Source organism: Arachis stenosperma, chromosome 2, assembly GCF_014773155.1.
Source record: "Arachis stenosperma cultivar V10309 chromosome 2, arast.V10309.gnm1.PFL2, whole genome shotgun sequence".
Lineage (NCBI taxonomy): Eukaryota > Viridiplantae > Streptophyta > Magnoliopsida > Fabales > Fabaceae > Arachis > Arachis stenosperma.
The window spans coordinates 74,105,651-74,177,739 of NC_080378.1; the positions used below are offsets into that span (position 1 = coordinate 74,105,651).

At 38.3% G+C, this 72,089-nt stretch overlaps 2 protein-coding genes and 3 non-coding genes across 5 annotated transcripts in view; 2 read left to right on the forward strand and 3 right to left on the reverse strand.

The window, feature by feature from the left end:
- The window catches only part of LOC130963013 (uncharacterized), a 1,031-nt gene extending 232 nt beyond the window's left edge, over window positions 1–799 (reverse strand). Inside the window, exons 1-2 of the mRNA XM_057889166.1 lie at window positions 686–799; window positions 1–281 (exon numbers count right to left, since the gene is read on the reverse strand). The exon at window positions 1–281 is cut by the window's left edge and continues 232 nt beyond it. Of these exons, the coding sequence (XP_057745149.1) occupies window positions 1–281; window positions 686–799 (395 nt within the window). The remainder of the gene's footprint in view (window positions 282–685) is intronic.
- Window positions 800–16,794: 15,995 nt separating this feature from the next.
- LOC130963945 (small nucleolar RNA R71) lies at window positions 16,795–16,898 on the reverse strand. Its single transcript, XR_009080060.1, has one exon. It is a non-coding gene; the product is annotated as a small nucleolar RNA R71 (small nucleolar RNA).
- An 826-nt stretch (window positions 16,899–17,724) lies between these two features.
- On the forward strand, window positions 17,725–18,654 carry LOC130963014 (uncharacterized). Its single transcript, XM_057889167.1, has 2 exons — window positions 17,725–18,184; window positions 18,359–18,654. Exons 1-2 carry the CDS (start codon window positions 17,725–17,727, stop codon window positions 18,652–18,654), a joined length of 756 nt encoding a protein of 251 aa, XP_057745150.1.
- A 23,579-nt stretch (window positions 18,655–42,233) lies between these two features.
- Window positions 42,234–42,341, reverse strand: LOC130963888 (small nucleolar RNA R71). The gene has a single exon (XR_009080005.1). It is a non-coding gene; the product is annotated as a small nucleolar RNA R71 (small nucleolar RNA).
- A 16,862-nt stretch (window positions 42,342–59,203) lies between these two features.
- Window positions 59,204–59,311, forward strand: LOC130964520 (small nucleolar RNA R71). Its single transcript, XR_009080610.1, has one exon. It is a non-coding gene; the product is annotated as a small nucleolar RNA R71 (small nucleolar RNA).
- The last annotated feature ends 12,778 nt before the right edge of the window (window positions 59,312–72,089 follow it).

Genomic DNA, 72,089 nt, shown 5'->3' on the forward strand with positions numbered 1-72,089 from the left:
CGTCGCCCAAATGCTGAGATCCAAGCACTCCACACCTGCCAAGCAAACCCACATCCTAGAAACAAGTGGTGCATATCTTCCACGTCGTTGTTACAAATAACACAAGAAACGTCGTCGTCGCTAATAATTTCAAACCGGCTCAATCTGTCATTTGTATTCACTCTTCCTATCAGAACAAACCAGACAAATAGCTCCACTCTAGGCGGAACCAACCCCTTCCAAAGAGTCCTGGTGAAGCTGTAGCTAGTTACCTCCTCTGGGATCAGTTCCTCCTGCATCACCTGCACAAATGAGTTAGTTGTAAAAATACCTCGCCTATCATATTTCCACACCACTCTGTCCTCTCTGTTGTGAACAAGTCTCACAGCTCTTAAACTCTCATGCATGGCACTCAGGAGTTCCAACTCCCATTGGAAGAAAATAATTAAAAGAATTGAAAACATCCATTCCGGAAAAAAAAAAAAATTACCGAAGGAGTAGACATCGAGTGAATAATAATATGATTTTAACCCCGTCTTCCATGGGCATTTTCCATACCTTTGGTTTAGTATATACCTCTTGCCCTTTGTTGGTCACCCAAAGTAGTAACACAAGTTGAAAGCATATAATCCAAATCAATCAAAATCAAAATCTCTTCTTATATATCCCACTTTTTGTTTTCTTTTTTTCTTTTTTTATTTTTAACATTTGCATCACCAATCTTCTCCTTTCCTTCTAACAAAGCAAAACATGTGGTTTTCCGGCTTCCACATCTATCCCTTTCAATAACTCTCCGCAAAATCTGGTTTGCAAATTCCATTGGCCTAATCAGTGCTGACGTGTAAATGCAAGTGTATGACTTAGCTTGTGCATAATTGCTTGCTATTGGTAAACTATATTATCAATTTATCATGTTATTGTTAGTGTATATACCAAATTAATTGGTGGTGTCAATTACCTTTTTATCCTCCTTGCTCTTTTTCTTCATTGTTAGACATATCTTGAAAGTTCATATATCTATCTATTATTATATAATAAATAATTAGTACATATTTTTTTCTTGACAAGTGTACAACTTTTTTATTTGACAAGTGTATAGCTTATTTAGTTGCCAAATGGTAAGATATAACAAGTAATAGAGTAAGATATTTAGGTAAAAAAGACTTTACAAATCAAATAAATACAAACTATTCAAATTATTCAAAAAATGTTACATTAACTTTTTTTGAATATCATTTAAATAGCCTATTCTATGTCTTGAGAAGTAAGCATTTTATAAAAGATATATCTTTATCATTTTTTTCTCCATCAACTTCACGCAGAACCTCTAAAAAAAATAAAAAAAAATTTAATTTAGTAACTAATGTCAATCCAAAAAAATTTTAATGGTATTTCAAAGTGTATGTTATTAAGATATGGAAGATTCTAAGAAAATACAATAAAAAAAAAGATTGAATCGATTGAAATAATTCTTTAAAATACAAAGATATCATTCTCACAATAAAATATGTTCTTTTTATTTATTATTGATTTTTTTTATAGTGATGTGATATATAAAACAGTCAAAATACATTATATATTTCCAAATCTGTTTGTAATATTAAAACAGAATGGTAGAATCTATTGCACTATTCCCAAGGGGTTAGTAAAAAAATGATGTGGTGCCATTCTCGAGTTTCAAATGTACACAATGAATAATTTCGGTGTGTTCGACAACAAGTATAAGGAGAAGAGTGATGTGAGTAGGATGGTGTTGTGATGTGAAATTTAAAGTCCATAAACTAACCAGTGGCAAGTGCACCGGGTCGTACCAAGTAGTACCTTAGGTGAATGAGAGTCGATCCCACAAGGATTGATGGATCAAGCAACAATGATTGAGTGATTAACTTAGTCAGACAAGTAGAAAATAGTATTTTAGTGTTGTAAAGCATTAAACAGAAAATTCAGAAAATTAAAGGCAAACAAGAATTTGATGTGAAGAATGTATGAGAAATCAGTTAAGGTTACAGAGTTGTTTATCTTTCGGATTTTTATTTCTTACCAACTATATTAATCATGCAAGATTCAAGTCATGGCAAACTATAAGTGACTAAATCCTACTTCCTTAGTAATTTAGCCTCCTCTAATCTAATTAACTGCCAATTTCTTGGTTACTTAATTTCAATTAGAGGGTGAGGTTCAATTCTAGTTTATTAGCCACAAAAATCCTAATTATCCAAATATAAAAGGATTATATGTCACGTATCCCGTTAAGTCCAGATAAATTAGTGATTTAGGAGAAATTATTTTCAAGCTGTTGTTCAAGTAAATTGCTTTTCTCAGATTTACAAGAACTCAATTAGAATAGGGGTTATTCTTCCGATCTACCCAAATCCTTAAGATGAAGAACGAAAGCAAATTCTTAAAATTGAAATCAATACATTAATTAAAATAGAAGAGTAACAATATTAATCCATATAATAATAGAGCTCCTAACCTTAACAGCGGAGGTTTAGTTGCTCATGGCTTAGAGAGAAAACTAGGATTCAGAAAAACGGTAAACTGTAGAATGAGATGCGTCAAAGAGAAAAGAGTCCAAAGGGATAAATCTTTTCCCTTTTATATCTAATCCTAATTAATGTAAAATATATTTTCTAAAACTAAATAATATCTTTTCCTATTTGTAATTAAAATAAAAGTTTTAATCGAAATAAAAATATAATCTTCGAGCATTCCTTTTCTTCGGCATGGAGACCATTGCTCACTTCTAAACTGGCATCTAAATTCAGGAAATTGAAGTTAGGCGTGGCCTTGGCAGCACGTCTTGGAGAGTAATTGCTTTATCCGGCGCCTAACTTGGAGAATCATAGTTAGGTGCCACTAAGACCAAACAATCCAAAAGAGAAGTGTATACTATTATATATCGTTAGAAAGCTCTGGAAGTTAGCTTTCCAATGCCGCTAGAATAAAGTCAATTGGAGTGCAAGGAGGTCAGGATTGACAATATCATCCACTTTCTTCCTCTTATTCTATACAACTCCGTCAAATCTATTCGAATGCTACCTAAAATAAACAGAATTGCACACAACTCAAAGTAGCATTCATAGTGGCTAAAAAAGTATTTAAATCTTGATTATACTTAACAATTCAAATGCAAATTCACTAGGAAAAGATAGGAAAGATGCTCATGCATCACAACACCAAACTTGAATTTTTGCTTGTCTTCAAGCAACCAAAACCAATATAAACTTAGGATGTGAATTCGCATGAGAGGTGAGTGCTCAATTAAGCTCCTGTTTTTTCTCAAAGTGGGATTTACAACACTGAAACTCTGAAAAGTTTTGGCATCTCACTATCCTTTGAATCTAAGGAATGTCACTGTCATTTGGAACTAGAATCCGGATAATATTATGAATTCTTTGGCCTTTCTACTTTTCGGATTAATCTCTGAACACAACAACTTTTCTTTCATTCTTTTTTCTTTGGTGCTTTGCACCTTGAGTCTAGCCGTGACTTTAAATGTTTTTTCTCAAGCTTTACTTGACACAAAAATATCACAAGCACTTAACTGGAAAACTCTCTTTGAGTTCTAATTTTTCTTTCAGTTACTCCCAGACAGTGGTGCTCAAAGCTTTTGGCATACTCTGTTAAATGCACTTGATCTCGACTCTTAGTGTTCTGTCTCAAGGATTACTTAACGCATTCACACCACAAGCATATGTCTAGGAAAACAACTCTTTAAGCTTTTAATCATATTTGACCTTCCTAGCATTGATGCTCAGAGCCTTGGACCTTGCTTTTCTTTATTTTCTTTTTGTTGTTTCTTTTGTTTCAAGGATTAAGCTTTTGTTTAATTTAGAGAATTCATAATAGTTCTCTAAATTCCTATTCTTCATGCATCGACATCCTTTGATTTAAATTCAAATATGCACTGTTCATATCATGCATTTAAAATCACAGATAACACCACCATATTTAAGTAAATAAGACTACTTTTAAACATAGACTCAATTTCTCATGCAATACATCACTTCTTTTCTTCTTTTTTTAGATTCAAGCTCAGTGAGCACTACATGAGACAACTTTATAAAACTAAAAGCAAATAACAGAATAAAACTAAACCTAAGAATTGAAAATACAAAAGATCATGCAGTAGATAAAGGAAAGCAATAGAAAACCAAGAGACATCAAAATAAGAACTTAAGGGGAAATAGAATGAAAGGAACTCAACCACCTCAGTTATCCTGGTGGTCATCTCATTCCTCAGGCTGTGCTCCTTCATAAAGAATATTCACCTCCCCATGGTGCCACTGATAATAAGGTACACAAAGAGAACAGAGAGCTTGCTTGACCCACAATACCAAACTTAAAGGTTTGCTTGCCCCTAAGTGATGCGGCGGAAATTGGTGAATTAAAAATTATTAAAATGTGTACGTTGCAAGTATAGTTCTTAACTCACCAGAAATCCACTTATCAATTTAGAAAGATGTCACAGAAATTTAAAATTGAAATACTGGGAGTATGAATCCCAGGTCGTCTCCCAACGAGTTGCAGAAAAGTGTGTTATTTTTATTAATAAGATGTTTTCAAAAAGGTTTGAGTTGAGTAAACAGGAAATAAAATTGGAGAATTTGAATAATGTAAATAAAAGCCTTGACTAGGAGTTGATTAGTTGGAAGTCTCGCTGTTGTTGGATTACTCTCTAGATTAATTGATAATTAAAGGTTATCCTGTTTAGTTATCTCTTACTAGGTAAGGGAAAGTCAAACAAGTTGGGATGCTATGCCCGTTCACAAGTTGCAACCCACTTAATTAAAAGGGATTGGTATTAGTGACTGGAGGGCAAGCCAACAATAACCCAATTACAATCTTTCTTTCAAGCCTTTCAACTCAAGGGTTCCTTTCAATCAACTCCCCATCAAGTTGGGGAACTACTCGCTCATTGTGAATGTAAAATTCATAATATATGAAAAGGAATTAAAGAAAGACATTGTAAATAAAAATCAAAATAATCAAATAAAAATAAAAGTAATCCTTGTATTAAATAAATCCTAATAATATTCCAATGGTAAAATTAACAAAGCAAAGGATATGGAAGAGTAAAGCCAAGTAAAGAAAACGAACTAGAATGATAAAGTCTTGATGAGGTAATAACTCTTCTCAATATCCCAATGCAAAAATTGATAGAAAAATCAAATCCTAAAAACTATGAATATCTAGAGAGAAAAACCTAGAGGAGGAGTAAAAACTAGATCTAAAAACTAAAACTGTGTAGAATGAATGTTGTCTCTGGTTTCTGCATGTTCTCTGGATCTAGTCTGCTGTTCTGGGCCGAGAACTGGGTCAAAATAGGGCCCAAAATCGCTCCCAGCGGAATCTGCAGATTATGCAGATCGCGCACGTCACGCGATCGTGTCGTCCATGCGGACGCGTCATTTGTGCTTTTCCATTCGGCGCGGTCGCGTGAGCCATGCAGTTGCATCACTGCGATTTCTCCTCTTTCACGCGAACGTGTGAGCCATGCAGCCGCGTCACTTCTTGCTGGTTATCTCCTCAATTTCTTGTGTTCCTTCCATTTTTGCTAGCTTCCTTTCCAATCTCCAACTCATTCATGCCCTATAAAGCCTGAAACACTTAACACACAGATCACGGCATCGAATGGGATAAAGGAGAACTAAAATGCATAATTAAAAAGTCTCTAGGAAGCAGTTTTCAACCATGTAATAATTTCAGGAAGGAAATATAAATGCATGCTAAATTAATGAATAAGTGGATAAGGATCATGATAAAACCACACAATTAAACAGAATATAAACCATAAAATAGTGGTTTATCACTAAGCAAAAGAAGACCTGAAAAACGTGCCTTCTGGGTGTGCTGAACTCCCTTCTGATTGCACCTGTTCCTGTTATAAACACTTTCCCTAACCCAAATACATGTAAAAAAAGGGAAAACTAAGGACAACTAAATGAAATAATAAAATATCAAGAACAAATAAAAATCAAAGGATACTAAAAATTGGGTTGCTTCCTAATAAGCACTTCTTTACGTCACTAGCTTGACAGTTGGTTCTTGAATCAAAGGTTGTTCAAGTAAATTACTTTTCCAAGGTTTACAAGAACTCAATTAGGATAGGGGTTATTCTTCTGATCTACCGAAATCCTTAAGATGAAGAATGAAAACAAATTTTTAAAATTGAAATCAATACATTAATTAAAATAGAAGAGTAACAATATTAATCTATAGAATAAACAGAGCTCATAACCTTAACAGTGGAGGTAATGATGGACCAAAGTAGGTTAGGAATTTTTTTCTCAAAATTAGAATTGGCGTCCTAAGTATAGTTCCAAACCCAACAATTGATCAATATCAAATTAAAATTCAAAGATGTCACAATTCAATACAAAATTTGCCGAGAGTATTTAGACTCCCGGGTCGTTCTCCCTAGGAACTAGTGGCAACAAGTGCATACCATTTTGGTTGTGAAAAGCAAGGGGGTTTCAATGATTGAAGTAAACAAATAAAAAGATAAAAGAACAAGACAAAATTGCAATTAATAAACTAATAAAGGAATAAAAGAACTATGTATGTAATATAAACAAGTAATGCTATAAAGTGATGGAAAAGTGGTTCAAAACATAAATGAAACCTTGACTTGGGATGAGTTATGGAATCCCTTCCATGCCATAACGACAACTATGATAATTATGATGGATTAATTGCACTAAGTCAACCCTTAACATCGAAGGATAAGTTAAGTGAGCATAATTGTAATTAATCCACAAATCCTAGCTAACTTACCAAATTAATTGGTAAAAAGCTAGCGTTAGTGGAAACAATAACAAGTAACAACCCAAGAATTATCACTAAATGTTAGACATTATGGCTCTAGTAATCTATAAACATTTTTCCCAAGGCAAGGGGTGGAAATTACCCCATAACTAAAATTGGTATTTTATCAAACACATAGAGGGCATAAACATAAAACATGGCAAAATAGGGAAAATGATAAAAGCTATGAACCATAAATGATCAAAATCAATAAAGGCAACTCAACCAAACATATAAAAGCCATCAAACATCAAATTAAACAATTAGGAATTCAAAATTGCAAAACTATGAATATTAACAAAGGAAACTAAAATATATGAAAGTGTAGACAAAGCAAGGTAATAAAAAGAAAAAATTAAAGAAATACTTACAATGTAAATTGCAAAATCCAAAGGCAAGACTTGAAGTGTAAAATGCTACAAACCATAATTAAAAATCCTAAGAGAGAATTTCCTAATCTACACTATTCCTACTCCTACTATGTGATTTTTCCTAATCTAAGATGGCTCTCTTTCATATGGCATGAAGTTCCCTTCATATAGCACTTGATTTCAGCATCCAAGCCTTCCAAAATTGGGCCAAAGGCCCCCAAAATCGCGCAGCACATGTTTCATTAATGAATCCACGTGCAGGGACCTGTGCAAACGCATAGATGTATGTGTCCGCACACTCGGCTGAAAGATCTCCTGTGCATATGCACAGGTACTTATGCGCACGCACACATGCTAATTTTCTTCTTGTGCGTATTGATAAACCCTAATTTTGTGGTTTATCTCGTGCTTAATTTGGGGGGTTTTTGTCAATATTTCTCGCACTTTTTCACAAGAAATGCATGGTTTTGTGTTCACTTCCTAATATTGCTCCATGATAGAAAACATGCTTATTTTGCCTTAGTATTGCTATATTTTGATCCTCTTTATTGCCATTCGATGCCGTGACGTATTTGTTGAGTGATTTCAGAATTAATAGGGTAAGAATGGCCTAGAAGAGAGAAAGAAAGCATGTATAAGAGGAAGGAACATGAAGATTTGGATTTTGGGAACTGCAGCACCGACGCACACGCGCACATCACGCGCACGCGTGGATGAAGATAGCTGGAAGCGGCGCGCAAGGATGGACGCATCCGCGCAGGCCAAAGAATTCCAACTGACGCGCACGTGCACTTGGTGCGCACGCGTGGATCACAAAGGCAATCGGTGCGCACGCACGCATGGCACTGATGCTAGGGCATCTTGGCCAGTTTCATTGACTTTTTCTTTACTGTTTTAGGGTAGTTTCATGCATTTTCTTAGTAAATAAGCAAGTTTTGGTGAAAATACACTTACATCTTGATTCAAGCAATTATTGTGAACTTTACATGATTTCATGAGGATTAGGCAGGAATTGTATGATATAATTGATGATGCATAATCTCATGACTTGGAACAGAGCTTTGATGCACCTTAATTGCTTGATCCCAGGACAAAGGAAGCAAGAAGGAGCCACGTTAGTAGCCACGTTAATCTAATTAACGTGACCACTAACGTGGAATGGAAACAAGCTTGTAGCGTTAATGGAAAAAGTGATCGCCAATAACGCCCTCGAAGCCATCATAGCCCACGCTAGTTGTAAAGTTAACTACATTAACGTGGTAGCTAATGTAGAAGAGGAAGAAGAGCTCCAACGTTAGTGGTAAAAGTGATTGCCACTAACGTTCCACAAAGGCACAATGAAGCCACGTTAATCTAATTAACATGAACTCTAACGTGGGATGAAGAACCAATCACCAACGTTAGTGACATTCACCTTTGTCACTAACGTCGGACCAACCCAAGAGTGCCCACGTTAGTGGTCACGTTAAGACCACTAACGTTTGAGATAACGTGGAGCTAAGCATGATAAGCCAACGTTAATGACACTCAGCTTTGTCACTAACGTTGGAGATGGCAATTACTACCACGTTAGTGGCCACATTAATCTAATTAACGTGAACTCTAACGTGGAAAAGAGGGGCATTTGGAGCGTTAGTGATAATGGTAAGTGTCACTAACGCTCTCAAAGCTTAGGCATGCCTACGTTAGGAGTCACGTTAGTTATACTAACATGAACTCTAACGTAAGGAAAGGGGGTACAAGGAAACATTATTGGAAAAGGTGATTCCCAATAACGTTTGCGAAGGACCAAGAGGCAACATTAGTGGTCACGTTAGTGCCACTAATGTTGAAGTTAACATTGATCATTTTGGGTTGGAACGTTAGTGGAAAAGGTGATTGTCACTAACGTTCTCGAACCCACATCCTCACTTAACGTTAACGCCACTAATGTCCTAACTAACGCCCATGCCTAACTCACATTTTTTCTGCAAACAAAGTTGAGCCCACTGAAGATTGTAACTACTTCAACTCAAGATCAAAGGCCCATATCCAAGACTTGAAAAACTCACTAGAAGATCAAGAAGAGTAGTATATATAGGAGTAGTTTTGAACTATAGGGAAGCTTGGCACTTTTGGAGAACTACACTCTGTATATTTACTTTCTGCATTTTCTAGTTTGGGAAGCATGTATTCTGTTCTACCGTTTTTCATTTCCATTTCCAAAGCTATGAACAACTAAACCCCTTTCATTGGGTTAGGAAGCTCTGTTGTAATTTGATGGATCAATTATAGTTTCCATTCTTCTTCCTCTTTCTTTTCTCTTGATTTACTAGGAAGCTTTCGATCTTAATCTAATTGGTTAGTTGTCTTGGAAAAGAAACTCTCCATAATTGGATCTCCTCTGAGCCTTGGAAAAGGAATGAGGAGATCATGCTAGAAATGCTTTCTCATGTTGGACCAAATTGGGGTTTGGGCGGATATAGTGACATGTAATCCTCCCAACACTTTGATTTGGAAATACATGTGGTATAATTAGTGACCATACTTCATCTCTTCCCATGAGCAATTAAATCAAGGAATTGGGCAATTGTTCAAGCTTAGAGAGATTGGATTACCAAGGAATTGGGATCCAATCACTTAAGATTGCCAAGGAGATCAATGAATGCATTGATTGAGGAAGAGATGAGAATGAACTTGATCCGGAGAATGCAACATCTCCTAAGCCCAACGAATTTCCTATCTCTGATCTTACCCTTTCTCTTTACTTTATGCCATTTATTTCCATGTTCATTTCCCCATATCCCCATTTAAGATTCTACACTTTATTTTCTGCACTTTACTTTCCCGCCATTTAATTTTCTGCAATTCTCAACTAAATTTCTGTTTAGCTCAACTAGCACATTCTTCCAACTAAAGTTGCTTGACCAATCAATCCCTGTGGGATTCGACCTCACTTTATTGTGAGTTTTTACTTGACGATAATTCGGTATACTTGCCGAAGGGAAATTTGTTGAGAGACAAGTTTTCGTGCATCAAGTTTATGGCGCCGTTGTCAGGGATTGATTTTGTATCGACAATGATTAAGTTGGAAGTTCACTAGATTGAGCATTTTTTTTTATTCCTTAATTTGCCTAGTCAATTACTTTTAGTTTCAATTAATTCTCATCCTCACCCCTTATCCCCTCGTTATTTTCTTTTTCTTTGAATTTACTTACAATTCTGCTCACTAACCCACTAACTGTTTGATAATTTGCACCACTCACACTAACAGCCACTCTAACAAGAATAATCAATCCATTTTATTTCTTGCTGTGTGCTCTGTTAGTTGTATGACAGGGAGAAGAAGCGAAGCTTCAACTTTCTTTGATTCGGAACCTGAGAGGACCTTCCTTAGATTAAGGAGGGAAGCAAGAGGGAAAAGAGTTGTTGGTGTTGAGGAAGAGGAAGAGTACTTTGAAATAAACATGGAGGAGAACTAGGAAAACAACCATGAAGAAGAAGCTCACAACCATGCTAGAGAAGGCCCTGTGAATCATGATGGGCAAGAAAGGAGAGTTCTAGGCTCTTACATCAATCCAAACCCAGGAAATTATGGAAGTAGCATCTAAAAGCCCACCATACATGCCTGAAAGAGCCTAACAGCGGAAACGACACAAATGTCCAACACAAGAACAATATGGAAGCACTCACAACGCAATATGGCAGCAACTATAACAAGCAAATATAGCAAGTAAAGCAATAACAAGAACACACCGAGATTTTAACGTGGAAAACCCCCTCAATGTGAGAGGTAAAAACCACGGGTCGTCCAGACCAATGAAATAGCTCCACTATAATCAAATGAGGTACAAGAGAGTCTCAAACAAAGCACAAAAACGTGCATATAACCAGCCAAAACATCAATGCACCAAAAATAATAGGCAAGAAGATGAAATATACCCAAAAAACAGAGCTGATGTCGAAGCCAATTTCTCCCTCTTCAGATCTCCAATTAAAATCTCCACCGTTCAGAATGAAGAACAAAATGTGAAGAATCTACAGTTCAAATTTCACGTCGATCCAACGGTGAAAGAATGAGAAACTGCCGTTCCAAGATTGCTGCTCTGTGTAAAAACGGGAAACCTAATTTCTCTCTTGCGAAACCAATTTCTCCTACTGCAAACCTCCAATCAACATCTCCACCGATCAGAATGAAGAACAAGATGATAGGAATACGCAGTTTAAATTTCAAGCCGATCCAACGGTGAACAACTGAGAAACTGCCATTTGAAATTTGCTACTTTGGACAAAAACGAAAATTTTGTTTTTCCCTTTCTTTCTCTCTTTTGTGGCTACTCTCTATCACTCTCAATGACACTCAAAAACTGATTAGGGTTGTGGCACAATGGGTGCAAGAGACACCCTCAAAATGTTGGGCTTGGGCCTCACGAAGGAGAGAAAAAACCCAACAAATCTCCCCCTTCTCGACTAGGTGGAGGCCCTCGCCATTCCGGCGATCAAACAACATGTTTCAAACTTTTCTCTTGACAATGCTTTTGTCATCATATCAGCACCATTGTCATCAGTATGAACTTTCTCAAGTTCCAACAACTTGGAATCTAACACATCCCGTATCCAATGATACCTAACATCGATATGTTTAGATCTTGGATGAAAAGTAGAATTCTTGGCAAGATGAATAGCACTTTGGCTATCACACAACAAGACATAACGGTCTTGCTTAAAACCAAGTGCTGCAAGAAACTTCTTCATCCACAACAACTCTTTACATGCTTCAGTTGCTGCAATAAACTCTGCCTCTGTGGTAGAAAGTGCAACACACTTCTGTAGCCTTGACTGCCATGAAATAGCTCCCCCTGCAAACTTGACCAAATAACCTGAAGTAGACTTTCGAGAATCAATATCTCCTGCCATGTCTGCATCAGTAAAGCCAACTAGCAAAGGTTTCTCACCACCAAACTCAAACTCAAGTTAGTTGTACCTTTGAGATATCTCATAATCCATTTAACAGCATTCCAATGTTCTTTACCTGGATTAAAGAGAAAACGACTCACAGTACCAACCGCATGAGCAATGTCTGGTCTAGTACACACCATAGCATACATCAAGCTTCCAACAGCTGAGGCATAAGGAATTTCATCCATTGCTTGTTTCTCCTCATCAGTGGTTGGACACTGCTTGGTACTCAACTTAAAATGAGGAGCAAAAGAACTAGCAACACATTTGGCATCATTCATGCCAAACTTTTGAAGCACTTTCTTTATGTACTTCTCCTGTGACAAATAAAGCTTCTTGGAATCTCTATAACGAGTAATAGTCATGCCCAAAATTTGTTTGGCAGGACCCAAGTCCTTCATAGCAAAGAACTTGCTCAACTGTTTCTTCAACTCATTAATCCTCAAAGCATTCTTGCCCACAATCAAAATATCATCCACATAAAGCAAAAGAATGATAAAATCATCATCAGAAAATTTTTGCACAAATACACAATGATCTGAAGTTGTCTTATGGTAACCATGCTTCTCCATAACAGATTCAAACTTCTTGTACCACTGTCTTGGAGCTTGCTTCAACCCATAAAGACTCTTCTTAAGCTTGCACACAAAATCTTCCTTTCCTTTAACAACAAAGCCCTCCGGTTGCTCCATGTAGATCTCCTTATCTAAATCACCATGAAGAAAAGCGGTCTTCACATCCATTTGCTCAATCTCCAAATCAAGAGATGCTGCTAATCCAAGCATAGCACGAATGGATGACATCCTCACAACAGGAGAAAAGATCTCCTCATAATCAACACCTTTTCTCTGGCTAAAACCTCTAACAACCAATCTAGCCTTATACCGAGGCTTAGAATTGCGTTCTTCATTCTTGATTCTGAATACCCATTTGTTCTTCAAAACTCGCATACCCTTCGGTAGCTTCACCAACTCATAGGTATCATTCTCAAGCAAGGACTTCATTTCTTCTTGCATAGCTTCAAGCCATTGAGCTTTGCTTTCATCTTCAACAGCCTCTCCAAAGCATTCAGGTTCTCCCCCATCAGTCAACAAAACAAACTCATGTGGAGAATACCTTGACGAAGGCTTTCTCTCTCTTGTAGACCTTCTAAGTGCATTTGCAGGAATTTCTAAAGCTGGTTCTTCATCTTGATCATCATCACCAACTTCATCAAGTATCGGATCAACTGTTCCATCTTCACCTGCACTTGTATCATGCTCATTATTTTGAGCTTCAATTCTACCATCTTCTACCATAGGCATAGAGGGAGTAATATCCAATTCAGAAAAATCATCACTAGGCTGAACCATTGGCTTCTCCGCATGATCAACATCCTTCAATGTTTGGTCTTCAACAAAGACAACATCTCTACTCCGAATCACCTTCTTGTTAACAGGATCATAAAACCTGTAACCAAACTCATCCATGCCATAGCCAATAAAAATACACTGCCTAGTCTTTACATCAAGCTTAGATCTCTCATCTTTGGGAATATGAACAAAAGCTTTACATCCAAAGACTCTTAAATGATCATAAGAAACATCTTTACCTGACCATACCTTCTCTGGCACTTCAAATTGCAAGGGAACACATGGTGTCCGGTTCAAGACATGAACAACAGTGCTCAAAGCTTCACCCCAAAAGGATTTTGCCAATCCAGATTGTGACAACAAGCACCTAACTCTTTCAACCAATGTTCTGTTCATCCTTTCAGCCAAGCCATTCAACTGAGGAGTCTTCGGAGGAGTCTTCTGATGTCTTATACCATGCTCTTTACAATAAGCATCAAATGGACCTGAGTACTCACCACCATTGTCAGTACGAATGCATTTTAACTTCTTCCCAGTTTCTCTTTCAACAGAAGCTTGAAATTGCTTGAACACATTCAAAACTTGATCTTTGGTCTTCAAAGTGTAAACCCATAATTTTCTAGAATGATCATCAATAAAGGTTACAAAATAGATAGACCCTCCAAGTGTTCTTGTCTTCATCGGCCCACATACATCAGAATGCACCAAGTCAAGTATCTCCGGCTTCCTTGAAGGTGGATGGCTCTTAAAAGAGACCCTGTTTTGTTTTCCAGCAAAACAATGATTGCACTTTTGCAAAGCAACCTTACAACCAGATAAAAGATTCCTCTTGGATAACATATTCATGCCTTTCTCACTCATATGACATAATCTCTTATGCCATAAATCAGTTTCATCAACAAACTCAGCAGCATTAACAACATCTTTCATAATCTTTGCTTGAGTTAAATAAAGAGTAGAGTGTCTTGTACCTCTAGCAACAACCATGGAACCCTTGGTGAGCTTCCAGCTATCACGAGAAAATGAGCTATTCAAGTCTTCATCACACAACTTACCAACAGAAAGTAAGTTCAACCGAATATCTGGAACATGCTTCACACGCTTCAAAGTCAACTTGGTACCGTTGGAGGTTTCTAAACAAACTTGTCCAACACCAGCACATTTTGCAACACCTTGATGAGCCATTTTCACATCACCAAAATCACCAGGAGTATAGGACGTAAACAAATCCCTCCTAGATGTAACATGAATAGAAGCACCGCTATCAATCACCCAACTAGTGCTATTATCAACAAGGTTAACAGATTCAAACTCCTCAACAACAAGAAAATCATCATGAGTTACATTAACCTTGTCTTCCTTGTTACCATCATCTTTATTTGTGCTCTTTTCTTTACTTGCCTTGGCTTTCTCCTTCTTTAGCTGCCAACAAAATCTCTTCACATGTCCCTTTTGACCGCAATGATGACACTCAATATTCTTATACTTTCCTCGAGACTTGCTTCTGCTTTGATCTCTACCTTTAGGACCTCGACTTTTGCTTCTCCCCCTAGACTCAGAACAAGAACATCTGAATGTGTAGTCGATGTACCTTGTGACTTTCTTCTCATCTCTTCATTCAAAACACTACTCTTGGCAAGATCCATAGAGATTACACCATCAGGAGCAGAATTGGACAATGACATTCTGAGAATTTCCCACGAGTCTGGTAAGGAGCCAAGAAGTAACAATCCTTGAACCTCTTCATCAAACTTGATACCCATGGAAGATAACTGATTCATAATTCCTTGGAAATTGTTCAAGTGATCTGTCATTGATGTCCCATCTGTATACTTCAAAGCCAACAACTGCTTGATCAAAAACATCTTGTTATTCCCAGTTTTTCGAGCATACAACTGTTCAAGCTTAATCCAAAGGGTTCGAGCATGTGTCTCTCCAATAATATGGTTCAACACATTATCGTCAACCCACTGCCTAATATATCCACAGACTTGTCTATGCAACAAAGTCCAATCATCATCAGACTTATCATTAGGCTTCTCTGTACCAAAAACTGGTTGATGAAAATTTTTGACATAAAGCAAATCTTCCATCTTTGACTTCCACAAATCATAATTAAGACCATTAAGAGTGATCATCCTACTAGTATTAGTATTAGCTTCCATTGTTCACAAAATCATAAGCCCAGAAAAATACCAACAAGCTCTGATGCCAGTATGAAAGAGCCTAACAGCGGAAACGACACAAATGTCCAACACAAGAACAATATGGAAGCACTCACAACGTAATATGGCAGCAACTATAACAAGCAAATATAGCAAGTAAAGCAATAACAAGAACACACCGAGATTTTAACGTGGAAAACTCCCTCAATGTGAAAGGTAAAAACCACGGGTCGTCCAGACCAATGAAATAGCTCCACTATAATCAAATGAGGTACAAGAGAGTCTCAAACAAAGCACAAAAATGTGCATATAACCAGCCAAAACATCAATGCACCAAAGCTCACAAATAATAGGCAAGAAGATGAAATATACCCAAAAAACAGAGCTGATGTCGAAGCCAATTTCTCCCTCTGCAGATCTCCAATTAAAATCTCCACCGTTCAGAATGAAGACCAAAATGTGAAGAATCTATAGTTCAAATTTCACGTCGATCCAACGGTGAAAGAATGAGAAACTTCCGTTCCAAGATTGCTGCTCTGTGTAAAAACGGGAAACCTAATTTCTCTCTTGCGAAACCAATTTCTCCTACTGCAAACCTCCAATCAACATCTCCACCAATCAGAATGAAGAACAAGATGATAGGAATACGCAGTTTAAATTTCAAGCCGATCCAACGGTGAACAACTGAGAAACTGCCATTTGAAATTTGCTACTTTGGACAAAAACGAAAATTCTGTTTTTCCCTTTCTTTCTCTCTTTTGTGGCTACTCTCTATCACTCTCAATGACACTCAAAAACTGATTAGGGTTGTGGCACAATGGGTGCAAGAGACACCCTCAAAATGTTGGGCTTGGGCCTCACGAAGGAGAGAAAAAACCCAACAATGCCAACAACTTTGAATTAAAACCCCAGCTCATCACCTTTGTTCAGAACAACTGTTCATTCGGAGGAAGTGCCCAAGAAGACCCCAATCAACATCTAACCACTTTCCTAAGAATATGTGACACTATGAAGTCTAATGGTGTCCATCCGGATGTCTATAGACTGCTGTTGTTTCCCTTTTCACTCAGGGACAAAGCATCTAAGTGGCTAGAATCATTCCCAAATGAGAGCTTAACAAATTAGGAGGATGTGGTAAACAAGTTTTTGGCAAGATTCTACCCTCTTCAAAGAATCAATAGGCTGAGAGCTGAGGTACAAACCTTCAGGCAATAAGATGGTGAAACTCTCTATGAGGCATGGGAGAGGTTTAAGGACTTAACAAGAAGATGCCCACCAGACATGTTCAATGAATGGGTTCAACTGCACATTTTCTATGAAGGTCTTTCTTATGAGTCAAAGAAGGCTGTAGACCATTCATCAGGGGGCTCTCTAAACAAAAAGAAAACCATTGAAGAATCCATAGATGTCATTGAGACTGTGGCTGAGAATGATTACTTCTATGCTTCTGAAAGAAGCAACACTCGAGGAGTAATGGAGCTGAGATGCATTGTTGACTCAAAATAAAATGATCAGCTAGCAGATCTTACCAAGAAGGTGGAAGAAAACCAAGTTGCAGCAATCATTACCTTATCACCAGCTCAAGAAGGAGTAAATGCAGGAGAAGAAGGTGACTGGAAACAAGCCAACTATGTTGGAAACTCACCCAGACAGACCCATGATCCATACTCCAAAACTTACAATTCTGGTTGGAGAAACCACCCTAACTTTGGGTGGGGAAATCAACAAGACCAAGGCCAAGACCAGAGACGCCACAACCACAATCCCAACAATAATGCAACTCACCAACATCCTTCACAGAGATCCTATCAACACCCACCTAATCACCCGTCTCAACCATCTAACCTCAACCCACCATCACCGACCGAAGATAGACTCTCCAGAATTGAGACTCTACTTGAAGACATATGTAAAGAAGTCCAAGATAACATAGTGTTCAAGGATGAAGTGCGAGCCAATATAAAAAACTAGGGAGATACCATCAAGAGGCTGGAGTCCCAAGTGGGATATCTATCTCAATAGTTTCCCAAGCCTACTGATAGTTTTCCAAGTGACACAGAAAAGAACCCCAGAGGAGAAACAAAGAAAGTAAGGTAGGAAGAATGCAAGATGATCACTATAAGTGATGAAAGGAATGTAGAGGAAGTGCACACACAAACAGAACACTTCCACGACAATCCAAAGGAAAAGTATGAAGAGAGAAACCACGCACCCCATCCCACACATAGGGAGGAGCTAAAGAAAGGGGATACCCTAAATCCATATGCACCCTTTCCCCAAAGACTCAAAGGTGGTATAGCAAGGAGAATGTATTCAAGGTTCCTCGACATGTTTGCATCTCTTGATGTAAATATACCATTCATTAAGGCCCTCCAACAAATGCCCTCCTACATCAAGTACATAAAGGAGCTGCTGGCCAAAAAGAGTTCATTGAAGGGTGGGAAAACAATAAAGATGAACAGAGAGTGCAGTGCTCTCATTCAAATAGAGCCACCTACAAAGAAGAAGGATCCAAGGAGTTTTCATATTCCCTGTGCTATAGGAGAGACAATGATTGATAAAGGGCTCTGTGACTTGGGAGCAAATATCAACTTAATGCCTCTGTCCCTCATGAAAAAGCTTCAAATCAATGAGCTAACACCCACAGACATAATCATCAAATTGGCTGACAAAACTCAAAAACAGGCGATAGGAGTGGTTGAAAACGTATTAGTAAAGGTTGGAAATTACTTCATGCCCACAGATTTTGTTATCCTGGAGATGGAAGAGAATCACATCCATCCCATCATCTTAGGGAGGCCATTCTTAGCCACAGCCAAAGCGCTTATAGATGTGGAGCGAGGAGAACTACTCTTAAGAATACATGATGAACACCTCACCTTCAATGTCTTCAAACCCTCACAAAAAGCAGATCATGATAACAAAGAGTCAAAGGAAGACCACAGTAAGGAGCTGATGGAAGAGACAAGCATGGGAACACAAGTATCACACCTGAAAACCCTGATGGTTGACAAGCAAGGTGGTCAGAAGGAGCAATAGCCAAGTGTAACCCAAGAGGAGCTAGACCCACCAGAGTCATATGAGACAAGCAACAGGACTTTCCTAAAAGAAGAAACCACAAGGAGCAAAGTAACATCAAGGGAAACAAAGAAGAAGGCCCCAAAGGGATAGAGGAACAAGAAGATTCCTACAGAGGGTTTTTCTCTAGGAGATGAAGTGGTCTCTGCCTATATTCTACCTATCCCATCTTAGCTACCTCAAGTGTACACCATCAGAAAAATTCTGTCCTTAGAACATGTGGAGCTTCTCAACAAAGCAAATGGAAACAGATTCATTGCAAGAGGGGAAGATTTGAAACACTACAAACCACCTTGCCAGGGCATCTTGGCCAATTTCATTGACTTTTTCTTTACTATTTTAGGGTAGTTTCATGCATTTTCTTAGTACATAAGCAAGTTTTGGATGAAAATACACTTACACCTTGATTCAAGCAATTATTGTGAACTTTACATGATTTCATGAGGATTAGGCAGGAATTGTATGATATAATTGATGATGCATAATCTCATGACTTGGAACAGAGCTTTGATGCACCTTAATTGCTTAATTTCAGGACAAAGGAAGCAAGAAGGAGCCACGTTAGCAGCCACGTTAATCTAATTAACGTGACCACTAACGTGGAATGGGAGCAAGCTTGTAGCGTTAATGGAAAAAGTGATCGCCAATAACGCCCTCGAAGCCATCATAGCCCACGTTAATCGCCACGTTAACTACATTAACGTGGTAGCGTTAACTACATTAACGTGGTAGCTAACGTAGAGGAGGAAGAAGAGCTCAAACATTAGTGGTAAAAGTGATTGTCACTAACGTTTCACAAAGGCACAATGAAGCCACGTTAAGAGTCACGTTAATCCAATTAACGTGAACTCTAACGTGGGATGAAGAACCAATCACCAACGTTAGTGACACTCACCTTTGTCACTAACGTTGGACCAACCCAAGAGTGCCCACGTTAGTGGTCACGTTAAGACCACTAACGTGAGAGATAACGTAGAGCTAAGCATGATAAGTCAATGTTAGTGACACTCACCTTTGTCATTAACATTGGAGATGGCAATCACTACCACGTTAGTGGCCACGTTAATCTAATTAACTTGAACTCTAACGTGGGAAGGAGGGGCGTTTGGAGCGTTAGTGATAATGGTAAGTGTCACTAACGCTCTCAAAGCTTAGGCATGCCCACGTTAGGAGTCACGTTAGTTATACTAACGTGAACTCTAACGTAGGGAAAGGGGGAACAAGGCAACGTTATTGGAAAAGGTGATTCCCAATAACGTTTGCGAAGGACCAAGAGGCAACGTTAGTGGTCACGTTAGTGCCACTAACGTTGAAGTTAACATTGATCATTTTGGGTTGGAACGTTAGTGGAAAAGGTGATTGTCACTAACGTTCTCGAACCACATCCTTACTTAACGTTAATGCCACTAACGTCCTAACTAACGCCCATGCCTAACTCACATTTTTCTGCAAACAAAGCTGAGCCCACTGAAGATTGTAACTACTTCAACTAAAGATCAAAGGCCCATATCCAAGACTTGAAGAACTCACTAGAAGATCAAGAAGAGTAGTATATATAGGAGTAGTTTTGAACTATAGGGAAGCTTGGCACTTTTGGAGAACTACACTCTGTATATTTACTTTCTGCATTTTCTAGTTTGGGAAGCATGTATTCTGTTCTACCATTTTTCATTTCCATTTCCAGAGCTATGAACAAATAAACCCCTTTCATTGGGTTAGGGAGCTCTGTTGTAATTTGATGGATCAATTATAGTTTCCATTCTTCTTCCTCTTTCTTTTCTCTTGATTTACTAGGAAGCTTTCGATCTTAATCTAATTGGTTAGTTGTCTTGGAAAAGAAACTCTCCATAATTGGATCTCCTCTGAGCCTTGGAAAAGGGATTAGGAGATCATGCTAGAAATTCTTTCTCATGTTGGACCAAATTGGGGTTTGGGCGGATATAGTGACATGTAATCCTCCCAACACTTTGATTTGGAAATACATGTAGTATAATCAGTGACCATACTTTATCTCTTCCCATGAGCAATTAAATCAAGGATTTGGGCAATTGTTCAAGTTTAGAGAGATTGGATTGCCAAGGAATTGGGATCCAATCACTTAAGATTGCCAAGGAGATCAATGAATGCATTGATTGAGGAAGATATAAGAATGAACTTGATCCGGAGAATGCAACATCTCCTAAGCCCAATGAATTCCCTATCTCTGATCTTACCCTTTCTCTTTACATTATTCCATTTATTTCCATGTTCATTTCCCCATATCCCCATTTAAGATTCTGCACTTTATTTTCTGCACTTTACTTTCCCGCCATTTAATTTTCTGTAATTCTCAACTAAATTTCTGTTTAGCTCAACTAGCACATTCTTCCAACTAAAGTTGCTTGACCAATCAATCCCTGTGGGATTCGACCTCACTCTATTGTGAGTTTTTACTTGACAACAATTCGGTATACTTGCCGAAGAGAAATTTGTTGAGAGACAAGTTTTCGTGCAACAGGCGCGCATGCGTGGGAAGCTGCACGTGACCTCATTAAAAGAAATCGTGCCTGGCAATTTCTGAGGCTCATTAGGCCCAATTTCAAGCTGTTTCTGTATGGAAAAAGACCAAAGAATGCTAGGGAGAAGGGGGATCAATCATTTTGACACTAAGACACATTTTCTAGTTTTTTGGGTTTTTTTGTTCTTCTAGAGAGAGAAACCCTTGTTCTTCTCTAGATTTAGCTTTAATTTGATCTTCTCTTGTTGAATCTGAATTGGATTTTGTTAATTACTAGTTTTGATCGTTTAATTTGAATTCCTTAGTATACTTTTGCTTAGATCTTGTGTTAGTTTATGGATTCTTGTCAATTGTCACTTTATACCCATTGCATGAATGTTGTGAATCTTGACTTGTTGATGTTACATTGATGATTTCTTTGCTTAATTGTGTTGTTTGAGTGATTGTAAGTTGATACTTGTTAGTGGGTATTTGTTAATTTCAATCCAATTGCAATTTGAACATGTCTTTTGTTAATGCTTACCAAGTGTTTGATGAATTGTTTGCCTTGATTATGGAGTAGTTCTTTTTACTCTTGGCTTAGGCCAAGGGAATTGGGTAAACTTGAGTCATTGGGTCTAATGGATTTGATGATTTGGGAACCCTTAGTGGTCAATTTGATAGCCATTGACACTAGCCTACTACTAGGTTAATTAGTAGTGAGGTTAGACCTTATGGGTAGATGTTGACCAAGCCATTTAACTTACTTCAAGTATAGAAGTAGATTTAATGAGTTTGGCTCCTCATAATTGTCAAGATATGGTTATTAGACAAGGATAGTGACCCCAATTCCCATGTCTAGCCAAGAGTTATTTTTATCATTCTTATTTAGAAAACCAAAAATCTTCATTGCCTTACCTTAGTTAAAGTTCTTGTTTAGTTGAGAGTAGAATTAAATTGAATGTTGTCTTCTTAGTTTGAAATTGCTCACATCTTGCTTAGTTATTTGAATTAATTCCTTGCACTTTAGATTACTTATTTGCTAAGATTCCTAGTTTACTTTCTTGCTCATGACTTACAACTTCGGATTTCTAACCAATGTTAAAGCACATGTTTGCCTATTACTTGTGAGACAACCCGAGGTTTGAATAGTTCGGTTACTTTATTGGGGTTGAACTTGTGACAACCAATTCCTTTCTAAATTTAATCCTCGAGGATTGTTGTTGGTGGAGCTATACTTGCAACGTAACTTCATTGAGAAATTCTCTTCCGACGCAATTCCCGTGGCCATCAAATTTTTGGCGCCGTTGCCGGGGAATGGTTGCAACATATGCCTTGATATTGGTTATGTGAATATGTTAATATTGTAGATAATTTGTTTGCTTTCAATACTTAGCTATAGTTTAGCTTCTTTTATTTTTGTGCTATGACTCTCAAGTTTGATGACTCAGTCTCAACCGAATTCTAGCTTAGCCAATTTTGATCCCGAGATTGAAAGAACTCTATTACACACTCGGCAAGCTAGACGGCGGTTGGACTATATGGCTAGTACTTCGGCCTCTCTTGAGGAATATACCGAATCACTAGACGGTACCGAGAGTGACTTGGAGTCCGCTACTTCCTATTCTTCTGTTGGCACTACTAATACATCTTTGCATCCTACAGGTGAACCACACATAGCAGAGCCACGCCGGATCACTTTACATGAGCAAGGAGCTCCGGATATTGTACTTCAACCATTGCAAGCAAGGTATCCTAACCTTGATCCAAACTTTGAATTGAAGAGTAGCTTGATAAATCTACTACCTAAGTATCATGGGTTGCCAGGTCAAGACCCCATCCGACTTCTAAAGGATTTTCAAGTTGCTTGTTCTACGGCTCGAAGGCATGGAGCCGATGAGGTGGCTATCATAGTTTTTGCTTTCCCTTTCTCTCTTGAAGTGCAAGCAAAGACATGGTTTTATTCGCTATCGGATGAGATCGCTACCAATTGGGATTTCTTGAGAAGAGAGTTTCTAGATAAATTCTTCCCACCAGAGAAGACCGACTACATCCGGAAGAAGATTTCGGGTATAATACAAAGAGACCAAGAGAGTTTGTACGAGTATTGGTCTCGGTCCAAGAGGCTATTAGAATATTGTCCACACCATGGAATGAACACTCACTTGCTCATTAGCTACTTCACCGGAGGTCTTTGTGTGAAAGATAGAAGATTGCTCACCGCTTCTAGCGGTGGTTCCCTTTCAAAAAACAAGACGGAGGGAGAAGCTTGGAGTTTGATAAAGGATGTTGCCGAAGCTACACAATATACAAGGGCGAGAAGTAATCCTTTCAAGGGTGTGGTAGAATCGTCCCCTTCCGAATCAAGCCTAACCAAAGCACTTGGGAATATGACCACCATCCTCACGCAAATACAAAAGGATCAAAAGGAATTCTACTCCATCCAAGCCGTCCAAGCTCCACCTCCAGTTGCTCAACTTGAAGGCCCTCCTAGGATTTATGGTTTGTGCTCTAGCATTACACATTACACAGATCAATGCCATCAAATTCAAGAGGAACATGCCCTTATAGTGGCTAATGTGAATTACAACAATCGTCCACCCTATCCTTCTCAAGGTCAAAACCACTACCCTCATGGTACTAATAAACATTAAGGGTGGAGGGATAATGCACAAGGGAGCAATCAAAACCAAAGATGGAACAACTCTCCTTCTCATCACAACAACAACCAATCTTTATCTCAACACCACCACAACAACAACAACTACCAAGCCAACCAAAATCATCACAACCAAAACCAAAACAACTACGCCAAGTACCAAGTACCATACCATAGACAACAATCTAACCAAACATCTCCATCTCCCACCAATCAAGTTGATGAGCTTAGAGCCACTGTGGATAAACGGGATGAGGGCTATAAGGCTCAATTCGAGGCCATGAGTTCTCAATTGGCCAATTTCACCGACATGATTTTGAAGACGTCCATGTCCTCCTCCAACAATACCAACCAACCCTCAAGTTCTTCCAACCTTCCATCCCAACCCCAACCAAACCCAAAGGGCGGTCTCAACGCCATCACCCTACGGTCGGGAACTACATTAGAGGAGATACCTCCAAGGGTCTTGGAGGACATTCATGAGGAAGAAGTGATTGTTGAAGCTTCATATGAAAAGGGGGAGGTAGACAAGAGGCATGAGGAAGAAGGAGTAAACCTCAAGGAACCCAAGAGGAAAGCTCTTGTGGATGAGTCCATCCCTATTCCATTCCCTTCCATGGTGAAGAAAGCAAAGAAGACACCGGAATTTGATTTGAACATGCTTCAAGTGTTCAAGAAGGTTGAGGTAACCATACCACTTCTTGATGCTATTCAACAAATTCAAAAGTATACAAAATTCTTGAAAGACTTATGTACACACAAGGATAGGATAGGAGAATTGGAGACATTATCCTTGGGTAGTTTAATTTCTTCCTTGATGGAACCTATTCCAAAGAAATGTGGTGACCCTGGGCCTTGTTTGGTGTTTTGTTGTATTGGTGGACACACTTTTCATGATTGTATGTGTGATCTTGGAGCTTGTGTAAGTATCATGCCACTTTCTACCTTTGTGCGGTTGAATTTAGCTCCATTAAAGAAGTCAGCGGCGAGATTTATCTTGGCCGATAAAAGTGTGATCACGGTAACAGGAATAGTCGAAGATATACTTGTGGCAATCAAGGATTTGATCTTTCCGGTTGACTTTTACATCCTTGAAATGCCTCCAACAGAAAATAGAAGCTCATCCTCCGTTCTACTTGGTAGACCCTTCCTTAAGACCTCTAAATTCAAGTTAGATGCCTTCACCGGCACATATTCCTTTGAGGTTGGAGACAAGACTATCAAGTTCAATTTAGAAGAAGCCATGAAGCATCCTCCCGAAGAGCATTCCATTCTTCGATGTGATGTAATTGATGAAGTGGTAGCGGAAGTGCAAGAAGAAGACCATAACAAGTTGTGCTACCACATTATTGAAGAGACGGATGACCAAGAGGGTGAACATGAGAAAGTTGTTGAGAACAAACTCCGTGAGCTTGACGAAAAAGAACCTCAGCTTGAGGCAAGGAGTGAATTGAAGCCTCTTCCATCTCATTTGAAGTATGCTTTCTTAGAGGACAACCAAAAGTTTTCGGTCATTATTGCTAGTGAGCTTTCTAGTGAAGAAGAAGAAAAGCTCCTAGATGATCTTAGAAAGTACAAGAAGGCAATTGGTTGGAGCCTAGCCGATATTGTGGGAATTGACTCTCGCAAGTGCATGCATCGTATCTTTCTCCAAGAGGGAGCTAGGCCGGTTAGGCAACCGCAAATGAGGCTCAACCCAACCATCCTCGATGTGGTTAAGAAAGAGGTCACTAGGCTACTTGATGCGGGTATCATATACCCAATTTCTGACAGTGAGTGGGTGAGCCCGGTCCAGGTTGTTCCCAAGAAATCAGGCATCACGGCGGTTACAAAGGATGATGGTGAAGTGGTCACCAAGAGAGTGAAAAATGCATGGCGAGTGTGCATCGACTATAGAAGGTTGAATGTCGCTACAAGGAAGGACCACTACCCTTTGTCCTTTATCGATCAGATGTTGGACCGTTTAGCGGGTAAATCCCATTACTATTTTCTTGATGGATTCACTGGTTACTTCCAGATTCACATTGCTCCTGAAGATCAGGAAAAGACCACATTCACTTGCCATTTTGGCACCTTTGCCTACAAAAGGATGCCATTTGGACTATGTAATGCACTCACTACTTTTCAGCGGTGCATGACCAGTGTCTTTTATGATCTAATAAAGAATTATCTGGAAATCTTTATCAATGACTTCAGTGTTTATGGAACTTCTTTTGATTGTTGCTTGGAGAACTTGGAGAACTCCTTGTCTTGAATTTTGAGAAATGTCACTTCATCGTAAGACAAGGTATAGTGTTAGGATATGTAGTATCTCATGAAGAAATTTCTGTAGACCCAGCCAAGGTCAATGTTATCACCACTTTATCTCACCCCTCATATGTGAGGGAGGTCCGCTCGTTTTTAGGACATGCAGGATTCTATAGGAGCTTTATCAAAGATTTCAGCAAGATTGCTTTGCCATTGTCGCGCCTACTCCAAAAAGATGTTGACTTTAAGTTTGACAGTGAATATGTGAAAGCTTTTGAAGAGCTAAGGAGAGCTCTTACCATGGCACCGATCGTGCGAGGCCCCAACTGGACGTTGCCATTTGAGATAATGTGCGATGCGTCAAACCAAGCTATAGGTGCCGCACTTGCACAGCGCGATGGTAAACTCCCTTATGTCATTGCATACTCTTCTAAAACACTTGATGCAGCACAATCCAACTATACCACTACTGAAAAGGAACTCCTAGCTATTGTTCATGCTTTAGATAAATTCAGATATTATTTGCTAGGATCAAAGATAGTGGTATACACGGATCATGCAGCTTTGAAATACTTATTGTCAAAGAATGAGTCAAAACCTAGACTCATACGTTGGATCTTGCTTTTGCAAGAATTTGACATTGAGATTAGGGACCGTAGTGGATCTCAAAACTTGGTTGCGGATCATTTAAGCCTCCTTGAGAATTTAAGATCTGATCCATTTCCAATCAATGACTCATTCCCATTGGATAGCTTGCATGCTGTGTCGGATAGGTTTTCTTGGTTTGCCCTAATGGCGAACTACTTAGTTGCGAAACTCTCCCCCCAACTTTTCTAAACACCAAAGGGATAAGTTGAGGAGTGATTCCAAATATTACATTTGGGATGACCCTCACTTGTGGAAGAGGGAGTGGACCAAGTAATTTGAGGATGTGTCCCGGAGTCCGAAATCCAACCCATTCTTGAAGCTTGCCATTCGTCTGAATGTGGTGGCCACTTTGGCCCACAAAGGACCGCAAAAAAAAGTGTTGGATTGTGGATTCTGGTGGCCAACCTTATTCAAGGATGCTAACCAGTTATGTGTGTCTTGCCGTCAGTGTCAGAAGTCGGGAAACACATCCCAAAGGGATGAAATGCCTCAACAACCTATGTTGTTCTGTGAGATATTTGATGTATGGGGCATTGACTTTATGGGACCGTTTCCTAACTCAAGTGGGTATCTATATATTTTGTTAGCAGTTGACTATGTGTCAAAGTGGGTAGAAGCAATACCTACCCGCCTTGACGACGCCAATACCGTCATTTCTTTTATTAGGAATAGCATTGTATGCTGTTATGGGTTGCCACGAGCAATCGTGAGCGACCAAGGATCCCACTTTTGTAACAGGAATGTAGAGGCACTGCTCAAGCGCTCTGGGGTAGTGCATAAGGTTGCCGCTGCTTATCATCCGCAAACCAACGGACAAGCGAAAGTGTCCAACCGAGAGATTAAGAGAATCTTGGATAAAGTAGTCAATCCGCAAAGGAAGGATTGGAGCATCTGGTTAGGAGATGCACTATGGGAGTATAGAACGGCCTACAAGACTCCGTTAGGGATGAGTCCCTTCCGGATCGTCTATGGTAAGGCACGCCTGAAGAATTGAAGATTGATGGTTTAGAAGTTATAGTAAACTCTCGTTGTAAGTATAGTTACTAAACCAAGCAATCAACCTTTTTTACAAATGTTTTGGTTGTCACAAGTAACAAACCCTTTTAAAATTGATAACCGAGTATTCAAACCTCGGGTCGTCTTCTCAAGGAATTGCAGGGAGGTATGTTCTTATTATTGGTTATGGGTTTTTGTAAATTGGGGTTTTGAAAGTGAGGAACAAGTAAATTCAACGACAAATATTACAAATAAAATAAATAATTAACTATAAAATAAACTTTTGGCAAGATATGAAAATTTGGAAGTCCTATCCCAGTTACTCCTATGAGAATGAAAGTTAATCTGATGCGTGAAAACTTGTCTCTCAATAAATTTCCCTTCGGCAAGTATACCGAATTGTCGTCAAGTAATAACTCACAAAAGAGTGAGGTCGAATCCCACAGAGATTAACGGATTAAGCAATTAATGGTTAATTGATTATCCTAGTTAGACGAATCATATTGGAGTGATCAGTAACAAGGAAATGTAAATGGTATAAAAGTAAAGAAAAACTATAAAGTGCAGAAGAGTAAAATGGCAAGAAAAGTAAATGTAAGAACTAAAAATAAAATGAACATTGGGATCAAGAGACATTGCAATCCTCCAGATCAAGTTCATTCTCATCTCTTCCTCAATCAATGCATTCATTGATCTCCTTGGCAATCTTAAGTGATTGGATCCCAATTCCTTGGCAATCCAATCTCTCTAAGCTTGAACAATTGCCCAATTCCTTGATTTAATTGCTCATGGGAAGAGATGAAGTTTGGTCACTGATTATACCACACATATTCATAAATCAAAGTATTGGTAGGATTACATGTCACAATATCCATCCAACCCCCAACCTAATCCAATGTGAGAGAGCATTTCTAGCATGATTTCCTCATTCCTCTTCCAAGGTTAAGAGGAAATCCAAGTATGAGCAATTTCTCTTCCAAGACAATTACCCAATTGAATTAAGATCGAAAGCTCTCTAATAAAATCAAGAGAAAAGAAAGAAGAAGAAGAATAAGAACTACAATTGATCCATTGAATCACAATAGAGCTCTCTAACCCAATGAAAAGAGTTAGTTGATCATTGCTCTACCAAAATAGAACAGAAGAAAGTGCAGAAAAGTAAAGATGAAGATAAAAACTAACATTAAAACTTCCAAATTCATAAATGAAAAGTACAAAGAAAAAGAAAGAGAAGGAAAAGTGTGTGAGGGGAGGGAGTCCGAAGACCCCTCTTCAATCCCCAATTTCCAGCCTCAGTCCAGTCCCCCTTTTCAAAGTAAAAACTAAGGCCTTTATATAGGCTCTCCTAAATTACAAAATGAAATTAAAAGCAAATTACAATTAAATGAAAATTTCTATTCTAGATGCTTCTTGTGGCCTTGATTGGTTGACACTTGTGAGCTTGCTTCTTTGAGGTTGGGTGGTCCTTGAAAGAGAAGTGATCAAATTGAGGCCCATGGTGAAATGCTGTCCAGTTGGTGTTTTTGGGGCTTAAAAGATGCCTCTTGTTTGTGCTTCAATTTCATGCCCACTATAGACTATTATATATCTTTGGAAAACTCTGAATGTCAGCTTTCTAACGCAACTGGAATCACCTCAATTGGATCTCTGTAACTCAAGTTATACTCCTTTGAATTGGACATGGTCGCTGGCATAGTCGCTAGCGTTAATGGAAAACGTGAGTCCCGATAACGCTAGCGACCAGGGGCTTAATATTTCCAGGTTCTGGAGCTCAAAATCAATGTCTACCCCATACTATTAAATATTATTGGAATGCTCTGGATGTCTACTTTCCAACGCTTTTGGAAGCGCATCATTTGGAGCTCTACAACTCGAGTTACACTTCTTGGAAGGTGAAGAGGTCAGTTGGCCTTACTACAGGTTGATACCATGTTCATCGTTGCACTTTCGGGGCAGGTTTTCTACCTCAAATTTAGTGTCAACTATGTAGTGCCATATATGCTTGGAAAGCTCTGGAATACTACTTTCCAATGCCGCTGGAATCACCTCATTTGGAGCTTTGTGGCTCAAGTTATGCGTGTTTGAAGAAGGCATGGTCAGGCTGCCAGGTGGGACTTTTGCCCACGTTAACTACCACGTTAACTTAGTTAATGTAGAAGTTAACGTGGGTCTTTTTTGCCTCGCCAACGTTAGTGACACTCACTTTTTCCACTAACGTTGGCATCTCCCTTTCCTTCCACGTTAACTACCACGTTAACTTAGTTAACGTGGATGTTAACGTGAGTCTTTTTGCTTCGCCAATGTTAGTGGCACTCACTTTTTCCACTAACGTTGGCATATACCCCTTTCCTTCCACGTTAATGTAGTTAACGTGGAAGCTAACGTAGGCCTTCTTTGCTTCACAAACGTTAGTGGCGTTCACCTTTTCCAATAACGTTCCATGCTCTCCTTCTTCAAAGTTAATGCCACTAACTTTTCTCACTAATGTTGGGATTTCTTTTCTTCAACGTTAATGACCACGTTAGTGGCACTAATGTATCCACTAACGTGGCTCTTCTCTGCTTCTTGTTACCTGAAATCAATCAAACAAAGTGCATCAAAGTCTTGCTCTTAATCATGGGACATGCATCATCTAATTTATCATTCAATTCATGCATAATTCTCATGAAATCATTCAAAATTCACAATGTTTACTTGAATCATGGTATGATTGCATTTTCAACCAAATACTTGCTTATTTCCTAAGAAAATGCATGAAACCAACCTAAAGCATACAAAAAATGGCTAGTAGAACTAGCCAAGATGCCTTGGCATCACAACACCAAACTTAAATCTTGATTGTCCCCAAGCAAGAAAAGAACTATGCACAAAGAATTCTCTTTAATTTAGAATATATTGAAGAATTGCTTATGATGCCTTAGTGGGTGAAGTGAATAAGTGACAGTGGGGTGAACTCTGATTTGTATGCTTATGTAAGGATTCCAGTGCTCATTAGTCCTCACATTTTGGAAGTCTTAGATCTTAAGACTTTCATTCAAATGATATTATGGAAATCTCTTTATAGATTGTCACCTTGAAGCAGTACTTATTTTCTAGCATTTTTCTTTCTTTTTGGGATTTGGCCTTGACTCTAGGTGTTATGTATCAAAGCGGCTTTTTAAGATAAGCTTTCAATCAATACTCCCAAACCAGTTGGTCTAAGGTATTAGGTGTTGAAGCACCCCTTAGGATTTACTTGCTCAAGCCTCTCTCTTTGATACAAATCCACCACAAGCATTTAACTAGGACAATAACTCTTTGAGTTCTTGTTTCTTTCTTTTTCTTCCTAGTAATTGATGCTCAGAGCCTTGGGCTTGTTCTTTGTTTTTTCTTTTGTTACTGCTTCTTAGATCAATAGATGTTTGAGAAATTCCATAATACTTCTCTAAACTTCATTTCCTGTCTATGAGCTCCCATGCAAGTTTTCACAAACATGCAACCTCAATACACAATCATACAATCAGAACCTCTACTCTTCTTAATCTTTTGCTTGCCCCATGATTTATAAAATTCTTCAATATTTTCCTTTCAAAAGAATGATTTCTTTGTTGCATTCTAAAAGATATTGAGTACAAGTAAAACTCAAGATGATAATCATGATATCATAGCAACATGTCACAAATCAAATATCAAATTATGCTTATTCACAAGGAGTGATCACACATGCATACAAAGAAAATAGAAGACAATCATACAATTTAAAGTGCTGGAAATAAGTAAGAGGAGAAAGGAACTTTACCACCTTGTAGTTTATCTTCATTATTGTTGCCCTTTTTCTCCTATTCTTTCCCTTCCCCCACCAAACTTAGAATGCTTGCTTATACTCAAGCAACAATTAAAACAGTGGTGATGGGGTCTATGATGGATCATGAATGTCTTAGAATGAAGTGTGAGTATGCATGTGTTTCAGCAAGCAAGATTAAGGATACAATAAAGGCACAAGAGATACAAACAGAGACATTTTGATTGCATTAATAAGTGGTGTGCTTGGTACCTTGCATGAAAGATAAGTGGTAACACCAAACTTAGTGTGACACTCTCAATTTAGAATGTTTGCAAGTACCCAGTGAAGATTGAAAATCAAATTGTTGCATGGCAACACCAAACTTAGAATGCAATCATATGCCAAATTATTGAAAGTAAACTAAGCAAAGCAAGAAAATGTTACCTACGGTTGGGTTGTCTCCCAACAAGCGCTCTTTTAATGTCATTCGCTTGACATGTTGTTCATGACTTTCTTCCTCTTCTTCCAGTTTTTTAAGAGGAATGACCTCAAGATGAAAGAGGAGCCAGTTAATGCCCCTTGCTTAGAGTGCCTCTCCCCAGCAAGCTTTCTTTTGTTGTTAGCTTGAGTAGACTTGCTTGTTAGGGTAGGGATGGGATGGCTTTTGATTGACCTTTTCTTCTTCATGGATATTGTCCTTCTTTTCTTGGTCACCATCCTCTTTTTAGTGCTCATGTTGATTGCCTTCACCACCTTGATTTCAAGACTTGGGTGTTGTATGATGGTTGGAGCATCCTCTTCATCAAGTGCTTCTTGAATTGGTGGTTCAATGAACTCACCCTTTATGCAACTCTGTGTTTCATTGGAATGTGGGCTCCCTTGATTAACTTCCTCCCTTATTCTTGACCGTTGAATGCACTCCTCTGTTTCTAGAGAGAGTGAAGTGGTCTCTCTTTGTGATTTCAGTGCTTCAATGAATTGTTCTTCAGAATAGAGTTGTGCATTCTGTCTCAATTTTTCTTCATGATCCCTTTCTGTTATTTTCTCCTCTTCGACTGTCTTCATTATTTTTCAAGGAGGAGTTCTATCCTAGTGAGTATATCTTCTTCTCTACTTCTTTTGAGTTCTTCAAGGATGAGTTCCATCCTAGCAAGTCTATCTAAAGGAGGTTGGGTAGGTTGTAATGGTTGGTTGTTTTGTGGTTGTGTGTTCTGAAAGTGGTATGAGTCTTGTGGGTAGTGGATTGAGTTTTGTGGATGATGAAATAAATTGTATGGATTTGGGATAGACCTTTGTGCTGAGGCATACTCAAATGATGAAGAATTTAGGCGTGTAAAACTTGGAGGTGAGGTTGTATAATTGAGCGGTGATGGCTCTTGATGAATGGGGTATGAATGAGTGAAATCTCTTTGATTTTGATCTTCCCAGCCACAACTTGAGTAGTGATCAATTTCACCAAAATATGGACCATTTTGTGGCCCTGGGAAGCACCCCATTTCATGTTTTTGATACTTCCACCCACCATGAGCATAGTAAAATGGATCATTCTGTGGTGGTGGAGAGTTTCCCATGAAATTTGATTGACTACCATATGATGGATGCTCCTTTCTTTCCTGCAGAAAGCTTTGTCTCAAACAATAATCACCAAAAGAAATTGGAATCTCCATTGTCACAGATGAGGAAATTCCCAGTGAGATAATATCACAAACAGTTAGATAGCAAAAGAAAATAAAGGAACAAAAGAAAACAAAAACAAAAGAAAAGTGTCTAATCTAGTAAATCAATCAACCGGTAGTTTGTTAATCATAATTAATCCCTAGCAACGGTGCCATAAACTTGATGCGTGAAAACTTGTCTCTCAACAAATTTTCCTTCGGCAAGTATACCGAATTGTCGTCAAGTAATAACTCACAAAAGAGTGAGGTCGAATCCCACAGAGATTAACGGATTAAGCAATTAATGGTTAATTGATTATCCTAGTTAGACGAATCATATTGGAGTGATAAGTAACAAGGAAATGTAAATGGCATAAAAGTAAAGAAAAGCTATAAAGTGCAGAAGAGTAAAATGGCAAGAAAAGTAAATGTAAGAACTAAAAATAAAATGAACATTGGGATCAAGAGATATTGCAATCCTCCAGATCAAGTTCATTCTCATCTCTTCCTCAATCAATGCATTCATTGATCTCCTTGGCAATCTTAAGTGATTGGATCCCAATTCCTTGGCAATCCAATCTCTCTAAGCTTGAACAATTGCCCAATTCCTTGATTTAATTGTTCATGGGAAGAGATGAAGTTTGGTCACTGATTATACCACACACATTCATAAATCAAAGTATTGGTAGGATTACATGTCACAATATCCATCCAATCCCCAACCTAATCTAATGTGAGAGAGCATTTCTAGCATGATTTTCTCATTCCTCTTCCAAGGTTCAGAGGAAATTCAAGTATGAGCAATTTCTCTTCCAAGACAATTACCCAATTGAATTAAGATCGAAAGCTCTCTAATAAAATCAAGAGAAAAAAAAGAAGAAGAAGAATAAGAACTACAATTGATCCATTGAATCACAATAGAGCTCTCTAACCCAATGAAAAGAGTTAGTTGATCATTGCTCTACCAAAATAGAAAAGAAGAAAGTGCAGAAAAGTAAAGATGAAGATAAAAACTAACATTGAAACTTCCAAATTCATAAATGAAAAGTACAAAGAAAAAGAAAGAGAAGGAAAAGTGTGTGAGGGGAGGGAGTCCGAAGACCCCTCTTCAATCCCCAATTTCCAGCCTCAGTCCAGTCCCCCTTTTCAAAGTAAAAACTAAGGCCTTTATATAGGCTCTCCTAAATTACAAAATGAAATTAAAAGCAAATTACAATTAAATGAAAATTTCTATTCTAGATGCTTCTTGTGGCCTTGATTGGTTGACACTTGTGAGCTTGCTTCTTTGAGGTTGGGTGGTCCTTGAAAGAGAAGTGATCAAATTGAGGCCCATGGTGAAATGCTGCCCAGTTGGTGTTTTTGGGGCTTAAAAGATGCCTCTTGTTTGTGCTTCAATTCCATGCCCATTATATACTATTATATATCTTTGGAAAGCTCTGAATGTCAGCTTTCTAACGCAACCAGAATCACCTCAATTGAATCTCTGTAACTCAAGTTATACTCCTTTGAATTGGACATGGTCACTGGCATAGTCGCTAGCGTTAATGGAAAACGTGAGTCTCGATAACGCTAGCGACCAGGGGCTTAATATTTCCAGGTTCTGGAGCTCAAAATCAATGTCTACCCCATACTATTAAATATTATTGGAATGCTCTGGATGTCTACTTTCCAACGCCTTTGGAAGCGCATCATTTGGAGCTCTACAACTCGAGTTACACTTCTTGGAAGGTGAAGAAGTCAGTTGGCCTTACTACAGGTTGATACCATGTTCATCGTTGCACTTTCGGGGAAGGTTTTCTACCTCAAATTTAGTGTCAACTATGTAGTGCCATATATGCTTGGAAAGCTCTGGAATACTACTTTCCAATGCCGCTGGAATCACCTCATTTGGAGCTTTGTGGCTCAAGTTATGCATGTTTGAAGAAGGCATGGTCAGGCTGCCAGGTGGGACTTTTGCCCACGTTAATTATCACGTTAACTTAGTTAACGTGGGTCTTTTTTGCCTCGCCAACGTTAGTGACACTCACTTTTTCCACTAACGTTGGCATCTCCCTTTCCTTCCACGTTAATTACCACGTTAACTTAGTTAACGTGGCTGTTAACGTGAGTCTTTTTGCTTCGCCAACGTTAGTGGCACTCACTTTTTCCACTAACGTTGGCATATACCCCTTTCCTTCCACGTTAATGTAGTTAACGTGGAAGCTAACGTAGGCCTTCTTTGCTTCACAAACGTTAGTGGCGTTCACCTTTTCCACTAACGTTCCATGCTCTCCTTCTTCAAAGTTAATGCCACTAACTTTTCTCACTAACGTTGGGGCTTCTTTTCTTCAACGTTAATGACCACGTTAGTGGCACTAATGTAGCCACTAACGTGGCTCTTCTCTGCTTTTTGTTACCTGAAATCAATCAAACAAAGTGCATCAAAGTCTTGCTCTTAATCGTGGGATCATGCATCATCTAATTTATCATTCAATTCATGCATAATTCTCATGAAATCATTCAAAATTCACAATGTTTACTTGAATCATGGTATGATTGCATTTTCAACCAAATACTTGCTTATTTCCTAAGAAAATGCATGAAACCAACCTAAAGCATACAAAAAATGGCTAGTAAAACTAGCCAAGATCCCTTGGCATCTCAATCCCACTTAGTTAACCTTTGCATAAGCAAGGGAAAGTCAAGTGAACTAATTGGTTAGATTTCCCAAGTCCTAGCTAATTCCTAAGGAAAGACTAGAGTTAGTGGAATTCCAGTTAATTAGCCGACATAACAATCAATCATGAATAGTTGTTAACTCAAGAGCTTTCAGTTAATCAATTAAAGCCAATAATATGGAAAGCTAAATTGAAATCATAAATATCTGGAATACCTCAAGTAACATTCATTCAAAGCAGTAAAATCTAATATGGAAAAGTTCATAACCCAATTGGGCAACATAAATCAAATACAAATAAAAGCATTAAAGTATCTCAAAGTAGAAGAGAAACATAAATCATTAAACCTGGTATGAAGAGACAATCCTAATCCTAATAGAAATCCTAATCCTAAATCCTAAGAAAGAGGAGAGAACCTCTCTCTCTGAAAACTACATTTAAAACTAAAAATTATGAATTATGAAAGCATAATTATGAATGGATGCATTCCCCCACTTTATAGCCTCTAATCTGTGTTATCTGGGCCAAAAACTGGGTCAGAAACAGCCAAGAAATCGCTGTTTGTGAAATCTGGTCCGTACAGGTCGCGGCAAAGTGACGCGGAGGCGTCATCCACGCGTTTGCGTGAAATGAGATTCGCAGATGCGATGCGTCCGCGTAGAGCGCGCGTTCGTGTCGCCTATCTGTATGACCACTATGGAGAATTATATATCAAATCGAAGCCCGAGACGTTAGCTTTCCAATGCAAGTAGAATCGCATCATTTGGACCTCTGTAGCTCAAGTTATGATCATTTTAGTGCGAGAGGGTCAGGCTGACAGCTTTGCAGTTCCTTCAACTTCTTGTATTCCTTCCACTTTTGCATGCTTCCTTTCCATCCTCTAAGCCATTCCTGCCCTGTAATTCCTGAAATCACTTAACACACATATCAAGGCATCTAATGGTAATAAGAGAGGATTAAATAAAAGTAAATAAAAGTCAAAGAAGCATGTTTTCAATCAAAGCACATAATTAGGAAGGCAAATACAAAACCATGCAAATAGTATGAATATGTGGGTAAAGAATAGATAAAAACCACTCAATTGAGCACAAGATAAACCATAAAATAGTGGTTTATCAACCTCCCCACACTTAAACATTAGCATGTCCTCATGCTAAGCTCAAGAGAACTAAAAGAGTGAAGGAGAATGGTAAGAATGTATGAAATGCAACCTATAAATGCAACTACATGCTAAGATGTTTCTACCTACTTGGTTAAAAATAAATAAGTTCTCCAAGACAAACATAAATCAGATTTCACTAATTCAAATCATATAAAATAAAGACAAGTAGACTTGTAAGAAGATAGCTCATGAAAGCAGGGAACATAGAATTAAGCACTGAACCCTCACAGGAAGTGTATATGCACTCTAATCTCTCAAGTGTATAGGGTAATTCCCTCTACTCTTCTCTAATCATTCTTTCTAAACTTTGTTCTTCATCTAACCAATCAACAAATATTTAGTATACCAATGCAAACATCATGAGGTCTTTTCAGGGTTGTAATGGGGCTGAGGTAAAGGTAAGGATGTACATATAAGGCTAAGTGAGCTAACAGAGTGAATCCTTGATCAGTCTAAGATCTCACCTAACATACACACTTTATATAATTTCAAAGTTCTTTACCTAACTACCCAAATTTTCCCACTTTTGTATTACATGCTCATGTATCAAACTTATTTTTTTGAATTTGGTCCCATGTGCATTGGTTCTTTTTATTTTGCAATGGGGTAATTTTTGTTTCCCCTTATTTAATTACTTAATAATTTTTTTTATCAATGCACATGGTAATTTAATTATTTTGATTTCACATGAGCATGCTTCCCAAATTTTTAAATAACTTATTTAATTTAATACCTTTTTCCTATCATCCCATGTTCCCATAAATTTTTCCACACTTAGTTGATACACAATTTCTATCTTAAGCTAACCAAGGATTCAACTTGGGATTTTTAATTTATTTTTCTGCTTAAGGCTAGTAATTTGGTAATAGAATAGAAGGGGATTAAAAGGCTCAAGGGGGCTAACAAGGGTGATGTAAAAGGTAGGCTTATTTGGGATAAGTGAGCAAAAATTCAAATAATGGCCTCAATCACATGCAGGTATGTATCTACATTCTATATTGGACATATAGACTAAAACAAAGTAAAGATTATAATCATAGAGAAGAAAACACACAAGAATAAAATATTTATGGTTAAATAATGTAACCATGTAAATAAGCTCAAATCTCACAGGTTGTGTGTTCTAGCTTTTAACTATGTTCTAAATACAACTTCCAAACAAATTTAACATTTAAATTTTGATTTAAATTAGTGAAATACTATAAAAATTTCTTAAAAAAGAAAATATTACTTCAACCAAGTAGTGACTAAATGCATAAAATTAAACAAACATGCAAATGCAATAATGAACAAACAAAGAGAATAGAGTATTGGTGTTGAAAAGGAGGTAACTAACCCCTGGATGTCGGTGTCGACCTCCCCACACTTAAAGATTGCACCGTTGATGAGCGGATAATTTGTACGCTTTTTGGCATTGTTTTTAGTATGTTTTTAGTATGATCTAGTTAGTTTTTAGTATATTTTTATTAGTTTTTAGTTAAAATTCACTTTTCTGGACTTTACTATGAGTTTGTGTGTTTTTCTGTGATTTCAGGTATTTTCTGGCTGAAATTGAGGGATCTGAGCAAAAATCTGATCCAGAGACTGAAAAGGACTGCAGATGCTGTTGGATTCTGATCTCCCTGCACTCGAAGTGGATTTTCTGGAGCTACAGAAGCCCAATTGGCGCGCTCTCAACGGCGTTGGAAAGTAGACATCCTGGGCTTTCCAGCAATATATGATAGTCCATACTTTGCCCAAGATTTGATGGCCCAAACCGGCGTTCAAAGTCACCTCAAGAAATTCCAGCGTTAAACGCCGGAACTGGCACCTAAATGGGAGTTAAACGCCCAAACTGGCATAAAAGCTGGCGTTTAACTCCAAGAGAAGTCTCTACACGAAAAATTCTTCATTGCTCAGCCCAAGCACACACCAAGTGGGCCCGGAAGTGGATCTTTATGTCATTTACTCATCTTTGTACACCTTAGGCTACTAGTTTTCTATAAGTAGGACCTTGTACTATTGTATTTGCGAATCTTGGTAGCTATCTTTGAGTTTTATGCTATCTTAGATCATTTGGGAGGCTGGCCTCACGGCCATGCCTAGACCTTGTTCTTATGTATTTTCAACGGTGGAGTTTCTACACACCATAGATTAAGGTGTGGAGCTCTGCTGTACCTCGAGTATTAATGCAATTACTATTGTTCTTCTATTCAATTCCGCTTGTTCTTTGTCCAAGATATCACTTGTTCTTCAACTTGATGAATGTGATGATCCGTGACACTCATCATCATTCTCACTCATGAACAAGGTGACTGACAACCACTCTTGTTCTACAAGCAATCAAAGCTCTAGTGAATATCTCTTGGATTCCTAATAACACGATGCATGGTTGATCGCCTGACAACCGAGTGCTCGCCTGACAAACGAGCCAGCCATTCCGTGAGATCAGAGTCTTCGTGGTATAGGCGAGAACTGATGGCGGCATTCAAGAGAATCCGGAAGGTCTAACCTTGTCTGTGGTATTCTGAGTAGGATTCAATGATTGAATGACTGTGACGTGCTTCAAACTCCTGAAGGCGGGGCGTTAGTGACAGACGCAAAAGAATCACTGGATTCTATTCCGGCCTGATTGAGAACCGACAGATGGATAGCCGTGCCGTGACAGGGTGCGTTGAACATTTCCAATGAGAGGATGGGAGGTAGCCACTGACAACGGTGAAACCCTTGCATAAGCTTGCCATGGAAAGGAGTAAGAAGGATTGGATGAAGACAGTAGGAAAGCAGAGAGACGGAAGGGAAGGCATCTTCATGCGCTTATCTGAAGTTCCTACCAATGAATTACATAAGTATCTCTATCTTTATCTTTATGCTTTATTCGTTTATCACTATACCCATTTGAGTCTGCCTGACTGAGATTTACAAGGTGACCATAGCTTGCTTCATACTAACAATCTCTGTGGGATCGACCCTTACTCACGTAAGGTATTACTTGGACGACCCAGTGCACTTACTGGTTAGTTGTGCGAAGTTGTGTAATGCCATGGAATTGAACCACCAAGTTTTTGGAGTTCATGACCGGGGATTATGAGAGTTGTGAAAAGTATTGTTCACAATTTCGTGCACCAAGTTTTTGGCGCCGTTGCCGGGGATTGTTTTGTGTATGGACAACTGACGGTTCATCTTGTTGCTTAGATTAGGTATTTTTTTTCAGAGTTCTTAAGAATAAATTCTAGTGTTTCATGATGATCTGTTGAAATCTGGCTGGCTGAGAAGCCATGTCTAATTTCATTGGACCGAGGTTTCAACTAATCATCACAATAGCTTGTTGATCTCTATCAATCTTGCTTTTGGAGCAGTGATCTGCTAAGGCTTGGCTGGCCTTTGGCCATGTCTAGTGTTTTGGACCGAAGCTTTCTTTGAAAGCTTGGCTGGCTGTGAAGCCATGTCTAATTCCTGGACCGGAGTCTTAGACTAGCATTGCACTGATTCCTGGAATTCTCTTTAAGAATTTTGATACCTTTTCCCACTTAATTTTCGAAAAAAAAATCCAAAAAAAAAATTACAAAATCATAAAAAACAAAAAAAAAATATATTATGTTTCTTATTGAGACACTAGTCTCATCTTAAGTTTGGTGTCAATTGCATACATTCATGTGTCTTAAGGATCTTCAAATAATTCTTGATGATTTCTTACTCTGATCTTTGAATTCTTTTGACTTGAGTGTTTATGTGTCTCATATAGTGTCAGTAGTATACAAACTGCTAAGTTTGGTGTCTTGCATGCATTGTTATTTGATTCTTGTTGCATTTTGATTATTAAAAAAATCCAAAAATATTTCTAATTTGTGTCTTTTCAAGTCAATAATACCAAGAATTGAAGATTCAGAACATACTGCAGAGGAATTACACAGAAAAAGCTGGGCGTTCAAAACGCCCAGTGAAGAAGGACAGACTGGCGTTTAAACGCCAGCCAGGGTGCCTGGTTGGGCGTTTAACGCCAAAAAAGGTAGCATTTTGGGCGTTAAACGCCAGAATGTGCACCATTCTGGGCGTTTAACGCCAGGATGGCAAAGGGGGAAGATTTTGTTTTCAAATCAATTTTTTTTCAAGTTTTCAAAGTTTTTCAAAATCAAATCTTTTTCAAATCATATCTTTTCAATCAAATGTTTTCAAAGTCAATTTCTCTCCTTTTTCAAAGATACTTACTAACAATTAATGATTTGATTGAACATCTCAAATTTGTTGCCTTTTCTGTTGAGAAAGGTTTAATGTTTGAATCATATCTTTTCTTGTTAGGCAAGTCACTAATTTTCAAAATCAAATCTTTTAAAAAATTGTTTTCAAAACATATCTTTTAAAATTGTTTTCAAATCAAATTTTTTCAATCATATCTTTTTAATCACATCTTTTTCAAAATAAATTTTCAATCAAATCTTTTTGATTTCTAATTTCAAAATCTTTTTCAAAAATCACTTGATTTCTTTTCCATTTTCAATTTTCGAAAATTATCAATCAATTTTTAAAATGTTTTTGACATCTTTCTAATTAATTTTCGAAAATTCTCTTCCCTCCTTCTCACATCCTTCTATTCATGGAGTACTACTCCTTCTTAATGCACAATTCGAACTCTATCTAATCAAGTTCGAATTCTTCTACCTTCTTTCTTCTATTTTTCTTTTCCTCTGACACCTCAAGGAATCTCTATACTGTGACATAGAGGATTCTACATTTTCGTGTTCTCTTCTCTTTCATATGAGCAGGAGCAAAGACAAAGGCATTCTTGTTGAAGCTGACCCTGAACCTGAAAGGACCTTGAAGCGAAAGCTAAGAGAAGCTAAGGCTCAACTCTCTGTTGAGGACCTGACCGAATTCTTCAAGGAAGAAGAACCCATGGCAGCCGAAAACAACAACAATGCCAACAATGCAAGGAAGGTGCTGGGTGACTTTACTGCACCTACTCCCGACTTCTACGGGAGAAGCATCTCTATCCCTGCCATTGGAGCAAACAACTTTGAGCTTAAGCCTCAGTTAGTTTCTCTAATGCAACAGAATTGCAAGTTCCATGGACTTCCAATGGAAGATCCTCATCAGTTTTTAGCTGAGTTCTTACAAATCTGTGACACAGTCAAGACTAATGGGGTTGACCCTGAGGTCTACAGACTGATGCTATTCCCTTTTGCTGTAAGAGACAGAGCTAGAATATGGTTGGACTCACAACCTAAAGATAGCCTGGACTCTTGGGAAAAGCTAGTCAATGCCTTCTTGGCAAAGTTCTTTCCACCTCAAAAATGGAGTAAGCTTAGAGTGGAAGTCCAAACCTTCAGACAGAAGGATGGAGAATCCCTCTATGAAGCTTGGGAAAGATACAAACAATTAATCAGAAAATGTCCCTCAGACATGCTTTCTGAATGGAGCATCATAGGTATTTTCTATGATGGTCTCTCTGAACTATCCAAGATGTCTTTGGATAGCTCTGCTGGAGGATCTCTTCATCTGAAGAAGACGCCTACAGAGGCTCAGGAACTAATTGAGATGGTTGCAAATAACCAATTCATGTACACTTCTGAAAGGAATCCTGTGAACAATGGGATAAGTCAGAAGAAAGGAGTTCTTGAGATTGATGCTCTGAATGCCATACTGGCTCAGAATAAGATATTGACTCAACAAGTCAATTTGATTTCTCAAAGTCTGTCTGGAATGCAAAATGCACCTGGCAGTACTAAGGATGCTTCATCTGAGGAAGAAGCTTATGATCCTGAGAACCCTTCAATGGAAGAGGTGAATTACCTAGGAGAACCCTATGGCAACACCTATAATTCTTCATGGAGAAATCACCCAAATTTCTCATGGAAGAATCAAGAGAGACCTCAACAAGGTTTCAATAATAATAATGGTGGAAGAAACAAGTTTAGCAATAACAAGCCTTTTCCATCATCTTCTCAGCAACAGACAGAGAATGCTAAGCAAAACCCTTCTGACTTAGCAACCATGGTCTCTGATCTAATCAAAACCACTCAAAGTTTCATGACTGAAACAAGGTCCTCCATTAGGAATTTGGAGGCACAAGTGGGACAGCTGAGCAAGAAAGTTACTGAACTCCCTCCTAGTACTCTCCCAAGTAATACAGAAGAAAATCCAAAAGGAGAGTGCAAAGCCATAACCATGGCCGAATATGGAGAGGAAAGAGAGGAGGTGGACGCCACTGAGGAAGACCTCAATGAGCGTGCACCAACCTCCTCTGAGTTCCCTGATGAGCGGATAATTTGTACGCTTTTTGGCATTGTTTTTAGTATGTTTTTAGTATGATTTAGTTAGTTTTTAGTATATTTTTATTAGTTTTTAATTAAAATTCACTTTTCTGGACTTTACTATGAGTTTGTGTGTTTTTCTGTGATTTCAGGTATTTTCTGGCTGAAATTGAGGGTTCTGAGCAAAAATCTTATCCAGAGACTGAAAAGGACTGCAGATGCTGTTGGATTCTGACCTCCCTGCACTCGAAGTGGATTTTCTGGAGTTACAGAAGCCCAATTGGCGCGCTTTCAACGGCATTGGAAAGTAGACATCCTGGGCTTTCCAGCAATATATGATAGTCCATACTTTGCCCAAGATTTGATGGCCCAAACCGGCGTAGCAATCCGGCCTCAGAAATTCCAGCGTTAAACGCCGGAACTGGCATAAAACTTGGAGTTAAACGCCCAAACTGGCATGGAAGCTGGCGTTTAACTCCAGAAAAGGTCTCTACACGAAATTGCTTCATTGCTCAGCCCAAGCACACACCAAGTGGGCCCGGAAGTGGATTTTTCTGTCATTTACTCATTTCTGTAAAACCTTAGGTGACTAGTTTACTATTAATAGGATCTTTTGACATTGTATCCGTACCTTATGACCTCATGACATTTTTACACGTTTCTTTGTGTACATTCCACAGCATGAGTCTCTAAACCCCATGGTTGGGGGTGAGGAGCTCTGCTGTGTCTTGATGGATTAATGCAATTACTACTGTTTCTTATTCAATCATGCTTGCTTCCATTCTAAGATAACACTTGTTCTTAATCCGGATGAATGTGATGATCCGTGACAATCATCATCATTCTCAACTATGAACGTGTGCTTGACAACCACCTCCGTTCTACCTTAGATTGAGTAGTTATCTCTTGGATTCTTTAATCGGAATCTTCGTGGTATAAGCTAGAACTGATGGCGGCATTCAAGAGAATCCGGAAGGTCTAAACCTTGTCTGTGGTATTCTGAGTAGGATTCAATGACGGGATGACTGTGACGTGCTTCAAACTCCTGAGGGCGGGGCGTTAGTGACAGACGCAAAAGAATCACTGGATTCTATTCCGGCCTGATTGAGAACCGACAGATGGATAGCCGTGCCGTGACAGGGTGCGTTGAACATTTCCAATGAGAGGATGGGAGGTAGCCACTGACAACGGTGAAACCCTACATACAGCTTGCCATGGAAGGAGCCTTGCGTGTTTGATGAAGAAGACAGTAGGAAAGCAGAGATTCAGAAGATGGAGCATCTCCAAACCTCAGCCTATTCTCCATTACTGCAATACAAGTAACCATTTCATGTTCTTTTGCTTTTTACAATCAATCCTGATAATTTCTGATATCCTGACTAAGATTTACAAGATAACCATAGCTTGCTTCAAGCCGACAATCTCCATGGGATCGACCCTTGCTCACGCAAGGTATTACTTGGACGACCCAGTGCACTTGCTGGTTAGTTGTGCGGGATTGCAAAAGTGTGATTGCAATTTTGTGCACCAAGTTTTTGGCGCCGTTGCCGGGGATTGTTCGAGTTTGGACAACTGACGGCTTATCTTGTTGCTTAGATTAGGATTGTTTATTTTTGTTGGTTTAGAGTCTTTTAGTTGAGTCTAGTTTCATATTTTAAGTTTGGTGTCTTTTTGTGTTTTTCTCTTAATTTTCGTTTTTGCATGTTCTTAGTCCCTTTTTGATTCATAAAAATTCCAAGTTTGGTGTCCTCTTTGTGTTTTCTCTTAAAATTTTCGAAAAATTAGTGTTTGATTTCTAAAAATTTTAAGTTTGGTGTCTTTTTGTGTTTTTCTCTTTCCTCTTTTTTAAAAATCAAATCTTTTTCATAAAAATTTTTCAATCATATCTTTTTAATTGCTCTTTTCAGAATCTTTTTAATTACTTAATTGATTCAGTTCTCAATTTGCTTTGATCTCATTTTCCTTCTGATTTTCGAATTTTTTTTATTTTATTTTCCTTTTGTTTTATTTTATTTTATTTTATTTTTTTCAGTTATTTCAAAAAAATTTTAAAAAAAAAAAACAAAATTTATCTGTTTGCAATCATAGTCATTTCCCTTTTGTCCATTATGGACATAAGTGGGATTGATCAGTCCAAAAGGACTCTGGGGTCATATGCTAACCCCATTACAGCTGCATATGGGAGTAGCATCTGTACACCTCCCATCAAAGCAAGCAGCTCTGAGCTAAATCCTCAACTCATTATCATAGTGCAGCAAAATTGCCAGTATTCCGGTCTTCCACAGGAAGAACCTACTGAATTTCTGGCACAGTTCTTACAAATTGCTGACACAGTACATGATAAAGAGGTGGATCAGGATGTCTACAGACTATTACTGTTTCCATTTGCTGTAAAAGATCAAGCTAAAAGGTGGCTAAATAACCAACCTACAGCAAGCATAAAGACATGGAAACAGTTGTCAGACAAATTCCTGAATCATTTTTACCCTCCAAAAAGGATGACACAGCTAAGGCTGGACATCCAAGGCTTTAAACAAGAGGATAATGAATCCCTTTACAATGCCTGGGAGAGGTATAGAGGTATGCTAAGGAAATGTCCCTCTGAAATGTTTTCAGAATGGGTACAGTTAGACATTTTCTACTATGGGCTTACAGAAAAAGCTCAGATGTCTTTAGACCACTCAGCTGGTGGATCTATACACATGAGGAAGACAATTGAAGAAGCTCAGGAACTTATAGACACTGTTGCTAAAAACCAATATTTGTATTCTAGCAATGAGTTCTCTCCAGAAGAGGAAGTCATGACAGTAGTCACTGACTCTAATCCTCAAGAACAGATAATTGAGCTTAATCAACAACTACTCCTGATGACAGAACAATTAGCAGAATTTAAAGAGATGCTCCATGAAACTAAAGTTGCTAATAAGAGCATAGAACTGCAGTTGAATCAAGCAAAACAGCAAATATCTAAATAGATAACAGAGGAATGTCAAGCAGTTCAACTGAGGAGTGGGAAGACACTGAATAACACTGCTCAAAAGAGCAAAAAGCCAAACAAGGAACAATTGACAGAGGATAACCAAACCACTGTTCAAAATCCCTCTGAGGACAGTAAGAGCCCAGAGAGGAATATTATTGGCGTTCAAACGCCAAAAAGGGAAGGAAAGCTGGCGTTAAACGCCCATTCCTTGCCCAGTTCTGGCGTTCAAACGCCAGAAAAGGGGGAAAAGCTGGCGTTAAACGCCCATTCCCTGCCCAGTTCTGGCGTTCAAACGCCAGAAAAGGGGGAAAAGCTGGCATTTAACGCCCATTTTCCACCCAATCCTGGCGTTCAGACGCCAAGGGGAGATCAGACATCTGAGAGTGCTGACAGTAATCCCTCTAACAAGGCTTCTTCAACCACTTCTGTAAGGAATAAACCTGCAGCATCTAAGGTTGAAGAATATCAAGCCAAGATGCCTTATCCTCAGAAACTCCGCAAAGCGGAACAGGATAAGCAATTTGCCCGCTTTGCAGACTATTTAAGGACTCTTGAAATAAAGATTCCGTTTGCAGAGGCACTTGAGCAAATACCTTCTTATGCTAAGTTCATGAAGGAAATCTTAAGTCACAAGAAGGATTGGAGAGAAACTGAAAAAGTATTTCTCACTGAAGAATGCAGTGCAGTCATTCTAAAAAGCTTACCAGAGAAGCTTCAAGATCCTGGAAGCTTTCTGATACCATGCACATTAGAAGGCACTTGCACCAAGACAGCCCTATGTGATCTTGGAGCAAGCATCAATTTAATACCTGCATCCACTATCAGAAAGCTTGGGTTGATTGGAGAAGTCAAACCAACCAGGATATGCCTCCAACTTGCTGATGGCTCCATTAAACACCCATCAGGCATAATAGAGGACATGATTGTCAAGGTTGGGCCATTTGCCTTTCCAACTGACTTTGTGGTGCTGGAAATGGAGGAGCACAAGAGTGCAACTCTCATTCTAGGAAGACCTTTCCTAGCAACTGGACGAACTCTCATTGATGTACATAAAGGGGAAGTAACTTTGAGAGTCAATGAGGACGAGTTCAAGTTGAATGCTGTAAAAGCTATGCAGCATCCAGACATACCAAATGACTGCATGGGCGCTGACATTATTGACTCTCTGGTAGAAGAGATCAATATGGCTGAAAGCCTAGAATCAGAGCTTGAGGACATCTTCAAAGATGCTCAAACTGATCAGGAAGAACCAGAGGAGGCAAGGGAATTTTCGAAAATTCCTCAGGAAGAGGATAAGCCTCCTAAGCCTGAACTCAAACCACTACCACCATCCCTGAAATATGCATTTCTGGGAGAGGGTGACACTTTTCCAGTGATTATAAGCTCTGCTTTAAATTCACAGGAAGAGGAAGCACTGATTCAAGTGCTAAGGACACACAAGACAGCTCTTGGGTGGTCCATCAGTGATCTCAAGGGCATTAGCCCAGCTAGATGCATGCACAAGATCCTGTTGGAGGATAATGCCAAACCAGTGGTCCAACCACAGAGGAGGCTAAATCCTGCCATGAAGGAAGTGGTGCAGAAAGAGGTCACTAAATTACTAGAGGCTGGGATTATTTATCCTATTTCTGATAGCCCCTGGGTGAGCCCTGTCCAAGTTGTTCCCAAAAAGGGAGGCATGACAGTGGTTCATAATGAAAAAAATGAACTGGTTCCTACAAGAACAGTCACAGGGTAGCGCATGTGTATTGACTACAGAAGGCTCAATACAGCCACCAGAAAGGATCATTTTCCTTTACCATTCATAGACCAAATGCTAGAAAGACTAGCTGGTCATGATTATTACTGCTTTTTGGATGGCTATTCAGGCTACAACCAAATTGCAGTAGATCCTCAGGACCAAGAGAAAACAGCATTTACTTGCCCTTCTGGCGTGTTTGCCTATAGGAGGATGCCTTTTGGTCTGTGCAATGCACCTGCAACCTTTCAGAGGTGCATGCTCTCTATCTTCTCAGATATGGTAGAGAAATTTCTAGAAGTCTTCATGGATGACTTTTCAGTATATGGAGACTCATTTAGCTCCTGCCTTAATCACCTAGCACTTGTCCTGAAAAGATGCCAAGAGACTAACCTAGTTTTAAACTGGGAGAAATGTCACTTTATGGTGACTGAAGGAATTGTCCTTGGGCACAAAATTTCAAGCAGGGGAATAGAGGTGGATAAGGCAAAGGTAGAGGTAATTGAAAAATTACCACCACCTGCCAATGTTAAGGCAATCAGAAGCTTTCTGGGGCATGCAGGATTCTACAGAAGGTTTATTAAGGATTTTTCGAAAATTGCTAAACCTTTGAGTAACCTGTTAGCTGCTGACACACCATTTGTGTTTGACACACAGTGTCTGCAGGCATTTGAGACCCTGAAAGCTAAGCTGGTCACAGCACCAGTCATCTCTGCACCAGATTGGGCATTACCATTTGAATTAATGTGTGATGCCAGTGATCATGCCATTGGTGCAGTGTTGGGACAGAGGCATAACAAACTTCTGCATGTCATTTATTATGCTAGCCGTGTTCTAAATGATGCACAGAAGAATTACACAACTACAGAAAAAGAATTACTTGCAGTGGTCTATGCCATTGACAAGTTTAGATCCTACCTAGTGGGATCAAAGGTGATTGTGTATACTGACCATGCTGCTCTTAAATACTTACTCACAAAGCAGGATTCAAAACCCAGGCTTATAAGATGGGTGTTGCTTCTGCAAGAGTTTGATATAGAAATAAGAGACAGAAAAGGGACAGAGAACCAAGTAGCTGATCATCTGTCCCGGATAGAACCAGTAGCTGGGGCGTCCCTCCCTTCTACTGAGATCTCTGAGACTTTCCCAGATGAGCAACTCTTTGCCATTCAGGAAGCTCCATGGTTTGCAGATATTGCAAACTATAAAGCTGTGAGGTTCATACCCAAGGAGTACAGCAGAGTGCAAAGAAAGAAATTAATTTCAGATGCCAAGTACTACCTCTGGGATGAACCATATCTCTTTAAGAGATGTGCTGACGGAGTGATCCGCAGATGTGTACCCAGAGAAGAAGCACGAAGGATCCTATGGCACTGCCATGGATCACAGTATGGAGGACATTTTGGAAGTGAGCGAACAGCCACTAAAGTTCTCCAGTGCGGCTTCTACTGGCCTACTCTCTATAAAGATTCCCGAGAGTTTGCGCGTAACTGTGACAGTTGCCAAAGAGCTGGTAACTTGCCTCACGGATATGCCATGCCTCAACAAGGGATATTAGAGATTGAATTATTTGATGTATGGGGAATTGACTTCATGGGGCCATTCCCACCATCATACTCAAACACTTACATTCTGGTGGCAGTGGACTACGTATCTAAGTGGGTAGAAGCAATTGCCACACCCACTAATGATACCAAGACTGTACTGAAATTCCTCCAGAAAAATATCTTCAGCAGGTTTGGTGTTCCCAGAGTACTAATCAGTGATGGGGGCACTCATTTCTGCAATAAACAGCTATACTCTGCTATGGTTAGATATGGAATCAGCCATAAAGTGGCAACTCCGTATCATCCACAGACAAATGGGCAAGCTGAAGTCTCTAACAGAGAGCTAAAAAGAATCCTAGAACGGACTGTGATAGCCCGGAGAAAGGATTGGGCAAAGAGCTTGGATGATGCTCTGTGGGCATACAGAACAGCATTCAAGACTCCTATAGGAACCTCTCCATACCAACTGGTGTATGGGAAGGCCTGTCATTTGCCTGTGGAACTGGAACATAAAGCCTACTGGGCAACCAGATTCCTAAACATGGATGCACAGTTAGCTGGTGAAAAAAGATTGCTCCAGTTAAATGAGCTAGAGGAGTTCAGACTCAATGCCTTTGAAAATGCAAAAATTTATAAGGAAAAGGCAAAGAAATGGCATGACAAGAAGTTGTCAACCAGAGTCTTTGAGCCAGGACAAAAGGTTCTGCTCTTTAACTCTAGGCTCAAATTGTTTCCAGGAAAACTCAAATCCCGGTGGAGGGGTCCGTATGTGATTACAGGAGTCTCACCATATGGGTATGTTGAGCTTCAGGATATTGATTCTGACAAAAAGTTCATTGTTAATGGACAGAGAATCAACCATTACCTTGAAGGAAATTTTGAGCAGGAATGCTCAAAACTGAGACTTGAGTGATTTTCAGTGAAAGTCCAGCTAAAGACAGTAAAGAAGCGCTTGCTGGGAGGCAACCCAGTTGGTGGACGAAATTGTGATCACATGTTCTTTATACTTTAAGGATGTTTACTCTTAGGGCACTGTTTATTTTCACAACTCCGTTCAACTAGCCAGCAAGTGTACTGGGTCGTCCAAGTAATAAACCTTACGTGAGTAAGGGTCGAATCCACAGAGATTGTTGGTATGAAGCAAGCTATGGTCACCTTGTAGATCTCAGTTAGGGAGATTAAAGGGTAATTGTGATTATTGGAATAAATAATAAATAAAAAGGAATAATAAAAGGGATAGAATACTTATGCAGATTCATTGGTAGGAATTTCAGATAAGCGGAATGGAGATGCTGTAGAGCTCACGGACGCCTGCTCTCCCACTGCTTCTACTCAATCTTTCTTACTCCTTTCCATGGCAAGCTTTGTATAGGGGTTCACCATCAGCTGTGGCTACTTTCATCCTCTCGGGAAAATATCCTATGCGGCTGTCACTCGCATAGCTAATCAGTCTGGAGGCATCACCCATGGTTGATGGCTACATCCCATCCTCGCAGTGAAAGCTAATGCTCACGCACTCTGTCACAGTACGGCCAATCACTGGTTGGTTCCCGCTCCTACTGGAATAGAATCCATTGATTCTTTTGTGTCTGTCACTAACGCCCAGCAGGTTACAAGTTTGAAGCACGTCACAGTCATTCATTACCGGAATCCTACTCGGAATACCACAGACAAGGTTAGACTTTCCGGATTCCCAGGATCCTACTCGGAACACCACAGACAAGGTTGGACTTTCCGGATCCTCATAAATGCCGCCATCTATCTAGCTTATACCACGAAGATTCTGTTGGGGAATCTAAGAGATACACATTCAAGCTCGGTTGCATGTAGAACGAAAGTGGTTGTCAATCACGCGCGTTCATAAGTGAGAATAATAATGAGGGTTATCTAACTCATTACATTCATCATGTTCTTGGGTACGAATGAATATCTTGGAATAAGAATAAGATAGAGACCGAATAAAAGAAAATAGAACTTCATTAATACTTGAGGTACAACAGAGCTCCACACCCTTAATCTATGGTGTGCAGAAACTCCACCGTTGAAAATACATAAGTGAAAGAGGGTCAGGCATGGCCGAATAGCCAGCCCTCTCCATGATCAAGTGACCGAATGAATAAAGAGTTTAAAGTGGTCAAAAGATGTCTAATACAATAGATAAATGTCCTATATATACTAGACTAGCTTCTAGGGTTTACATGAGTAAGTAATTGATGCATAAATTCACTTCCGGGGCCCACTTGGTGTGTGCTTGGGCTGAGCTTGATCAATCCACGAGCTAAGGCATTTCTTGGCGTTGAACTTTGAGTTATGACGTGTTTTGGGCGTTCAACTCCGGATCATGACGTTTTTCTGGCGTTTAACTCCAGACAGCAGCATGAACTTGGCGTTTAACGCCAAGTTACGTCGTCATTCTTCGAATAAAGCATGGACTATTATATATTGCTGGAAAGCCCTGGATGTCTACTTTCCAATGCCGTTGAGAGCGCGCCATTTGGAGTTCTGTAGCTCCAGAAAATCCATTTCGAGTGCAGGGAGGTCAGAATCCAACAGCATCAGCAGTCCTTTTGTCAGCCTTTTTCAGAGTTTTGCTCAAATCCCTCAATTTCAGTCAGAATTTACCTGAAATCACAGAAAAACACACAAACTCATAGTAAAGTCCAGAAATGTGAATTTAACATAAAAACTAATGAAAACATCCCTAAAAGTAGCTCAAACTTACTAAAAACTATATAAAAACAATGCCAAAAAGCGTATAAATTATCCGCTCATCACCAGTCATTAGGAAGTTATATGATTAGTTCTTACAGAGGCAAGTATCAAAAATGAGGGAATTCACAGAGTTACAGAAGGATTCAGCTCAAAAAGCAGAGAAAATGAGCTTACTGGCGAAAAAACGCCAGTAAGGGGCATTTTGGGCGTTAAACGCCAGAATGGGTACCATTCTGGGCGTTTAACGCCAGGAATGGTGCCATTTTGGGCGTTAAACGCCAGAATGGGCACTGGGCGTTTAACGCCAGGTGTGCAGCATCCTGGGCGTTTTGGAAAAACGCCCAGTGACAAAGGATTTCTGGCGTTTAACGCCAGCCAGGGCACCTGGCTGGGCGTTAAACGCCCAAAAAGGGCAACAAATGGGCGTTAAACGCCAGAATGAGTGCCATTCTAGGCGTTTAACGCCAGCAAGGTGGGGGGACCACAATTTTGTTTTCAAATCAAATTTTTTTTCAAACTTTCCTTTTCTTACCCATACTTTTCTACAAAATCACACTTCAATCATTCATCATTCACTTTCAAATCTTCAAAAATCAAAACCATTTTTCAAATTTATTTCAAATCAATTACAGACATTGTTCAAAAATTTCACCCTTTTCTCAATTTCTTTTCATATCTTCTCAAATCTCCTTTCAAATTCCTCTTTTTTTTTCGAAAACTCCCCTCCCCACCTTATAAATACACGTTTGTTCCCCCTCTTCCAACCACACCATTCGAATTTCCTCTTCCTCCCCCTCTCTTATCTCTTTTCTTTTGCTTGAGGACAAGCAAACCTCTAAGTTTGGTGTGCTTTTCCGTGATCACTAAGCCAAGATTCATCAATATCATGGCTCCTAAGGGAAAACAAACCAATTTAAGAGGCAAGAAAGAGAATAATCCAAAGAATCTTTGGAATCAAGAGAAGTTCTTAACTAAAGAACATGAAGACCATTATCACAAAATAATGGGTCTGAGGTCAGTGATCCCGGAAGTGAAATTTGATCTGAAAGAAGATGAATATCCGGGGATCCAAGAGCAAATTCGAAACAGAGGATGGGAAGTTCTAACCAATCCTGAGACAAAGGTTGGAAGGAACATGGTTCAGGAATTCTACTCAAATCTGTGGCTGACAGATAAATAGAGAATGACTGGAACTGCTTACCATACCTATAGAACTATGGTCAGAGGAAAAGTTATGTACTTCCATCTGGACAAAATAAGAGAAATCCTTAAATTGCCTCAACTGCAAGATGATCCTGACTCCTTTAATAGGAGGATGGTGAGAGTAGATAAGGGGTTGGATCAAGTTCTAGAAGACATATGTCTCCCTGGGACTAAATGGATAACCAATTCAAAGGGTGTCCCAAACCAACTCAAGAGGGGAGACCTCAAGCCAATTACAAGAGGTTGGCTAGACTTCATTGGGCACTCCATATTGCCCACTAGCAACCGTTCTGAGGTCACCATCAAGAGGGCAGTGATGATTCATTGCATTATACTTGGAAAAGAAGTGGTGGTCCATCATGTGATTGCTTGTGAGATCTACACAATTGCAAATAAAAATTCCACTGTAACCAAACTGGCTTACCCAAGCTTCATCTCCTTGCTCTGTAAAGAGGCTGGGGTGAAGATGGAAGCAGATGAATTCATACCCATTGAGTATCCAATCACCAAGAAGTCAATGGAAGGAGCAAGAGAAGCAGGGGCGTGAAATCCAAGAGATGAAGCGCCAAAAGCTCTCCTCTCAAGCTGAGGGAGCATCCACTTCTCAAAATCAAGGTTGTTGAGTCCTAACTCTGTGAAAACCTCTATCATTAGGAGCCTATTTTTGCGTTTTTTCTTTTGTTTTCTATTTTTATTTTTTTTAGTTTCATCTTATATCTATATTTGAGTCTTGTTTTTAATTCATAATTAATAAAATTTATGCCTTAAAGTTATGAATGTCCTATTAATCCATCACCTCTCTTAAATGAAAAATGCTTTAATCACAAAAGAACAAGAAGTACAGGATTTCAAAATTTATCCTTGAAACTAGTTGAATTAGCTTGATGTGGTGACAATACTTTTTGTTTTCTGAATGAATGCTTGAACAGTGCATATGTCTCTTGAATTTGTTGTTTTAAGAATGTTAAAATTGTTGGCTCTTGAAAGAATGATGGAAAAGGAGAACTGTTATTGAGGATCTGAAAAATCATCAAATTGATTCTTGAAGCAAGAAAAAGCAGTGAATACAAAAAAATATATATATATATATATATATTTTCGAAAAAAAAAAGAGAGAGAAGAAAAAGAAAAAGAAAAAAATAAAGTTGTGAACCAAAGCAAAAAGAGTGTGCTTAAGAACCCTGGACACCTCTAATTGGGGACTTTAGCAAAGCTGAGTCACAATCTAAAAAGGTTCACCCGATTATGTGTCTGTGGCATGTATGTATCCGGTGGTAATACTGGAAGACAGAGTGCTTTGGGCCACAGCCAAGACTCATACACTAGCTATGTTCAAGAATTAATATACTTAACTAGGAGAATCAATCACAATATCTGAGTTCTGAGTTCTTATAGATGCCAATCATTCTGAACTTCAAAGGATAGAGTGAGATGCCAAAACTGTTCGGAGGCAAAAAGCTACTAGTCCCGCTCATCTAATTGGAGCTATGTTTCTTTGATATTTTGGAGTCTATAGTATATTCTCTTCTTTTTATCCTATTCTGATTTTCAGTTGCTTGGGGACAAGCAACAATTTAAGTTTGGTGTTGTGATGAGCGGATAATTTGTACGCTTTTTGGCATTGTTTTTAGTATGTTCTTAGTATCTTTTAGTTAGTTTTTAGTATATTTTTATTAGTTTTTAATTAAAATTCACTTTTCTGGACTTTACTATGAGTTTGTGTGTTTTTCTGTGATTTCAGGTATTTTCTGACTGAAATTGAGGGTCCTGAGCAAAAATCTGATCCAGAGACCAAAAAGGACTGCAGATGCTGTTGGATTCTGACCTCCCTGCACTCGAAGTGGATTTTCTGGAGCTACAGAAGCCCAATTGGCGCGCTCTCAACGGCATTGGAAAGTAGACATCCTGGGCTTTCCAGCAATATATGATAGTCCATACTTTGCCCAAGATTTGATGGCCCAAACCGGCGTAGCAATCCGGCCTCAGAAATTCCAGCGTTAAACGCCGGAACTGACATAAAACTTGGAGTTAAACGCCCAAACTGGCATGAAAGCTGGCGTTTAACTCCAGAAAAGGTCTCTACACGAAATTGCTTCATTGCTCAGCCCAAGCACACACCAAGTGGGCCCGGAAGTGGATTTTTCTGTCATTTACTCATTTCTGTAAAACCTTAGGTGACTAGTTTACTATTAATAGGATCTTTTGACATTGTATCCGTACCTTATGACCTCATGACATTTTTACACGTTTCTTTGTGTACATTCCACAGCATGAGTCTCTAAACCCCATGGTTGGGGGTGAGGAGCTCTGCTGTGTCTTGATGGATTAATGCAATTACTACTGTTTCTTATTCAATCATGCTTGCTTCCTTTCTAAGATAACACTTGTTCTTAACCCGGATGAATGTGATGATCCGTGACAATCATCATCATTCTCAACTATGAACATGTGCCTGACAACCACCTCTGTTCTATCTTAGATTGAGTAGTTATCTCTTGGATTCTTTAATCAGAATCTTCGTGGTATAAGCTAGAACTGATGGCGGCATTCAAGAGAATCCGGAAGGTCTAAACCTTGTCTGTGGTATTCTGAGTAGGATTCAATGACTGAATGACTGTGACGTGCTTCAAACTCCTGAGGGCGGGGCGTTAGTGACAGACGCAAAAGAATCACTGGATTCTATTCCGGCCTGATTGAGAACCGACAGATGGATAGCCGTACCGTGACAGGGTGCGTTGAACATTTCCAATGAGAGGATGGGAGGTAGCCACTGACAACGGTGAAACCCTACATACAGCTTGCCATGGAAGGAGCCTTGCGTGTTTGATGAAGAAGACAGTAGGAAAGCAGAGATTCAGAAGATGAAGCATCTCCGAACCTCAACCTATTCTCCATTACTGCAAAACAAGTAACAATTTCATGTTCTTTTGCTTTTCACAATCAATCCTGATAATTTCTGATATCCTGACTAAGATTTACAAGATAACCATAGCTTGCTTCAAGCCGACAATCTCCGTGGGATCGACCCTTGCTCACGCAAGGTATTACTTGGACGACCCAGTGCACTTGCTGGTTAGTTGTGCGGGATTGCAAAAGTGTGATTGCAATTTCGTTTACCAAGTTTGTGTGTTTTTCTGTGATTTCAGGTATTTTCTGGCTGAAATTGAAGGACCTGAGCAAAAATCTGATCCAGAGACTGAAAAGGACTGCAGATGCTGTTGGATTCTGACCTCCCTGCACTCGAAGTGGATTTTCTGGAGCTACAGAAGCCCAATTGGCGCGCTCTCAACGGCGTTGGAAAGTAGACATCCTGGGCTTTCCAGCAATATATGATAGTCCATACTTTGCCCAAGATTTGATGGCCCAAACCGGCGTTCAAAGTCACCTCAAGAAATCCCAGCGTTAAACGCTGGAACTGGCACCCAAATGGGAGTTAAACGCCCAAACTGGCATAAAAGCTGGCGTTTAACTCCAAGAGGAGTCTCTACACGAAAAATGCTTCATTGCTCAGCCCAAGCACACACCAAGTGGGCCCGGAAGTGGATCTTTATGTCATTTACTCATCTTTGTACACCTTAGGCTACTAGTTTTCTATAAGTAGGACCTTGTACTATTGTATTTGATATCTTGGTAGCTATCTTCGAGTTTTATGCTATCTTAGATCATTGGGAGGCTGGCCATTCGGCCATGCCTAGACCTTATGCTTATGTATTTTCAACGGTGGAGTTTCTACACACCATAGATTAAGGTGTGGAGCTCTGCTGTACCTCGAGTATTAATGCAATTACTATTGTTCTTCTATTCAATTCCGCTTGTTCTTTGTCCAAGATATCACTTGTTCTTCAACTTGATGAATTTGATGATCCGTGACACTCATCATCATTCTCACTCATGAACAAGGTGACTGACAACCATTCTTGTTCTATAAGCAATCAAAGCTCTAGTGAATATCTCTTGGATTCCTGATAACACGATGCATGGTTGATCGCCTGACAACCGAGTGCTCGCCTGACAAACGAGCCAGCCATTCCGTGAGATCAGAATCTTCGTGGTATAGGCGAGAACTGATGGCGGCATTCAAGAGAATCCGGAAGGTCTAACCTTGTCTGTGGTATTCTGAGTAGGATTCAATGACTGAATGACTGTGACGTGCTTCAAACTCCTGAGGGCGGGGCGTTAGTGACAGACGCAAAAGAATCACTGGATTCTATTCCGGCCTGATTGAGAACCGACAGATGGATAGCCGTGCCGTGACAGGGTGCGTTGAACATTTCCAATGAGAGGATGGGAGGTAGCCACTGACAACGGTGAAACCCTTGCATAAGCTTGCCATGGAAAGGAGTAAGAAGGATTGGATGAAGACAGTAGGAAAGCAGAGAGACGGAAGGGAAGGCATCTTCATGCGCTTATCTGAAGTTCCTACCAATGAATTACATAAGTATCTCTATCTTTATCTTTTATGTTATTTTCGTTCATCACCATATCCATTTGAGTCTGCCTGACTGAGATTTACAAGGTGACCATAGCTTGCTTCATAGCAACAATCTCCGTGGGATCGACCCTTACTCACGTAAGGTATTACTTGGAGCTTGTACCTCAAATATCCCTTGTTTCTCCATTACAGAGAGTGACATGAGGTTGATACCTGACCCCAGGTCACACAGAGCCTTTTCAAAGGTCATGGTGCCTATGGTGCAAGGTATTAAGAACTTTCTGGGATCCGGTTTCTTCTGAGGTAATGTCTGCTGAATCCAGGTATTCAGTTCATTAATCAGCAATAGAGGTTCATCCTCCCAAGTCTCATTACCAAATAACTTGGCATTCAGCATCATGATTACTCCTAGATACTGAGCAATTTGCTCTTCAGTAATATCTTCATCCTCTTCAGAGGAAGAATACTCATTAGAGCTCATGAATGGCAATACTAAGTTCAGTAAAATCTCTATGGTCTCTGTATGAGCCTCAGATTCCTTTGGTTCCTCATTAGGGAACTCCTTATTGGCCAATGAATGTCCAGCAGGGTCTTCCTCACTAAAAATCACTACCTTTTCACTCTCTCCAGGTTTGACCACTTTGGATATGGTTATGGCCTTTCACTCTCTTTTAGGATTCTCTTCTGTATTGCTTGGGAAAGTACTAGGAGGAGTTTCAGTAACTCTTTTACTCAACTGACCTACTTGTCCCTCCAAATTTCTAATGGAGGACCTTGTTTCATTCATGAAACTGAGAGTGGTCTTAGATAGATTAGAGACTATGTTTGCTAACCCAGAGAGGCTCTGCTCAGAATCCTCTGTCTGTTGCTGAGAAGATGATGGAAAAAGTTTGCTATTGCCAAACTTATTTCTCCTACTATTATTGTTGTTGAAGCCTTGTTGAGGCTTCTATTGATCCTTCCATGAGAAATTTGGATGATTCCTCCATGAAGGATTATAGGCGTTTCCATAGGATTCTTCCATGTAATTCACCTCTTCCATTGCAGGATTCTCAGGGTCATAAGCTTCTCCTTCAGAGGAGGATTCTTTAGCTCTGCCGAATGCAGCTTGCAATCCAGTCAGATTTTGAGAAATCATATTGACTTTCTGAGTCAATATTTTGTTCTGAGCTAATATGGCATTCAGAGTATCAATCTCAAGAACTCATTTCTTCTGAGTCATCCCATTATTCACAGGATTTCTTTAAGAAGTGTACATGAACTGGTTATTTGCAACCATCTCAATGAGTTCCTGGGCTTCTGCAGGGGTTTTCACATGAAGAGATCCACCAGCAGAACGGTCTAATGACATCTTGGACAATTCAGACAGACCATCATAGAATATACATATGATGCTCCATTCTGGAAGCATGTCAGAAGGACACCTTTTGGTTAATTGCTTATATCTTTCCCAAGCTTCATAGAGGGATTCACCTTCCTTATGTTTGAAGGTCTGGACTTTCACTCTAAGCTTGCTTATCTTTAGAGGTGGAAAGAATTTGGTCAAGAAAGCATTGACCAACTTGTCCCAATAGTTCAGGCTTTCTCTAGGTTGTGAGTCCAACCATGTTCTAGCTCTGTCTCTTACAGCAAAGGGGAAAAGCATGAGTCTGTAGACCTCTGGATCAATCCCATTGGTCTTAATAGTATCACAGATTTTCAAGAATTCAGCTAAGAACTGATGAGAATCTTCTGATGGAAGTCCATGAAACTTGCAATTCTGCTGCATTAGAGAAACTAATTGAAGCTTAAGCTCAAAGTTGTTTGCTCCAATGGCAGGAATTGAGATGTTTCTTCCATAGAAGTTGGAAGTTAGTGCAGCATAGTCACCAAGCATCTTCCTTGCATCTCTAGCATTGTTGTTGGGTTCGGCTGCCATGTCTGCTTCTTTTTCGAAATTTTCTATAAGGTCCTCTCCGGAGTGTTGTGCTTTAGCTTCTCTTAGCTTTCTCTTCAGAGTCCTTTCAGATTCAGGATCAGCTTTAACAAGAATATTTTTATCCCTATTTCTGCTCATATGAAAAAGAAGAGAACAAAGGGAGTAGTGGAATCCTCTGTGTCACAGTTATATAGATTTCTTGATGTGTCAGAGGAAAAGGAGTAGAAGAATGAGAAGAGAGAGGAGGTGAGTTCGAAATTTTAGATGAGTGGAGGAGGAATGTTAGCAATTAAATAAAATAGAAAGAGAGGAGAGAGAGAGTTTTCGAAAATTTGAAAAAGGAATAAAATAAAATTAGAATTTAAAATAATTAGTTAATTAAAAAGATTTTTGAAAAAATGGTTAGTGATTTTCGAAAATTGGAAGTGAAAAAGTGGTTAGGTGGTTTTGAAAAAGATAAGAAATAGTAATTAGTTGAAAAAGATTTGAAAATAATTTTGAAAAGATAAGGAGTTAGAAAAAGATTTTGAAATCAAAATTTTAAAACAAGATATGATTGAAAAAGATTTGATTGAAAAAGATATGATTTGAAAAGATATGATTGAAAAAGAAATTAAAAAGATTTGATTTTAAAAAGATATGATTAAAAAGATATGATTGAAAAAGATTTGATTTTTAAAATTGATGACTTGACTAACAAGAAACAAAAAGATATGATTCTAAAATTCAAAGATTGATCCCTTCTTAACAAGAAAGTAACAAACTTGAAATTTTTTAATCAAAACATTAATTGTTAGCAACGATTTTTGAAAATGTGAAAAGATCAGATTTTAAAATTATGAGTTAAAACATGAAAATTTGAAAAAAAAATTGAATTTGAAACGAAATTACCTCCCATGTGTCATCCTGGTGTTAAACGCCCAGGATGCTATCCATTTTGGCGTTTAACGCCCAGAATGCTACCTCTTTGGGCGTTTAACGCATGAATTCCTTCCTTACTGGGCATTTTTCTAAATGCCTAGCTTTTTCTATGTGATTCCTCTGCTGTATGTTCTGAATCTTCATTTCTATGTATTATTTACTTGAAAAGAGATATTTTTATTTTTGAATTTTTAATGAAGAGAGAGAAAAATAACAAAATGAAATAAAACATAAAAATGCAAGATCAAAACAAGTAATGCATGCAAGAAAACTTTGAATGTCAAGATGAACACCAAGAACACTTTGAAGATCATGATGAACATCAAGGACATATTTTTGAAAATTTTTAAGAAAAGAAAGATATGCAAGACACCAAACTTAGAAATTTTTATTGTTTAGACACTATGGATTTGAAAATGCATATAAAAAACAGAAAAAGACACAAAACAGGAGAATTTAAAGATCAAAACAAGGAAAATCATCAAGAACAACTTGAAGATCAAAGAAGAACACAATGCATATATTTTTTTCAAAAACTTAAGAAAATAAAAACATGCAATTGACACCAAACTTAAGATTTGACACTAGACTCAAACAAGAAACACAATTTTTTTTGGTTATTATGATTTTATTAAATTTTTTTGTATTTTTCGAAAATAAAATAAAATTACCCAATCTAAGCAACAAGATGAACTGTCAGTTATCCAAAATCAAACAATCCCCGGTAGCGGTGCCAAAAACTTGGTGCACGAAATTGTGATCACACTTTTTACAACTCCACACAACTAACCAATGATAAACCCCATTTGTAGGGTTTATGTTGTATTGATTTTAGGGGATTTTATCACCTTTTACCCACATTTATTCAATAAAATAGCATGGTTTTATAACTTCTCCCTTAATTGTGCTTAAGAGTGAAAACATGCTTTTTAGGTCTTAAAATAGATAAATATAATTTACCTTGATTCCATTAGATGCCTTGATATATTTGTTAAGTGGTTTCAAATTTAGGAGGCAAAGATTGGATCAAGAGAATGAAGAAAAAGCATGTAAAGTTGGAGAACTCATGAAGAAATGAAGAAACCGGAAAGCTGTCAAGCCTGACCTCTTCGCACTTAAATGACCATAACTTGAGCTATAGAGGTCCAAATGATGCGGTTTCAGTTGGGTTGGAAAGCTAACATCCGGGGCTTCGAAACGATATAAGATTTAACATAGTTGCCACACGTATGGTGGCGCGCACGTGCATAGTACACGCATGCGCCGTTGCTGCCACCTGGTCCACTTAAAGCAAAACGTGGCCAGCGATTTTAGAAGCCTTGTGGGCCCAATCCAACTCATTTTTGATGCTATTTAAGCCAAGGATTGAAGAAGAATCAACTAACTTTTAACCATTCGTTTAGTTTAGTAGTTAGAGTTAGTTTCTAGAGAGAGAAGCTCTCTCTTCTCTCTAGAATTAGGATTAGGATTAGGTTTGGTTCTTAGATCTAGATTTTAATCTTTGCTTTCTTCTACTTCTACATCTCAATTCCTTGTAGTTACATTCATTCTTCTTCCACTCTTTTGTTGTAATTTCCTTTATGTTGTTCTTATATTTTGTTGTAGATCTAGTATTGTTCCTTCTACATTCTTCCAATTCAAAAAGAGGTAATTCATACTAAATGTGTCTTCTTTGCTTTTCTATTGTTGATCTCTTGTTTTTGTAGTTGTAGATTCCTTTAATTCTTGCATTTAATAATGATTACTTCTATTGCACTTTATGTGTTTGTTGAAATGTCTCTTTTAGTTTTAGTGTAGATTTTGTTCCTCTTGGCCTAGGTAGAGTAATTAGTGACACTTGAGTTATCTAATTCCTTTGTTGATTGATAATTGGAGAGATTGCTAATTGGTTTGGAATGCACTAAAGCTAGTCTTTCCTTGGGAGTTGGCTAGGACTTGTGGCTCAAGTCAATTCATCCACTTGACTTTCCTTTCTTTAGTAAGGGTTAACTAAGTGGTAGCAATGAACAATTCTCATCACAATTGAGAAGGATAACTAGGATAGGACTTCTAGTTCTCATATCTTGCCAAGAGCTTTGTTAGTTGTTAGTTTATTTTCTTTGCCATTTATATTTCTTGTCCAAAAGCTTAAAAACCCCAAATATAATTCACAACCAATAACAAGACACTTCATTACAATTCCTAGGGAGAACGACCCGAGGTCCAATACTTCGGTTTATAAATTTAGGGGTTTGTTTTAGTGACAAACAACTTTTTGTATGAAAGGATTGGTGATTGGTTTAGAAACTATACTTGCAACGAGAATTCATTTGTGAATTCTAAACCATCAAAAATCCGTTCATCAACCAACAAGTGCACTGGGTCATCCAAGTAATTCTTTACACGAGCAATGGTCGATCCCACAGAGATTGATGGCTTGAAGCAAGCTATGGTCATCTTGTAAATCTCAGTCAGGTGGATTCAAATGGTTATGAGGATTTGATAATTAAAAGATAAATAAAGCGAAAAATAACATAGAGATACTTATTTAATTCATTGGTGGGTATTTCAAATAAGCATTTGAAGATGCTTTGTTGCCTCTGAACCTCTACTTTCCTATTGCCTTCATCCAATCATGCGTCCTCCCTTCCATGGCAAGCTGTATGATCCTCTCAGTGAAAATGGTCCGGCTATGGTCTCTGTACGGCTAATCAACTGTCGAATTTCTCGTCTTGGATGAAAAATACCAGGCACAGCTACCGCAGGGCTAATCATCAGTCGGTTCTCACTTGTGTCGGAATAAGATCCATTGATCCTTTTGCATACTATCACCGCGCCCAACATTTGCGAGTTTGAAGCTCCTCACAGTCATCCCTTCCTAGATCCTACTCGAAATATCACTAACAAGGTTTAGACTTTCTGGATCTCAGGAATGCTGTCTATTCATTCTAGCCTATACCACGAAGATCCTAATCACGGGGTCGAATGCTTTGTTGTCAGGAGAGACGATGCGAATCCATGGATTAGAGACCCAAGAGAGTATACTCCGGTTGGCGTCCAATGACTACGTTGAACATCATGTACACCGCTTTGTGGTTGTCAGGCACGCGGATCTTGGCTAAGCGAGTACTGAAGATAGTGGGCGATTGTCACGGGTCACCCCTTCAGTCTGACTTAACTAAATTAAGTACAAGAGTATATCTTGGAGAAGAAGTAGGCGTGAATTGAAGGAATAACAATAGTACTTGCATTAATTCATGAGGAACAGCAGAGCTCCTCACCTTAATCTATGAGGTGTAGAAACTCCACCATTGAAAATACATAAGAACAAAAGGTCTAGGCATGGCTGAATGGCCAGCCTCCCAAATGGCATAAGAATTTGAAAACAGGGGAAGAAGACCTGAACAAAGGATCGAAAAGTGGTCCAAAGATGAAATACAATAGTCAAAAAGTGCTATTTATACTAAAGTAGTAACCTAGATTTACAGAAAATGAGTAGATAGTGCAGAAATCCACTTCTGGGGCCCACTTGGTGTGTGTTTGGGCTGGGCTTTGAAGGTTTCACGTGCATAGGCCATCCTTAGAGTTAAACGCCAGCTTGGTTGCCAGTTTGGGCGTTTAACTCTAGCTTTGGTGCTAATTTTGGCGTTTTACGCCAGAAAAGGGTCTTTGATGGACATTTGGACGCCAAGTTTGGGCCATCAAATATCGGGCAAAGTATGAAATATTATACATTGATGGAAAGCCCAAGATGTCTACTTTCTAACGCAATTGAGAGTGTGCCAATTGAGCTTGTGTAGCTCCAGAAAATCTACTTCGAGTGCAGGGAGGTCAGAATCCAATGGCATCTGCAGTCCTTTCTCAGCCTCAGAATCAGATTTTTGCTCAGATCCCTCAATTTCAGTCAGAAAATATTTGAAGTCATAGAAAAATACAAAAACTCGTAGTAAAGTCCAGAAAAGTGAATTTTGCATAAAAACTAATAAAAATATACTAAAAAGTGACTAAAACATACTAGAAACTACCTAAAAATAATGGCAAAAACCGTATAAATTATTCGCTCATCATTGGCCATTATAGACTTGCAAAGCTTGCTTAGCCATATCGGTCACATGTTGCTCACGTGTCTCATCTATTATCCGATAGGGTCCAATTCCGCCAGCTAATAAACATCCAGTCTCTGGAACATCGAATCCCTATAAGCAAGATAAAAAAATTCAAAACCCTAAACAGAACAAATTCCTAAATCCTAAACCCTAAAAAGAATAAAATAGAACAAAACGAAAAAACAAAGCGTGTGTAAATTTAAAAGCACCTTACTGCCGAAGGCCTGTCTGTAATAGTAAAAAATTTTGTTCCTCAGTCGGTTTCCTAGGAGAGGAAACATATTCAATCGAATCGTAATCGTCGTCATCATCTTCATCAGAGGAAGTTATTCTCACAATGTAATTTGGTTTATCGTCTACATCCCTAACTCTTTTATCTCCAGCGCAAGCCATATCTCTGTCTGAATGTTAATCTGATTTCAGAATCAATCAGCGAATAACACAGAAACAGAAGAGAAGCTCGTGGAGTTTCAATTCAATGATGCATAAAATCACAAATTATGTGGATCGGAGAAGAGAAGCTGGAGGACTTGACTCACCGGAACGTACGAACGAACTTATGGAATTCTGCGATCTGATTCTGTTGATTGGGGCAGGGTTCCTATTATTATTTTTATATCTTTGCAGTGAACTTTTTTGGTCTTTTGGAATTGAATAAACTATGGATTTATTTGGATGAGATTCTCCGAAAAAGTTTAAATTATTTTTTTAAAAATATTTTAAAAAAATAAAAGATAAAAGAGGATAATATAAAAAATAATTTATTTTTTTATAATATTAATTTTTTAAATAAAAATATATTTTAAAAATAAATATAAATTGTAATTTTTAAAATAATTTTTATTTTTTAGTATTTTTTATTTTTGTTATTAAATTTTTTAATAAACATATTAAAAAATAAAAAATATTTTTTAATAATTTTTTAACAACTTAATAACACCCAAAATTATAGATAAATTCGTGTTAGTTTGATTTCACTTATTTAAATGTAAAGAATATTTTATATAAAAAATAAAATATTTTTATTAAAAGAAATAATTTAAATAATATTTTATTTTAAAAGAATAAAAATAAAAGATATTTTCAATATTTAAATTTTTTTAAAATACTTATTCAAATATAAAATAATTTTTATGTATTAAAAAAATCATTTTAAAAGAATAAAAACAATATTTTTTTAAATGAATCCAGTCTAACCCTTCTACAGGTCTACATCATAAATAAAATAGATCTTACAGATATTGCCACTTTGCGTTCGGTTTACTATTTTTGGACTCACATTTGTCAAAATATTTTTTCTTTGTAGGCTTATAGCGGTGGAACAATTTAACCCAGAATAATTTAAATTGGGCCTATAAAATCTTGAAATTTTTAAATTAAATATTTTATTTACGAATATAAATAATTTATAGCTTATTTATAAATTTATATTTCTTTATTTATCTTGTTTACTATATAAACGAAATAAGATTTATAATGTAACTAAGATAAGACATGATTTGTGTTACACGTATCACGTTTACAAACAAGGTATATGGTATTTGAAAAAATACATATATCTCATTTACAATACATTCATAGTGATCTCTAGATTATATTCACATTTTTTATTCGAATCTCTGGATCTTGGACCTTTGGTTATTTGGACAGTGAACCCTTGAGAATATATGTTCTCCTCTGAATCAGTCTCTACAGAGCAACATTAACTCTTACAATCTGGATGTTCAAGCTGGTTTAGAGGTTGGTTGGTGTGTGGACTGGTGTGGCTTCAAAGATTTATGATGTTCGTAGTAATTATTTGTAGCTCGGTAAGAAAATATTTAGTTAGGAAGATAGGGGGAATTAGCTTTAGCTTTGGTGTCAACATGTTCCGGAAAAGCACAAATTTTTTGCCTGGCGATGTCTTCGAAAAGCTCTACCTACTGCTGCATTTCATTTTAGGAGAGACATTTCGCACACGGATAGCTGTCATGATGTTTCTCAGGTCAAGAATCGGTTTTACATTATATTCAAAAGTGTCCAAAAGCTCAGCTAGTTTGGCAAGCTTTGGGGATCTCTGATCAACCACTGAATTTGATGAATTAGTTCTTACATAATAGCAAATAGCGCCCCTTTAGATTTTTTCTGGTCTCTGGTGGATTTTTTCTGAAGGTGACTGGTATGACTTTGTCCTTAGAAAAAGAGTTCCGGACTTTTTTTGAGTTGCAACAAGTGTCTATCCCGTCCACCATTAGTGGCTCTTGGATTTTCCCCTCGATGGGTACCTTTAAGATTAATTGTGATGCTAGTTATCTTAATTATGGTGCTCTGGTTAGTTTTACCTATGTTAGCAGAGATTGGAAGGGAAGGTGGCAACAAGATTCTCTGAGAACAATTGAGAGTCATAGTATTCTGTAAGGAGAGTTGTTTGCTATTTGGAGAGGCTTTCTTTTAGACTGGGACTCGAAAAAAAAAGATATTATATGTTAGACAGACTGTGTGAAGGCCTTTATTATTGCCAATAATTTACAGGATTATTCTGGTTTTATTGATCCTTTGGTGTTGAAAATATGAGATATCATGTCTTGGAAATGGCGTGCTGATCTCAGGTTGATCTTGAGAGATGCAAACATAGTAGTAGACATCATGGCAAAGATGACAATGAGGATCCTTTCTCTCCAAGTGGAGCTTCTGTTGTTTTGGAAGGAGTTCGAAAGTAGTATTCAGCGAGACTGCCTTTTTTAAGCAGTTTCTTGTTTATTTTTTCTTTCTTAGTTGTTGTTTGTTTTCTTACTAGTCACCAAAAAAGGAGTGATCTCGTTTACGGTATAAACCAGACAGGTATATTATTTCTAACAAAAAAATTACGATTAAAACAATCTAATTTTTAGTATACAGTTATTAATTATACTGCGTGTTTTAATACAATTTAATTTTATATAATGTTATTTATTTAAATTTTTTTAATCTAATTAATATTTAAAAGAGTACATATAAATTATTTTAATTAAATTTTAATTCAAAAATATTTATTTAAATTTATTTTTGAAAACGAGTATAAAAAATACAGGTTCTATTGTATTTAACTTTTAATTCTCTTTCAATTTGATATCTTTTTCCATTACTTATTTAAATTCTTTATTTATTGGTTATCCGTGATTTTCTTGAAATTAAATTTGAAACCGTTCAACTATTTACGTTAATTTGAAATAGTATCTTATTTTTTTAAAAGAGCGTAAATCTCTATGTTAATCTAATTTTTTCATTTTTTAGTTTGCAGTTACCGTAAATAATATATGAGTAAATTTAAAAAATAAATTGATATAATTTATTGTATAATCAGATTGATTTACTAGTAAAATTTAGATGTAATATAATGTAAATAAAAAATAATTTAAAATTTAAAATTATATATAAATAAATTTTATAATATTTGTTAAAATAAAAAATAAAGGGATTAAAAGAAAGAGTTTTCAATATAGAGATTTTCTCTCTTTTAGAAAAGTAACGTGTTATTTCAAATATTTGTTAGAAAAACAGTTTAAAATCTAATTTCTAGGTTATCATTGAAATAAATGAAAACTTGTGATCATGAAAGTAAAAATTAATAAATAAAAAATTTAAATAAGTGATGGGAGAATATGTTAAATTAAAAAAGATTGTAAGTTAAATACAGTTATATATGTATTTCTTATACCCGTTATAAATTCAAAAATAAATTTAAATAAATATTTTTTAATAAAATTTAATTAAAATAATTTTGTGTATTCTTTTGAGTATTAATTAGATTAAAAAAATTTAAATAGATAACATTGAACAAAATTAAATTATATTAAAACACGTAGGATAATTATTTCAAAAAATTAGTAACTATATGCTAAAATAGTAATTAATTTTAGAATAATACACGTATCTTATTTACACTAAATATGTGTCTTTTTTTAAATTCTATATATCTCGTTTGTAAACATGATACATGCAACACGAATTATATTTTATTTCGTTTACAATATAAATGAGATATATACAATTTTATTTCGTTGATATTATAAACAAAATAAATAAAAAATACGAATTTATAAATAAATTATAAATTATCTATATCTGTAAATAAAATATTTAATTTATTTATTAAAAAAATTCTAAAATTTTAGCGAGTAGCTATAGAGTCATTTCAGTGTTCAATAAACAAATATTTTAAAGATACTTGATTAAAAAAATGTAAAAACTAAAAAGCCATTGTTAGAAGATTAACAATCTTCAAATTTAAACTTTAAATAATTTATTATATTAAAAATATTAAAGTATTATTTTTTACAAAATAGTTGTAGTAAATATCAATTTTGTTTTTAATAATTTTTATGTTATTTACATCTCAAAGACTTTAAAAGTATCTTAATATTATCCTACTCTTAATCATCTAATAAAAAATTACTAATATAAGTAACGACATATATAATAAATATTGTATGTAACAAACATGTATGATATTACTTGTTCATATTCTAACCCAACACTATGGCGCAGGTCTAAATACATCAAAAGGCCTAATTCAAAGATTGGCCTTCGCCGCCTACCGACCTTGTTAGAAGAGGTCGGATTCAATACAGACCCACCCCAAAGAAGTCGGGCTCGAAGGATAGTTGACAGATAACACTTATTCAAATAAGTAACTGCCCCTAAAATCTCTCGACCCACTTCCGGGAGCCATATGTCAACTACCCTAAGATTAAGGGACGATTATCCACCCTGAAAGATGGAACTACTCCAACGGTGGTTATTGGTTCACCACTATAAATACATTGACACCCATCAGGTATCTCTAAGTTTCAATACTCTCTAAACCTGCTTAACCCCTTGTTGACTTAGGCATCGGAGTGTCTTTGCAGGTACCACCCCCTATTCTTTCACATACACAAGTTGGATGGCGGCTCCCAGACGCAAACTAAGTCGGACACTACCTCCTCTTGACACTTGAGCTATCCTTACAAGCCCAATCCATCAATCTCAGGTTACCCACGTAACATTGGCGCCATTGCCGGGGAACCCAGAGATTAACCCATGATGGCGGACGATTTAAACGAGGACGAAAACACAGTGTCGGATTCTGAGTAAGAGAATCAAGACGCTGGTAACAATGATAGAGCCATAGTCACTCACCAAGGGGCCACTAATTAGCACAGAGAAGGCACCTCAGGGGTAAAGGATCCAAAGGGAAATTCCTCCGAGGTGCATGAACCTAGAAAAGAGGGACAACCCCATGCACCTGACCTCATGGGATTGTTCCACGGCCACCAGGGGCGACTGGAACAGCTAGAACAAAAGCGGAAGCGACAGCGAGAGGCGGAGAGAAACTTGAGAAGGGAGATCGAGCGACGAAAAGATCTTGAAGAAAAGCTCTTGAGACTAGAATCTTCTCTCCGAGGTCGAAACTCTTGCAGTGACCGAGAAGACTCTCCCTTGGGAGGAAAAGACCCGTTCAGTGAGGACATAATGAGGGCAAAAGTTTCCAGAAACTTTAAAAGTCCTGATATGGACCTCTACGATGGGACTACCGATCCAAAGCATCACTTTAGCAATTTTAAAAGTCAGATGTACTTGACCGACGCTTCTGATGCTACTCACTGCAAAGCCTTCCCACGATGAGAAAGGCAGCGATGAAGTGGTTTGATAGCCTCCCCCCGAGGTCGGTCACCAGTTTCGACGACCTCAACGCAAGTTCCTTATGCGATTTTCAATCCAAAAGGATAAAGTGAAGCATGCTTCGAGTCTCCTAGGAGTGAAACAGGAGATCGGAGAACCTCTGAGAGACTACATGGAAAGATTAAACAAAGCGTGCTTAGAAATTCAAGACATGCCCACGGAGGCGGTGATCATGGGCTTGGTAAATGGACTGCGAGAGGGCCCCTTCTCCCAGTCCATCTTGAAAAGGCATCCGATTTCTTTGAGCGATGTATAGGAAAGATCTGAAAAGTACATCAACATGGAAAAAAATGCCAGGTTATGAGAGCCAAGTTGGCAACCTGGGCACTCTCACTCGTCAAAAGAGAAAGAGAGAGAGAGCCCAAGAAAAAAAAAGAAGTCGGGTCTGAAAGGCCCACGAGATATCACGCTTATACTCCTCTACGAGTTTCCCTAGTCGACGTTTACAGGAAAATTTGCCACACTGAAAGGCTACCTCCCCCTAAACCCATTAAGAACAACAAGAGGGGAAGTCGTAGCGAATATTGCGAGTACCATAAGCTATATGGGCACTTCACAAATGAATGTTACGACCTGAAAAACGTGATAGAAAAGCTGGCCAGGGAAGCTCGGTTTGGCAGATATCTCATGGAAAGGTCGGACCATCATGGCAAGAAGAAACGAGATGAGGAAGATCGAAGAGATCCACCACCACAAACCCCAGAAAGACATATACACATGATCTCAGGGGGGTTTGCCGGAGGTGGTCTCACAAAGTCATCTCGCAAGAGGCACTTGAAAGAAGTCTACCAAGTCGGGGGCGAAGATTCCGACCTTCCAACCATCTCTTTCACTAAAGAAGACGAGCAAGGCATCGTTCCCAGAAATGATGATCTGGTAGTGATTACTATGATCCTTGCCAACGCACATCTACATAGAACCCTAGTGGATCAAGGAAGCTCGGCCGACATCCTGTTCAAACCAGCATTTGATAAGTTGGGATTGGATGAAAAAGAATTAAGAGCTTACCCTGATACCTTATATGGGCTGGGGGATACACCAATAAAGCCATTAGGATTCATACCTCTACACACAACTTTTGGAAAGGGGATGAAATCTAAAACTTTGAGTATTGACTTTATAGTCGTCAATTTGGGTTCGACCTATAATGCTTTAATAGGCAGAAGAACCCTAAATCGACTCGGAGCAGTGGCATCCACCCCTCCACCTTTGCATAAAATTCCCAATGCCAGATGGAATTGCAACCATCAGAGAAGACCAGAAACTGGTAAGAAAATGCTACAATGAGAGCCTAAATCTGAGAAGAAAGGGCAAGGAGGTTCACACGATTGAGCTTGGAGGAATTCGAGCTAAGGAAGAGCTACGACCATAGCCCGAGGGAAAAACCGAAGAGGTACAGGTTGGAAGGGAGGAAGGAAAGACTATCAACATAGGAGCCAACCTGAAAGAAGATTTGAAGCAGAAGCTTACAAGGCTCCTACAAGAGAATTCCGACCTCTTCGCCTGGAAAGCCTCTGACATGCCAAGGATAGATCCCGAGCTCATGTCGCATAAACTGTCGATGTACCCTAGTTCACGACCTGTTCAGCAGAGGAGACGTAAGCTCGAACCTAAACGGGCTCAAGTGGTGGAAGAACAAATACAAGCCCTCCTAGAAGCCGGCTTCATCAGAGAGGTCAAATATC

Bases quoted from the DNA above. Each gene is read 5' to 3' on its own strand.
- LOC130963014 (XM_057889167.1), top strand. From the start codon at position 17,725: ATGATCACTATAAGTGATGAAAGGAATGTAGAGGAAGTGCACACACAA. The intron at 18,185-18,358 runs GTGACTTGGGAG...TCATGCCCACAG, and splicing joins AATGATTGATAAAGGGCTCT to ATTTTGTTATCCTGGAGATG.